Genomic DNA, 72,089 nt, shown 5'->3' with positions numbered 1-72,089 from the left:
GAGGGTAAAATACTGCTACAGTCACAGGACAATGGTTATGCGTTGTTAGTGGGGGGAAAAGCACAACCCAATCATGATAAACGCTTCAACACTTTCTTTGAAATTCCAACAGGTGCAGAAATAATTCATGAATCACGCTGAAAATAACTCCCTGTTCAATGTTTGAATACAGCCTTCTGTGCAGTTAGGCTGTAATCCAATGTGACATGGCCCTATTTAGTTCCAAGTCATTCAGATGGAAAGAACTCGGGCAGAAACTAAACCAAACAATGACCTCATCTATACAGATCCTCTGCCTATTTAAGCCTGTTAATTTGAGCAGTGCCACTGGTCCCCTTTACACTAATACATGGACTACCTAAAAAATGTAAAAACTCTACATACACAAAGAGGGGGGTAAGTTCAAAGGTTCCCAGCCACCTGGCATTGTTTAGTCTTCTGGACACCATCGACAGTGGCACCAAGGTTAGATAAACCTTTTCAGGGGGAAGTGAGAGGGCTGGCATGGAAGGACAGCAATCAAAGTAGCGTTTGTGAGGTGGACCAAGACTGGCATCCATTGACTTGGAAAACAACATCGGGGCAAGGAGGAGGCCACAGGCCAGCATTTTCCTGGGACTAAACAGCAGCACTAAGGAGACCAAGAACGATTGGACAAGTAAGGGTTGGAGAGTTCCTGACTATAGAGGCATGCCGAGCTCAGCTCCAGGATATTGGTGTGAAGATAAGTAACTGTGGAACTAGGAAACTGCTGGCCAGGGAAGGATAAAGCAACGGCTGTCTAGTATCAGCTGCCTCCCAAGGTGGAGAATACAGTGAAAGAATAAACACACATCTCAGTGGTTGCCAACACAGCCCTGTGAATCAGAGGTCAATGGTTCAACCCCAGGCTGGGATCAGCTCAGCCCTAATATCAGTCTTCTATTACGATGGCAGGCCTCACAGCCAACACATGGATGGGAGCATAGTGAAGGGGCTGGGGTTATTGTTATTACAATAAGGATCACAGGGCTAGCTGGAGAGCTGCTCCCTCTAATTGAGCTCACTGAGGCAATAGAGACATTTCTCAGTACCCATGCCAGCATGACTGTCAAAACCACAGCCATGCCACAGTCAAGTCTTCTAGCTCTTACTTAAAAAGCACAGAGTTTCTTGGCCTCATTTTCAACTCAACGCAAATGTCTTGGGTTAAAGTAGAGTTAGTGTGACTGTAAAGGAGAGACCCTATATCTTCTTCTACTTAGCATAAATAGTGCTTGTGTGCCTGGTGGCATCGCAAAAGGATGAGACAGATTCACAGCAACCTTCTCTCAGCAATGAGTATTTGGAGTTAGAAGCTGAAGCTTAGTGTGAGCTGACACAGAGCTGGATGAAAGACTTCACAGAGAACACACTTCTATATGATTGAGAGGATTTCTCTCTTGTAAACTATCTTTATCAGTATTCCCACAGAGGCATATTGACGTACACCCCTTTTTGCCCTCAGATCAGCCTCAGTTCGTCGGGGGATGGTCTCTACAAGGTGTCAAAAGCATCCCACAGTGATGCTGGCCCATGTTGACTCCAATGCTTTCCACAGTTGTGTCAAGTTGGCTGGATGTCTTTCGGGTGGTGGACCATTCTTGATACACACAGAGAACTGTTGAATGTGAAAAACGCAGCATCGTTGCAGTTCTTGACACACTCAAACCGGTGCGCCAGGCAGCTATTACCATACCCCGTATAAAGGCGCTTAAATATTTTGTCTTGCCCATTCACCCTCTGAATGGCACACATACACAATCCAGTTTGTTTAAACTCAAGATGTCGGGTTTTTTGCATTGGATGCGTCTCAATCCACCGCTTCCACCGATGTCGCACTTCCACCGCTGCGGTGAAAGGTGACAGAGCGAGAGCAGTGTTTGTCAGACCATGAGACATCACGAAAATTGTCTGTAGTGTCCGAACAGTTTGGGCAACACACTAATATGACTTGTGAGACTCTCATGAACCCGTACATGTCGGTTGTTTTGCTCTAGACCTCACAAGACTCATCCGAATGTCACCTGGTACCAGTTGAAAAAATGTATGAAAGTATATATGGAGACTGTTTAGTGCCAAAAATAAGGGGTTAAATACGGGTAAAGAAAAATACTAAAATGCTTCCTGAGTTTTCTTAAACCTCTCAGATATAAGACAGACACTTCAGAATAAACTTCCTTTAGATTTTTGCGGGGTACTATCTGTACATTATTCAATGTTTTTGTTCGGGCTAATAGCAGAAAGGCAAAAAAAAAAATTTCATCAAATAATAATTCAAAATTAAATATCAAAATGATCATTGGTATGACATTCTTAAAACAATTCCATATAGCTTAGTAGACCCCCCCCCCCAACCCCCAGCTTAGACAGGTACCGAGAGAGAACAGTCTATGGCTTGGGTGACTGGCCTTTCTTTCACACCGCCTGATATAGAGGTCCTGGATGGCATGGAGCTTGAGCCACAGTGATGTACTGGTCCGTCCGCACCACCATCTGTAGTGCCATGCGTGGTGGTGCAATTGCCATACCAAGTAGTAATGTCAAGATGCTTTCAATGGTACAGCTGTTTTTAGCGTTTTTTAGGACACTGCCAGGTCATTGTCGCCAGTGATCAGGTCTCCCACTATTGTCAGCAAACTTGATGATGGTGTTGGAGTAGTGCATAGCCACACAGCCGTCGGTGAACAGTGAGTACAGGAGGGGGCTAGGCACACACCCCTGTGGGGCCCCCATGTTGAGGGTCAGCATGGCAGAGGTGATGTTGCCTAACCTCACCAGCTGGGGTCGGCCCGTCAGAAGTCCAGGATCCAGTTGCAGAGGGAGGTGTTCAGTCCCAGGGTCCTAAGTTTGGTGACGAGCTTGGAGGGGACAATAGTATTTAACGCTGAGCTGTAGTCAATGAACAACATTCGCACATAGGTATTCCTCTTATCTAGGTGGGTAAGGGCAGTGTGAAGTGCGATTGAGATTTAGTCGTCTATGGATCTGTTGGGGCGGTAAGAAAACTGGAGTGGGTCTAGGGCAGGTATTCCCAAACTGAGGTACGCATTTTAAAACAGTCCATTTATATTTCCCAACGAGGCTAAACATTTGGGTGAAGTTTTTTTCTCGCCTGAGTAGCCTCGTTTCACTGCCAAAAATAAAATCAAACCATCTAGGGTTCAGCGAAATAACAACAAAATGTCAAATACAGTTAGCCTAGTCCAATAATTAACATCCAATCACATTTATCGTCACTCTCTCGCGGGAATTCCACTAATGGTCCGTATGTAGCCAAACGTTGCTGCCGCTCATGTTGGTATCTGTACTGATGGCTCAAAAGCCATGACTGGGAGACATAGTGGAGTGGTAACGCGCATGCAAGCAGTTGCTCCCGGCGCCACTTGGGTACACTGCAGCATCCACGAGAGGCTCTTGCTGCCAAGGGAATGCCTGACAGCTTGAAATACACTTTGGGCATTACAGTGAAAATGGTTAACTTTGTTAAAGCAAGACCCTTGAAGGGCCTTATTTTCTGCACTATGCAATAATATGGGCAGTGGCCGTGTAACGCTTTTACAACATACAAAAGAGCGCTGGTTATCAAGGAGCAAAGTATTGACAGGTTTTTTTTTATTGAGAGACGAGCTTAAAGCTTTCTTTACTGACCATCATTTTCACTTGTCTGGCCGCTTGCATGATGTTGAGTTTCTCTGGTCTATCTGGGTGATGTTATCTCTCGCCTGAATGATCTGAATCTAGGATTACAGGGACTCTCCGCAACTATATTCAATGTGCGGGACAAAATTGAGGCTATGATTAAGGAGTTGGAGCACTTCTCTGTCTGCATTAACAAGGACAACACACAGGTCTTTCCATCATTGTATGTTTTTTTTGTGTGCAAATGACCTCAAGCTTACAGACAAATTCAAATGGGTGGTCCTTCTGTAGCTCAGTTGGTAGAGCATGGCGCTTGTAACGCCAGGGTAGTGGGTTCGATCCCCGGGACCACCCATACGTAGAATGTATGCACACATGACTGTAAGTCGCTTTGGATAAAAGCGTCTGCTAAATGGCATATATTATTATTATTATTATATTAAATAGCGAAGCACCTGAGTGAGTTAGGTGCGCAATTACGCAGGTACTTTCCCGAAACGGATGACACAAACAACTGGGTTCGTTATGCCTTTCATGCCCTGCCTCCAGTCCACTTGCTGGTATCTGAACAAGAGAGTCTCATTGAAATTGCAACAAGCGGTTCTGTGAAAATTTTATTGAATCAGAAGCCTGTGCCAGATGTCTGGATTGGGCTGCGCTCAGAGTATCCTGCCTTGGCAAATCACACTGTTAAGACACTGATGCCCTTTACAACCACGTACCTACAGTTGAAATTCTTGTTAACAAACTATAGTTTTGCCAAGTCGGTTAGGACATCTACTTTGTGCATGACACAAGTAATTTTTCCAACAATTGTTTACAGACAGATTATTTCACTTAGAATTCAGTGTATCACAATTCCAGTGGATCAGAAGTTTACATACGCTAAGTTGACTGTTCCTTTAAACATCTCTGAAAATTCCAGAAAATGATGTCATGGTTTTAGAAGCTTCTGATAGGCTAATTGACATAATTTGAGTCAATTTGAGCTGTACCTGGGGATGTATTTCAAAGCCTACCTTCAAACTCAATTCTTCTTTGCTTGACATCATGGGACAATCAAAAGAAATCAGCCAAGACCTCAGAAAGAAAATTGTAGACCTCCACAAGGCTGGTTCGACATTGGGAGCAATTTCCAAATGCCTGAAGGTACCACGTTCATCTGTACAAACAATAGTGTGCAAGTATAAACACCATGAGACCACGGGTCTCCTAGAGATGAGGGTACTTTTGTGCGAAAAGTGCAAATAAATCCCAGATGAACTGCAAAGGACCTTGTGAAGATGCTGGAGGAACCAGGTACAAAAGTATCTATAGAGGCGAAAGAAACGCACACCTATTTAGGCGAGGTGCTAGCTAGTGGACTAGAACACTTAAAAAAATAAAGGAGAGCCGCATACTCTAGGATCTCAGGTGCAAAAAAAATGTATGTCCAAATTTTTATGTCCAACGTTTCGACAGACAAGCTGTCTTCATCAGGGTATAGGAAACAGGTACAAAAGTATCTATATCCACAGTAAAACGAGTCCTATATCGACATAGCATGAAAGGCCGCTCAGCAAGGAAGAAGCCAGACTAAGGTTTGCAACTGCACATGGGGACAATGATTGTAATTTTTGGGAGAAATGTCCTCTGGTCTAATTAAACAAAAATAAAACTGTTTCGCCATAATGACCATTGTTGTGTTTGGAGGAAAAAGGGGGAGGCTTGCAAGCCGAAGAACACCATCCCAACCGTGAAGCACGGATGTGGCAGCATCATGTTGTAGATGTGCTTTGCTGCAGGAGGGACTGGTGCACTTCGCAAAATAGATGGCATCATGAGGGACGAAAAGTATGTGGATATATTGAAGCAACATCTCAAGACATCAGTCAGGAAGTTAAAGCTTGGTCGCAAATGGGTCTTCCAAATGGACAATGACCTCAAGAATACTTCCAAAGTTGTGGCAAAATGGCTTAAGGACAACAAAGTCAAGGTATTGGAGTGGCCATCACAAAGCCCTGACCTCAATCCTATAAAACATTTGTGGGCAAAACTGAAAAAGCGTGTGCAAACCTGACTCAGTTACACCAGCTCTGTCAGGAGGAATGGGACAAAAATCACCCAACTTATTGTGGGAAGCTTGTGGAAGGCTACCCAAAACATTTGTCCCAAGTTAAACAATTTAAAGGCAATGCTACCAAATACTAATTGAGTGTATGTAAACTTCTGACGCACTGGGAATGTGATGAAAGAAATAAAATCTGAAATAAATCATTCTCTCTACTATTATTTTAACATTTCACATTCATAAAAGAAAGTGGTGATCCTAACTGACCTAAGACAGGGAATTTTTACGAGGATTAAATGTCAGGAATTGTGAAAAACTGAGTTTAAATGTATTTGGCTAAGGTGTATATAAACTTCAGACTTCAATTGTATGTGAGAGCGGATTCTCGGCCCTCACTAAATACAGGCACAGACTCTGTGTGGAAAATGATTTAAGAGTGAGACTCTTTCCAATGCAACCCAACATTATGGAGTTCTGTGCATCCTTTCAAGCACACCCTTCTCATTAACCTGTGGTGAGTTATTCACAATTTACGATGAACAATTAAGGTTTTATATGTAAGATGTTTAAAATGATTGATTGTTGTTATATTATTATTTGTTCCCTGGTCCTATAAGAGCTCTTTGTCACTTCCCACAAGCCACGTTGTGACAAAAACTCACACTCATTCTTATGTTTAATAAATGTATCGTATAGTGTGTGTGTGGCAGGCTTACAATGATGGCAAAAAAACAACATTTGAGAGTGATCTGGCCGTGGTGCTAGAGGGGGTACACGCAGCTGGAGGTTGAATGTTTTGAAGGTATGGGAATATAAAAAGTGGCATGAAGATTCACCTGCCTAAGGTTGTTTACCCCACCCCACTCACACAGTCAAGGGTGTTCATAGACTCACAATTCACAGAGTCTCAGTTTAGAGCTGTGACTCTGCTGTCAAGACGGATCCAATCCTCCCATTCCATGACAACCAGCATAGCGCCTAACGACTCCCGCTATGACTCCAGAAAGTCACAAGTGACTCTGACTGTCTGTCAGTGCCGATGGGGAGGGGAGAAAGTCAAACATCTCATATCCACTGAGGGGTGGCATTTCAGTGTGACTTCAATAACCACACATCTGTATGGGCCTGACAGCCTCTGGTAATGTGACTTTTGGATGATCCCCTGCTGTAATCCCCTTCTTTCCTAGAAGAAGGCTGTGACTGATGACTCATCTCAACATAATACAAATTTCAATGAAACCGAACAATCATGATTTTACTCATGGTTTGTTTAATTGTTTTATTCTGAAAGGTTGGTCTTTGGAACGAGTTAATCACAAGTTGTCTGATGCCAATCAATCATTTAAAATATCCTTTGCAGAATAACAGTTTGAGAAAATTGTGAACAATCCCATTATGAGTGTGGGCCTAACAATGAAGAAGTTGAAAAGTGTGACAATGGTTGACGTCCATGTCTTTTGTTTTGAACACATTTAATAATATAATAATACATTTGAACTGAAATGTTCAGAACGTCTATGGATAAATATTATATCTTATCTCTTCCCCTGGAACAAACTTAACTAAACCAACTGTACATAGATATAAAAAATATATATAAAAAGTGTAGATAGAAAAATAGAAAAATAGAAAATGAACCTGACACATAACATTATATGCACCGACTGGCTTGTTTAAAGCCCCAGGGTGAAGTTAAGTCTTCAGTATCACTTTCAGACGTTGTACTGAAAATGGAACGGCCTTAAACTCTCAATAGGCTTCAATTCACAACTGAAAGCATTCCCTTGCATTCAATCTTGAGGGATGTGTATGTTTGAATCTATTTTTCTCGGGCCCTTTTGTTATGAAAATCGTTCTTTTCCACTGGTTGCCGTGGTATAATGCTGAAAGACTGGAAAAGCTAGTTGAGTGGAGGGAATGACAACAGAGATGAGAATATCAGACCATTGACCACCAGGGGAAGGGTGAAGGAGAGTCTTACAGAAAGTTCCATTGTGATTTCCACACTAAGATTTACATGGGGAGAAAACAAGTGTGAACTGGTCGACGGAGCGGAAATAATTCAGGGTCACAAGAAGCAGGAATTCTACGTCACATGTTCGTCATTAGAAGTGATGAAAGGAGACAGCTGTGTACTAGCAACTAGCACATGCTAACCGTTTCAAATGAACCATCACACGAGCAGTTCTCTCATGCTGTAATTTGTGAGGGAACGTTTAGACAGCATACCGACTGTCCACACTGTTTCAGTTGACGTAGCTGAGCTCGCAGTAAATGCTCGCAGATTAGTTACCCCTAATAAATTGCTGTTACCGACACATTCCAAGATTTGCTCCACGCTGAAGAACTGCGGAGATCAACCTGACATCAGATAGCATCAAATTTTAGAGCATGAGAAAAATAACAGTGTACGTGTGCAGCACTCTAATGGGTTTGAAAACATAGGGTCAGTACCTAGTGAGGAAATTGGTGGTATTGATTTCATACACACAGTCTCCATGGTGAAAAGACCATCATTCATATCCTTGGTAATGGGTAAAGGAGGAGGTGGGTCTGCCTGTCTGTCTGTCTGGGGGACGGGGGAGTCTATTTGGCAGCCATGGTGTGGCTGTTCGCCATGTTACAAACTGCCGCAGCAGGTAGCCTGAGAAGGACAGACAGAGGGGTGTTTGTCACCAGTGTTATCTGAGCTGAGCCCTGGCAGTTGGCAGAGTAGGTTTCACCCAGTGAAAATGTGAAGTGACAGTATGTTATTGTGATAAGTCTGAGATGGACCGGTCTAATTCCGAGGGGCTGTGTTGGTGAGGGGGGGGGGGGGGGAGTGTGGCACAGGCCAACTTTGTTATGAGATCTGGGCCCAAACTGCCCCTTTCCATTTGTGTGAACAGTAAAGAACAGCTGCAGTTGGAACAGTAATACAAATATTTACAGCACTGACTACTGCTTTCCTGGTAAATAGCTTGATCTGTTTGTTTGGCACATCAATGTTTTTTTTCTTCGATGAGCAATATTGTACCTGAAAAAAGCTAAATATTGCTGTGAAATTTGGTGTATCAATTACCTTTTTTATGGCTAGATTACTGTTTTTCTAATGTATACAGCGATTAAAATCACAAAGGGTAAAAAAAAAACCTGCCTAAATCATGACAGTTTTAATTACAAAGAAAATATTTTGCTTTGTTCTGGTTTTAAGGGCTGCCTTGTTGTGAATGTGCAATTTTCAAGATGGAGACCGCATAATGACCAGTGACCACTGACAGTGCAACTCAACACGTGGGGTGGAGAAAAGAGACAAAAACAGCAAACATGGCTGGCAGTGAATTGTGGGAGCATATGGCATGAGAGGGGAGGAGCAGCGGGGGATATCTGCGTGGCTTAAAAGACAAATTGACAAGAGACAGACTGTGTCTATCACGATCACTGCCCTGTGTCCACCTCAGAATAGTCCAGATAGATTCTCTCCCTTTCAACATTCCACCCCCAAACCATGATGGTAGACCACCCATGCACCTTATTGGAATTACCTCTCCATTCGCATATGTGCTTTTAATTATTTCCCACCAAAATGGAGGAAACTGAATGTGAGACGGCGAGAGAGAGAGAGAGCGAGAGTGATGGGGAGGGAGGGTGGGGGCAACAATAACAATATGGGAGGGGAGCAGCCCACTGTTTGCCGCTCTGCCGGTCAGGGCGATACCTCCCCTCCCTCCCATCGCCAGCCGCCAGTGCATCGCTGGGGCATTGTCGAGCTGTTGCCATGGAGATGTGGGTCAGAGCGCTGATGTGCAAGCACCCTGTGGATTTGAGGCTGGCAGCAGAGTGAAAAGAGCCCAGACTGGAGCCCATAGTAAACTCTCCTCTGAATGTAGGTCAGGGGGATTCTCCATAGCAGCGGCAGTTGTTCAGGGTAAAAGAGAAAGCAAGGGTTCTGTTGAAGAAGTTAAATGTCTGTAGGGGTTACTATCAGCGTTCAATTAGATTGCTGATCTGTGGAACATTTTTCACAACTATTTTCTTTAAAATACTCCCATGGAATTTGATATTTATAACAAAATCCAAGCAAATGCACTCTCAGGGTAGCTTTGAAGACATTTTAAAATAACGTTATTACCTTTTCAATGCACAGGGGAGCAAAATCAAGTGATCAGGTACACACTTGGAAAAATGGGGAACCCTTTTAGGAGAAACCTTTTGGGTTTCAGGTAGAACTATTTTAGGTTCCGTGTTGAACACTCTGTGTAAAGGGTGCTACCTGGAACCTAAAACAGTTCAAAGAGTTCTTCTATGGGGACAGCCAAAGAAACATTTTTAGGTTCCAGATAGCACCTTTTTCCCCCTCAAAGAGTGCACTGTATAAGGCATATGAATGACAGAAGCTCTGCAAAAACAAACAGGTGGTGCTTCACATGTTAATTGCATAAATATTTAATATTACAATCTTATGATAAGAATAAGATGCCATTCATCATGATATTTATTTCAACAGGAGGTTTTATGAGTGTAGCCTGTCAGTAACAGGACAGGACATGACAACTCACCAACTTAAAAGTGGGACACGTGGGCCGCCATTACGAATCCTCAAATCGCCTCTTGTTGTGTCACAGCAAATACTCCCTAATACGGTTATGCAGTCCCTCTCCCCCTCTCCCTCTCTCTCTCTCTCCCTCGACAACTGTTTCTCTCTCTCGAACACGGTTTTTCATGGCCTTCGATTGTGGTTCCCCACATTGTGTTCTGAAGGGATTAGTAATTGCTTTGTGTATCCATATGATGTTTGTCTTTTCAGAGTGAAAACATCCATCTGTCCAATCTAGCTTCAGCACTGCTACTTTTACCATGACAGTACACAGTACACAAGCAGTGTTTGTCTCGGTAGCCCTAGATTGCTATGTGAACTGTGACGTTATTGAAATAACAGTGTCACGAACACAATATAGCCCAAATCCATCATCTGGGGGACCCTGGTTTTAAAAAAACATTAAGATGAAGTCAACATTTTTGGGGAAATGCGTCCATAAGACCTGAGTAGCCTTGGCTAGCATAGAGCCATAAATAAGTCTGTTTATACTCTCTTCCCGGGGCAATATCCTTTAAGTCTTTGACTAACTACCTCCCACATGTTCCGTTTCAGTGACCTAAACCCAATTTTGGAATGGGGAATATCATCCTGACCATTATTAAATGCTGTGGCCAATGCATAGTATTTAGATACTAGATTGAGGTCTCCAATGCTCGGGCATCGGTCAAATGACCTGTTACAATTGCCTTCTTCATTTGCTTTAGATGCACATATGTGACGCTAACTTGAGGTTTCATAAGCCTAGTCGTTTATCCCTTTCCTAATAATTGACATGCAGCGGTCTTCCCAAGGGGTTTCCCAAAGCCCTCAGCACCACCGTCATCACAACCTAGCTGAATCTCTGCGGCAACAGAACTGTCTTATTTCCCAGCAGGCCAAAGAGAGCGTCAGAAAAAGAGGCAGGCGAATAGGCCAAGTCACATCCATTCCTTTTCGAGGGTGTCCATGTCCCACAGGAAATGCGGAATTGGAGACGCTGGGAGTAAAAAGTTGGCGGTGAAACCGGGATGTGCTAACTGTTGCCGTGCTGCTTCACAACCATGAAGCCAAGGCTAATTGAGTAACTTTCTCAATGGCAAACACTTAAACGTTAAAGGACTAGGAAAAACACAGCATTCGTGTATTATTCCGTCATGCTCCTGACTGGGCATTTTCAGCAGCTTGCTGATTCCACTCGGTGTGTTTCGTCCCTGCTCACTGCCTGCTAACTGGTTGTGCTCCGTTGCAAACGGCATTGGTAGTCTTGACACGCGTCTATCAGAAATGGATTTGGTCAATGTTTTGGGCACACTTGATGCCCGTTTTGCATATTCGTTATAGTACAACGGTGTCGTGAGGCTCTGCATTTGCATAAAATGCAAATGACAGACAAATGAAAGCTTGGCTACAGCAAACACTCTGTTGCTTGCAAACAGGGAAAAGGGTAGTGTCTCAAACGAGCTAAGTTAACATTAAAATTACATTGATCAGCCCTGTTTTTCTAACATGAAACGGTGACACGGTCTCCCAGGGGACCGTTGACCACACAAATGTGCTTCGTAAGAATCTGAAATGTCAGCCAACACGAACTTGTTAACCACTGAAATGAATGAGTAGCTTACATAAAGGCACAGTGAATGAGACATGGTTGCATGCTTTGTGGCGAGGATTTTATAAAAGGTTTACATAAGCACTGAATTGGTTTCCCGAAATACCCTTACCATGGAAACCTTGTTCCATTCTTTCACTCAAGCAAACTGGACCAAAATCACAGTTATTATCTAGAATATGTTACTAAGTTGCTTAGTAACCAGTGCTTCATGCATGGCGGAGAGCGACTTGATTATTTTCTGAAGAACTTTTATTACGAGACAGCTGGTTGAGTACATTTGTTTATCATCAGCCCACTCGAAATGGAGGCCTATCTTGTCTTTTTTGGCTGTGGTCTACCTTGTTTGCGACTTTTTGAGGGCTCCAACCGCAACACAGAGAGACATGTGCACTTTTACATCAGCATGGATTACCCACATGGATCGTCAATGATTGTCTGCAGCAGAGCTAACACAGTAAAAACTGTACTACAAAGTTGAAAACAATATGGAATTCTAAAAGTGTTCCTGGAAACAGGTCATGTCATTGTATGCTTATTGTTTTTCACTGGAAATATCATGTTGAACGACAGATTGTTCTATTTGCTACTGGAAAATGAGTGCAGAGAGCCGTACGTGTCATATTTCTGGTTTCATGGGGATTCTGGTGGAATCACCTCCAGCAGTTCCTGCAGCTTTAAAGCAGCCGTTCCTCCTCTCTAAATACTGTACTGCCGATGCACAACCTAGAGACGTTTAGACACTCCGCCAACAGTGTTGTCGCTTGTAACCGAGTTCCCCATGCCAAATTGTTTGTGAAACCCCGGAGGGTGGGATACCTGGAGATGTTTTATCCGGAACAAGAGCACCGCAACAACCCCCCCCCCCCCCCAGAAAAGCCTCCGTACACCTGACACAAAAGCTAATTATTTCATTGGGGTTCATCAAGATATATTTCCTTAATGGTAAGAAGGTGGACGAGAGGTTACATCCTGGATGACCCAAAAATAAATGACTGGGCTCTTTTTGACAATAAAGCAGACAGCCAAAACATATTGTTTGGGTCTATGTTTTGTGGACTAGTTCCCTGCATAGACACAGGACAATTACCCCAGCTTTGTTTAGCACGGTACTCCTTAATCACCTATTATTTGCAGATTTTCCTACCGTGTTAAATGCTTACCCCGTATGACACCGTTTCCATGTCGACTGATGTTTTCATTCCCCGAGAAATTCCAAGCAGCCCTGACCATGGCCTTGCCATTCTTTCCATGAAAGCTCAACCCAAAGCAATTAGTTGGCTGTCAGAAACAAAATGTAGGGGGCTTGGGAACATAACATTCATGGACCTTAAAATACCTTTCAAAAGCACCCAACAATGCCCATCCAGCATTTAAGGCTACATATGTATATATGCCCTATTGCAAAGGGGAGTGTTTGCATTCCACGTCGTATAAGAATCATACAAGTGAGCCCTCTGAAGTCCCTTAGTCTACAAGGGGCTCACAATTAGCCTCTGATGGAGTGCAAGGTAAAGAGGTCTGAGAGGTACTATCTGGGAAAACACAGCCCAATTGAGATCAACCCTTTAATCCTGGTAGATTCAATGAGCACACTGATCATCTGTAAAGGATGAGGCACCGAGCCCAGCCTGGCTGTTTCTCATAGTGGCAGGTCAGGCAGTGTAGTATGGGATTAAACCCAGGCAAGGGTAACAGTGCATGTGTGTCTTATAAAGAATAATTCCCTCCCATCCATCAGAGTGAATTACAAGCGTGACGGTACATAATGCGATCAGTCTGTTTCACGCATCATATCTTATCTATGGCCAAAAGAATGCCAGAAATGAGTTCACTCGTTTTTTATGCCACCTGAGATTTGTTTCAGAGAGTCCTTTCAGAAACACTGGATTTTAGGACTACAGTGCCTTCTGAAAGTATTCGCACCCCTTGACTTATTTCATATTTTGTTGTGTTTACAGCCTGAATTCAAAATGTATTAAATATATTTTTTTTCTCACCAATCTACACACAATACCTCAGAATGAACAAGTGAATAAATGTTTTTAGAAATGTTAGCAAATTTGTTGAAATTGAAATACAGAAATATCTCATTTACATAAGTTTTCACACCCCTACTCAATACTTTCTACAAACACATTTGGCAGCGACTACAGCTGTGAGTCTTTCTGGGTAGGTCTCTAAGAGCTTTCCACACCTGGATTGTGCAACATTTGCTCATTATTCTTTTTAATATTCTTTAACGCTTTCAAATTGGTTGTTGATCATTGCTCAACAACCATTTTCGGGTATTGCTATACATTTTCAAATAGATTTAAGTCAAAACTATAACTGCCACTCAGAAACATTCACTGTCTTCTTGGTAAGCAACTCCAATGGAGATTTGACCTTGTGTTATTGGTTATTGTCCTGCTGTAAGGTGAATTCATCTCCCAGTGTCTGGTAGAAAGCAGACTGAACCAGGATTTCCTCTAGGATTTTGCCTGTGCTTAGCTCCATTCTGTGTCTTTTGTATCCTACAAACTCCACAGTCCTTAATGATTACACGCATACACATAACATGATGCAGTCACCATTATGCTTGAAAATATGTAGAGTTGTTTTGCCCCATACATAACACCTGTATTCAGGACAGTATTACTGTATTTGCAGTATTACTTTAGTGCCTTATTGCAAACAGGATGCATGTTTTGGAATATTGTTTTTTTTTCACTCCAGTCATTCAAGTTAGTATTGTTGAATAACTACAATATTGTTGATCCATCTTCCGTTTTCTCCTATCACAGCCATTAAACTATAACTGTTTTAAAGTCAGCATTGGTCTCATGGTGAAATCCCTGAGCGGTTTCGTTCCTCTCCGGCAACTGAGTTAGGAAGGACACCTGTATCTTTGTAGCGACTGGGTGTAATGATACACCATCCAAAGTATAATTAATAACTTCACCATGCTCAAAGGGATATTCAATGTCTGCTTTCTAGTATTTTTACCCATCTACCAATAACTGCCTTTCTACAAATAACACACTTCTCAGATAGAGTTCAGTGTGTCAAATCGGAGGGCCTGTTGTCCGGACCTCTGCAGTCTCTATGGCGATGCCACAGGGTTCAATTCTCGGGCCGACTCTTTTCTTTGTATATATCAATGATGTCGCTTTTGCCGCGGATGATTCTTTGATCCATCTCTAAGCAGACGACACCATTCTGTATACATCTGGCCCTTTTTGGACACTGTGTTAATAAACCTCCAAACAAGCTTTAATGCCATACAACACTCCTTCCGTGGCCTCCAACTGCTCTTACATGCTAGCAAAACTAAATGCTTGCTTTTCAACCGATCGCAGCCCGCACCCACCCACCCGACTAGCATCACTACTCTGGACGGTTCTGACTTAGAATATGTGGACAACTACAAATACCTAGGTGTCTGGCTAGACTGTAAACTCTCCTCCCAGACTCATATTAAGCATCTCCAATCCAAAATTAAATCTGGAATCAGCTTCCTATTTCGCAACAAAGCCTCCTTTACTCATGCTGCCAAACATACGCTCATAAAACTGACTATCCTGCCGATCATTTACAAATCATTTATCCTGCCTGTCATTTACAAATTAGCCTCTACTCAGCAAATTGGATGCAGTCTATCACAGTGCCATCTGTTTTGTCACCAAAGCTCCATATACTACCCACCATTGCGACCTGTATGCTCTCGTTGGCTGGTCCTTGCTACATATTCGTCGCCAAACCCACTGGCTCCAGGTCATCTATAAGTTTTTGCTAGGTAAAGCTCCGCCTTATCTCAGCTCACTCACCATAGCAATGACTGGAACAAATTGCAAAAATAACTGAAGTTGGAGACTTACATCTTCCTCACTAACTTCAAGTATCGGCTGTCAGAGCAGCTTACTGATCGCTGCAGCTGTACACAGCCCATCTTTAAACAGCCCATCCAACCAACTACCTACCTCATCCCCATATTTGTTTTGGGGGCTTTTTCTGCTCTTTTGCACTCCAGTATTTCTACTTGCACATCCTCATCTGCACATATATCACTCCAGTGTTAATTGCAATTATGTCACCACTATGGCCTATTTATTGCCTTACCTCCTTAATTAATTTGCACACACTGTATACAGATTTTATATTGTATTATTGACTGTACGTTTGTTTATCCCATGTTGTTGTTTTTGTCACACTGCTTTGCTTTATCTTGGCCAGGTCGCAATTGTAAATGAGAACTTGTTCTCAACTGGCCTATCTGGTTAAATAAAGCTGAAATAAAAAAATGTAATAAAAAAATCTACCAATAGCTGCCCTTCTTTGCGAGGCATTGGAAAATCTCGCTGGTTTTTGTGGTTGAATCTGTATTTGAAATTCACTGCTGTTTTTTTATTAAAACACATAAACTGAACACTCCATACAAAACAATAAACGTAACGTGAATAACGGAAACCGAAAACAGTACCGTGTGGTGTAAAACACAGACACGGAAACAATCACCCCCAAAACAACAGTGAAACCCAGGCTACCTAAGTATGATTCTCAATCAGAGACAACTAACGACACCTGCCTCTGATTGAGAACCATACTAGGCCGAACACAGAAAAACAACCTAGACACACAAAACATAGAATGCCCACCCAACTCACTCACGTCCTGCCCAACTAAAACAAACAATAAACACAATAACTAGGGTCAGAACGTGACAATTATTGCATACAGGCTGAGTCCATGCATCTTATTATGTGACTTGTTAAGCAAATGTTTACTCCTGAACTTATTTAGGCCATAACAAAAGGGTTGTATACTTATTGAATACAAAATGTATAAATAAAACAAACACAATTCCACTTTGACATTATGGGGTATTGTGTGTTGGCCAGTAACAAACAAAAAGGTCAATTGAATCTATTTACATTCAGGCTGAAACCCCAAATCTTTAAAAAGTAAAGGGTGTGAATACTTTCTGAAGGCATGTATATCCAGCTCTGAAGCAAGATGTGCCTCTGTGAACTTCCCATCCCCATTCCCCATAGCCTCTCAAAGTCAATGACCCATTCAAAACCAGCCTGATGACATCTTTCATTTATTTGCTACAGATGAAAAACCATTAGCCATAGGCTGAGAGACTGAGAGCTAAAACACCTTCCATTAATCCAGGGCTCAATCAGCAGACAACTAACTAGCTCCACAGGACTCCAGAGACAAATATCCTGCTTCATTTATCAGAGACGTTGTCCACCACATTGAGGTGATGCATTCATTGATACATAATCTGTCAATAATTCCCCCTTCTCCCACAATAATCCACAACACCTGACCAGTGGCTAAGGCTAATTGTGCGTCGTCTGTTGCATTTACTGGGGCAACTATAGCGTTTGAGAATAAAAAATGAAAGTTGTTTCTTCTTGTAAATGGGAATGGGGGCCACATGGCCTCATGTTGTGTGGTGAGACGCCAGCTTGTTGTCACAGTCCACAAGACCTCACAGACCTGCATCTGCGGCCCACATCTCATCTCCACCGAGCGGAGAGCAGGCACAGAGCAGAAGTAGCCTTCTGTTCGCCTCTGTTTGTCCGCCAACAGCCTCTCAAGAGTGTCACGACTCTCTGGATGAAGTGTCATCACCCCACTCACAACGAGGATAAAAATAACCATCTAAACATTGATCAGAACAGAGGATGTAGAGATAGGTAATGGTAGAGTCAGGGGCTCAACTTTCACTGGGTGACGTGTGGGGGGGTGCCCACATTCTGAAATTGCAATGTTGTCCCCCCCCCCCAGTTTTATCATTGGACTGTGATGAGGCAATGGCGTGCTTTAGGACCATGCCGACGCCTCCGAGCGGTTGGGTAGGCTGTTTGGAGTATTTATCAGACTGAATTTTTTATTTTTTAAATACTGATTTCCCCCCACTCTTAAAACCAAAGTTGCGTCCCTGGGCAGAGAGTCTGTTTGCATGGCAACATTGTGTCATCCAGTTGGCCCATTTGGTTGTAATCTCGTCATCAGGGGAGATGTTTCATTGTCATACCAATACTGATGAGAAACACACCTTTGTAGAGCAGTGGTTACATTTTAATGTAACCAATGGTGCAGGGGGTTATCAAATTGTCAGCAGCATTCAATTTGTTTCCTTCAAACTGGCATTCAATCAGTTACAGCAGTTTCTTATGTGTCAATACAACCCAGGGACTATTCTACCACAAGTCCACAACCCAATGAAACTCAGTGTGAGTTTGGGAGAAACCAAACAAAGACACAGAAATGTATGTTCAACACAAACAGAGAGGCAAGCAAACACAAATACATGCCCTGTAAAACATTGCAACAAGGTGTGAAAAATCTATTGACAAACAAACAGTAAATCAAATATGAGCCAATATGGATGTCATTCTGTAAACTATAAGGACTGGTGGTGATTGAGTGTATGACAGAGCAGGCTCTCATGTTACGATAAAACTGTTATTGATTAAACCAGCCCGGATCCATAGGGAGGAGAAGAGAAGCTGCAGAGGAGATTCAGAGACAGACAGCCTCCGGAGACTGTGGTGATCATTTGGCAGAGACTTAAAGGTTGGTTGTCCTCTCACCGTTTGTCACCAACTCTGAATTCGAAAGTTATTCAGTGCAACATGGGATTTCTAATTAAAATCTGTTAAAAGCACCTGTGCGTAAAAAAGTTACGTTATAAATCTCTATCAAAATCAGTCAGTTTCAAGCTGCAATATGTAACTCTTTAGGTGACCCGACCAAATGCACATAGAAATGTGAGTTATAGATGTCATTCTCATTGAAAGCAAGTCTAAGACGTGGTAGATATGTTCTATGTGTGGTATTTCTATGCCACACGTTCTTCACGTGCTTTTTCTTTTGGTTTTACACACCAGCTTCAAACAGCTGAAAATACATTCTTAGTTATGGAAAATATATTTCACAGCGATTTAGATGGTATAATGATTCTCGACACTGTACTTGCTTGAATGGTCACATAAACTGAAAGCAAGCAAACAATTAGCATTTTAGCAACCAGGAAGTTGTGGAGCAATTCCTGCACAGTGCATCTTTAAGCTAGAGATATCTGAATCTTCAAAGTAGCCATCTTTTGTCTTGATGACAGCTTTGCATTCCCTCAACCATCTACATGAGGTAGTCATCTGGGAATTCATTTAAATTAACAGGTGTGCCTTGTTAAACGTTAATTTGTGGAATTTCTTCACTTCGTAATGCCCTATTTGGTAAAAGATTAAGTCCATATTATGGCAAGAACAGCTCAAATAAGAAGAGAGAAATTACAGTCCATCATTACTTTAAGACATGAAGGTCAGTCAATCCGGAAAGTTTAGGAACTTTGAACGTTTGCTGGTTGAGAGAATACCAAGAATTTGCAAGGCTGTCATCAAGGCAAAGGGTGGCTATCTTGAAGAATCTCAAATATAAAATCAAAATCGAATCACTCTTTATTTGTCAAATGTCAAATACAGACAAGTGTAGACTTTACCGTGAAATGCTGACTTACAAGCCCTTAACCAACTGTAAAGTTCAAGAAGAGTTAAGAAAATATTTACCAAGTAGACTAAAATAAAAAGTAATAATAAAAAAGTAACACAATAAGAATAATAATAACGACGCTATCTACAGGGGGCACCGGTACTGAGGCAGTGTGCGGGGGTACAGGTCAGTTGAGGTAATGTGTACATGTAGGGATGAAGTGACTATGCACAGATAATAAACAGAGAGTAGCAGCAGTGTACAAAAGGGGGGGGGGGGGGTCAATGTAAATTGTCCGGTGGCGATTTTATTAATTGTTCAGCTGTCTTATGTCTTATGTCTTATGGCTTGGGGGTAGAAGCTGTTGAGGAGCCTTTCGGTCCGAGACTTGGCAAACGGTACCAGAGCTCCGTGTGTTAGCAGAGAGAACAGTCTATAACTAGGGGGACTGGAGTCTGACAATTTTATGGGCTTTCCTCTGACACTGCCTATTATATAGGTCCTGGATGGCAGGAAGCTTGGCCCCAGTGATGTACTGGGCCGTATGCACTACCCTCTGTAGTGCCTTATGGTCAGATGCCGAGCAGTTGCCATACCAGGCGGTGATGCAACCGATCAGGATGGTCTCAATGGTGCAGCTGTAGAACCTTTTGAGGATCTGAGGACCCGTGCAAAATCTTTTCAGTCTCCTGAGGGGGAAAAGGTTTTTTCGTGCCCTCTTCAAGACTGTCTTGGTGTGTTTGGACCATGATAGTTCGTTGGTGATGTGGACACCAAGGAGCTTGAAACTCTCAACCCACTCCACTACAGCCACATCGATGTTAATGGGGGCCAGTTCGGCTCGCATTTTCTTATAGTCCGCAATCAGCTCCAAGGTCTTGTTCACATTGAGGGAGAGGTTGTTGTCCTGGCACCACACTGCCAGTTCTCCGACCTCCTCCCTCATCGTCGTTGGTGATCAGGCCTACCACTGTTGTGGCATCAGCAAACTTAATAATGGTGTTGGAGTCATGTTTGACCATGCAGTCGTGGGTCAAAATGGACTCCATGAGGGGACTAAGTACACACCCCTGAGGGAACCCACTGTGAATAATCAGCGTGGCAGACATTTTGTTGCCTACTCTTACCACCTGGGGGCAGCCCATCAGGAAGTCCAGGATCCAGTTGCAGAGGGAGGTGTTTAGTCCCAGAGGCCTTAGCCTGAGCTGTAGTCAATGAGCATTCAGCATTCTCGCATAGGGGTTCCTTTTGTCCAGGTGAGAAAGGGCAGTGTGGAGTGCAATTGAAATTACATCATCTGTGGATCTGTTGGGGCAGTATGCAAATTAGAGTGGATCTAGGGTGTCTGGGAGGATGCTGTTGACGTGAGCCATGACCAGCCTTTCAAAGCACTTCATGGCTACCGACGTGAGTGCCACGGGGCGGTAATCATTTTGGCAGGTTACCTTCGCTTTCTTAGGCACAGGGGCAATGGTGGTCTGTTTGAAACATGTAGGTATTACAGACTCGGTCAGGGAGAGGTTGAAAATGTCAGTGACGACACTTGCCAGTTGGTCCTCGCTTGCTTTGAGTACACGTCCTGGTAATTTGTCTGGCCCAGCGGCTTTGTGAATGTTGACCTGTTTAAAGGTTCTGTTCACATCGGCTACCAAGAGTGTAGCCTGTTATCACACAGTCATCCAGAACAGCGAGCATAAAAGGCATTTAGCTCATCTGGTAGGCTCGCGTCACTGGGCTGCTCGCTTCTAGGTTTCCCTTTGTAGTCCATAATAGTTTTCAAGCCCTTCCACATCCGACGAGCGTCAGAGCCGGTGTAGTAGGATTCAATCTTAATCCTGTATTGACGCCTTGCTTGTCTGATGGTTCGTCTAATAGCATAGCTGGATTTCTTATAAGCGTCCGGATTAGTCTCCCGCTCCTTAAAAGAGGCAGCTCTAGCCTTTAGCTCAATGCGGATGTTGCCTGTAATCCATGGCTTCTGATTTGGATATGTACGTACAGTCACTGTGGGGACAACATTGTTGATGCACTCATTGATGAATACGATGACTGAGGTGGTGTACTCCTTAACCAGTTGGATTTAGGGGGCGCTATTTTAATTTTTGGATGAAAACGTTCCCGTTTTAAACAATATATTTTGTCACGAAAAGACGCTCGACTATGCATATAATTGACAGCTTTGGAAAGAAGACACTCTGACGTTTCCAAAACTGCAAAGATATTGTCTGTGAGTGCCAGATAAACCCAGATAAACCCAGATAAAAATCCAACCAGGAAGTGCCGCATTTTTTGAAACCGCCTCATGCCAATGACTCCTTATATGGCTGTGAATGAGCTACGAATGAGCTTACATTTTCCACGTTTTCCCCAAGGTGTCTACAGCATTGTGACATCTTTTTAGGCATTTCCCTTGAAGAATGGCTGTAAGGGACCATATATGGCATATGGTCACATGGTGTCTCCCACAGAAAACCTTGCGTAAAATACTGAGGTAGCCATTTTTCCAATCGCTTCTTATGAGAAACCAACTGCCTCGACGGATATATTATTGAATATATTTGTTAAAAACACCTTGAGGATGGATCCTAAACAACGTTTGTCGTGTTTCTGTCGATACTATGGAGCTAATTTTGAAAAAAGTTTGGCGTTATAGTTGTAGCATTTTTCGGTCGATTTCTCAGCCAAGCATGGTGAAGAGCGTCTGCTAAATGACTTAAATGTAAAATGTAAATGTAAACGGGAGCTTTTTCGCCTACAAAAATAATATTTTTGGAAAAAAGGAACATTTGCTATCTAACTGGGAGTCTCCTGAGTGAAAGCATCCGAAGTTCTTCAAAGGTAAATTATTTAATTTGGTTGCTTTTCTTATTTTCGTGAAAATGTTGCCTGCTGCCAGCAGAGCCTAGCATAGCATTATGCCATGTTAAACTTACACAAATGCTTGTCTAGCGTTGGCTGTAACGCATATTTTGGAAATCTGAGATGATAGTGTTGTTAACAAAAGGCTAAGCTTGTGTTTGAATATATTTATTTCATTTGCGATTTTCATGAATAGGAAAAGTTTCAAGGGGTATTTATGTCCGTTGCGTTATGCTAATGCGTTTGAGGCTATGATTACACTCCCGGATACGGGTTTGCTCGACGCAACTGGTTAATGCCAGTTCCTACTTTGTTGATGTCTAAGGGGCAATCTAGGCAGTACAGTATCACTACTTTTTGGCAGCTTTATGAGGGGGGGGGGTGATGAAGTTAGTAGGCAAATCACATTAAACTATTTAGATAGCTGCAGAAAGTAGGTCAAATCTACTGAGTGTTAAAGAAGAAGCCATTTTGAATTAACTATCTTTCAGACTTTATCTTGTGTACTCCTAGTACAGCAGTTTGATAAAAGTATCTTCTATTGTCCATCATTGCTTTCGTGGTTGTATCCTTCCAACTGTCAAACACGTGCAATGTAAAGCAATTATTGGAACCTAAGATTAATGAAGGGGAATTCTTTGAGTGTTGTCTGAGGAGTCATTTATTTCCTCCAGTGCCTACTGTGATTTAAAATTCTGTTTAATCTTTGATGGTATTCATTATTGATATTATCCACAGGGTGTCTGCTACAGAGCTATGTGTAGGCACTGTTTCAGGTTAGCCCTTGTCTTAAAATGTGTCAGGCATTAAAAATCTAGAGTTTGAATCCTTTATCCTACAGTATGTTTATGCAATAAGGCATGTAGTATATGGCATAGTGGAGTTCCATGGAAACAGCTCATAGCCATGGTATATTGGACATATACCACAAACCCGAGGTGCCTTATTGCTATTATAAACTGGTTATCAATGTAATTAGAGCAGTAAAAATAAATGTTTCGTCATACCCGTGGTATACGGTCTGATATACCACCGCTGTCAGACAATCAGCATTCAGGGATCTAACCACCCAGTTTATAATCTAAGATATTGTACTGTATGTCACACTGAAGAAGATTGTGGAAGTATCTTAAGCTAATATGATACTCTCTTTAACGTTTCTACCTACTGGGGAATCAACGTTGTGAATTACTGTACATTGGAATTGAAAAAAGTAATCAACCAGTACAGTTTTCATCTCATTTCAACTAGCGTAGGAAAGATTGAAATTAGGGTAAAACTTCAATTTAAAATACATTGACTTAACCTGACTAACAGGTTGTTACATCAAACTAATTTCATCAGAATCATCAGAACTATGTACATATGGTGAAATTTAGTGAAAAATCCATGTAGAAACCCCCCAAAATGTTTTATCTTATCATCAATATATGTTGGGTGGTTGACGTTATGTCGAATTTCATATCTGATTAGACATATTTTATTTGACCTAGTTTCAATGTAAGTCAAATGTTATTTCTGAATCAACGTCATTGTTTCAACATGCCATGAACCTAAATAAAGAGGTATATTGAAAAACAATGTGAAGCCACAGTCCAACAATTTATGCCTGAACACCCTAATTTCAAAGTGAAGCTAGGTGTACTATCATTCATCCATGGTTAATTGGATCTTTGGAAGTTTAGAAGTAGTTAACATTAGTCATATAACTACAATACCAAATTCACAATATTAATAATAAACTTTAATATATATATATTCATATTGACTTTAATATATATGTTATTCATAATATACAGTATACAGTGCATTTGGAAAGTATTCAGACCCCTTGACTTTTCCACATTTTGTTACTTTACGGCCTTATTCTAAAATTTATTAAATGTTTGTTTTTTTCCTCATCAATCTACACACAACATACCATAATGACAAAGCAAATTTTTGCAAATGTATTAAAAAATTAAACTGAAATATCACATTTACATAGGTATTCAGATCCTTTACTCAGTACTTCGGTAAAGAACCTTTGGCAGTGAATACAGCATCAAGTCTTCTTGGGTGTGACGCTACAAGCTTTCCACACCTGTATTTGGGGAGTTTCTCACATTATTTTCTGCAGATCCTCTCAAGCTCTGTCAGGTTGGATGGGAGTGTCGCTGCACAGCTATATTCAGGTCTCTCCAGAGATGTTAGATCGGGTTCAAGTCCGGGCTCTGGCCGGACCACTCAAGGACGTTTAGAGACTTGTTTTCCGAAGCTACTCCTGCGTTGCCTTGGCTGTGTGCTTAGGGTTGTTGCCCTGTTGGAAGGTGAACCTTGGCCCCAGTCTGAGGTTCTGGGAGCTCATCAAGGATCTCTCTGTACTTTGCGCTGTTCATCTTTCCCTCAATCCTGACTATTCTCCCAGTCCCTGCCACTGAAAAACATCCCTACCGGATGATGCTGCCACCACCATGCTTCACCGTAGGGATGGTGCCAGGTTTCCTCGACACGTGACGCTTGGCATTCAGGCCAAAGAGTTCAATCTTGGTTTCATCAGACCAGAGAATCTTGTTTCTCATAGTCTGAGAGTCCTTTAGGTTCCTTATTGCAAACTCGAAGCGGGCTGTCATGTGTCTTTTATGGAGAAGTGGCCTCCATCTGGCCTGATTGGTGGAGTCCTGCAGAGAGGGTTATTCTTCTGGAAGGTTCTCCCATCTCAACAGAGGAACTTTGGAGCTTTGTCAGAGTGACCATCGGGTTCTTGGACACCTCCCTGACCAAGGCCATTCTCCCCCAATTGCTCAGTTTGGCCGGGCAGCCAGCTCTAAGAAGAGTCTTTCTGGTTCCAAACGTATTCCATTTAAGCATGATAGAGGCCACTATGGTCTTCAATACTACAGACAATCCTGTCTTGGAGCTCTACAGACAATTACTTTGACCTCATGGCTTAGTTTTGTCTCGGACATGCACTGTCAACCTTATAAGGACAGGTGTGTGCCTTTCCAAATCATGTCCAATCAACTGAATTTACCGCAGGTGGACTCCAATCAAGTTGTAGAAACAACTCAAGAATGATCAATTGAAATAGGATGCAACTGAGCTTCATTTTTAGTCTCATAGCAAAGGGTCTGAATATTTATGTAAATAAGTTATTTATGTTTTTTTTGCAGCTATTTCTAAAAACCTGTTTTCACTTTGTCATTATGGGGTATTGTGTGTAGATTGATGAGGAAAATATTTAATTGAATGCATTTTAGAATAAGGCTGTAACTTGTTAAATACTTCCCAAATGCACTGTATATACTATCTCCTTCAAATGTTGATATTAGTTGCGTAACGTGTTGCATTATAATTATATATCCAGTTTGTCTACAAATGAATGATTGGTGTGTTGGATTCAAGTCTCCATCTGAAACCAAAAATCTAAGTTAAAGAACGTCTCTAAATCAAATGAACATTTAAATGCACTTCAAATAAAGTTTGATTTGATTTAGTCCTGTTCTTCAACTTAGATTTTTGGTTCAGATGGAGACATGAATCCAACATATTAATAACTTGTAAATTAAATTTGAAATCAACCAAAACATCCTTTATATTCAAGACAATATCCAAAGGTAAAAGTGTATTATTAATATTATGCATGCTGGTGGATGTATCAACACGTAACGCTGTATTTAATGTTAACTACTGATGAGTTGAAACTGGCACGAGTCTTGACTAGCTCGCTTTATTAACAGAGTACTACAGTGTGAGTCATAATACCCATAAAACATAGCGGTAAAACAGGGAAATGGTTACAAATCATTTTCCCACCATTCATTTTTCCCATATGGGATTTTTAAAAAGACTTAAAAATAGAGCCGTGATTCATGTTTCATGTAGGCTTATCATGCATGATAACCATGCAAATCTCTCTAGGACAAGGTGACTTTTGTTAATATATTCACCTGTATTTACCCCCCCCCCAAATTTTTTTTATTTTTTATTGCTAAATAGCTGCTAATGTTGCTATCGTAAAGAACTATACATTCCATGATGATCTGGACGAAACTGACAAATCGAGTCAAAGGTAAGAATCTCTGGATTAACTATCTAATGTTAGCTAAATCTAGTAAGGAATAAATTGGCTCAATTTATTTCAACGGACAATTATGTGAAATGACTAGTGCAAGTTTAAAATGATTTAAAATAAAATTACGGTTAGCAAAGGTATAAGCTAGAGATGATATGCAGGAGCTTGCAGGGATTTGTAGTTTTACATGATGTCTACTTTGATGCGAATTAGCATTTTCGAAACAGAGTAAATATAGCCAAATATAATGATAAAAGTCACCTTGTTCTAGAGAGATTTACATGGTCATCAAAACGTCACGCCAGGGTAAGCCTACACAACACACAGACCTTATTTTAAGTGTTTCTTAAATCAACCTATGGGAAAAAATGAATGGTGGAAAAGCGATTGTATTATGGAAACTCGGTGGGGCTCTAAAACAGCATTCAGAACAGCCCTTCAAGGTTTCCCCAGGTATCAAAGACCTTTCAAAAGTGTTGTGTCAAAATGCATCTGAATATCCATGACTGCGGTTTGAGGGTTCTTCAGTTGGTGGATGGATGACTCTCTACATTGACAAACACTGATGGAGAGCGATTACGTCCAGATTTAATAATGAACTAACCACAGGCACGGCCATGTATCAACTCAACTACGTCCTGTTCTTCCTCAAACAAGTCACAATATCAATTACCTAACAAACAAACGATTCTCCACATTTTATGAACTGCACAGCAAGAAAAGAATGACATCTCTCGTAAAAACAAATCCTAAAACCGTACTAGTTATCGCAATGTAGTGGTTTTTCCTACCGGCCATCAGCTCAAGATGAGCCATCACTCAGAGATTATCGTGATCTATAATCAGCTGCAGTGGGCGATGACATCACGTTACTTATTGTGTCGATAAACTGGACAAAATATTGAGGCTACGCTCTACACTTGAGCAGCCATTTAAGCAGCAAGGTGAAGTAGGTTTGGGGTTTAGTTGTCACTGAATGAGCTGAAAGATCAGAGGGGCCACTGAGGGCCAATTAAAGAGAATGTTCTCTAAGAGTCCTCTTAACTAGCCATCAAGTAAGGACCACATCTGCAGCTAATTAAGGAGCAGAGGGGGGTGGAAGAAAACATCACTCACAGAGGAAGACCGTGTCGACAATGGGTATAGTACGAGCTGACTCGCCCACGGATTGATGTTTCAGCATTGTCTCAATGAAGAGTTCAGCGTTCGACTAGCCACATGCGACATGCACACGCAGTTACAAGCCTGCTAGAGTTAGCGGCAGGCGGCTGAGTAATATCCACCATTGTAGTACGGATGAAGCCTGAGCTGGAATGTGAAGCTAACTGAAGCTGGCTAGCTTTAGAAAACCCTGAGTAAATCTGGCTTCAATCGTAGTATGCACAATCACCTTTTTACACCACTCCTTTCGCTACAATAATTTGATTAAGTCACACACAAGTTTTACTCTGCGTTCAAATGCATTCAGTCATTACTAAATGTGTAATGTAATAGGCATTAACGTTACTATTTGTTTGACACACAGTAAACATATTTGACTAGATTTAGTAAAATATTTAATCAGACATCTTCCTCAAGTGGGTGGCAGGTAACCTAGTGGTTAGAGCTTTGGACCAGTAACCGAAAGGTTGCTAGATCAAATCCCTGAGTTGACAAGGTAAAAATCTGTTGTTCTGCCCCTGAACATGGCAGTTAGCCCACTGTTCCTAGGCTGTCATTGAAAATAATAATTTGTTCTTAATTAACTGACTTGCCTAGTTAGATAAAGGTTACATTTAAAGAAAAATGAAGGGGATGATGATGCAATCTTTGCAAGAGGGAGGGAATCAGATTTTACTGGTCCTCAACTCACGGCTCACTTCATTCAGGTTAAGTAGAGTTAGCCTGTCCGGGTGCAGGATAGTTCTGAAAGATTTGCTCTCATCCTTCTAGATCTATCGGCTGCCTTCGATACTGTGAATCATCAGATCCTCCTCTCCACCCTCTCCGAGTTGGGCATCTCCGGCGCGGCCCACGCTTGGATTGCATCCTACCTGACAGGTCGCTCCTACCAGGTGGCGTGGCGAGAATCTGTCTCCTCACCACGCGCTCTCACCACTGGTGTCCCCCAGGGCTCTGTTCTTGGCCCTCTCCTATTCTCGCTATACACCAAGTCACTTGGCTCTGTCATAACCTCACATGGTCTCTCCTATCATTGCTATGCAGACGACACATAATTAATCTTCTCCTTTCCCCCTTCTGATGACCAGGTGGCGAATCGCATCTCTGCATGTCTGGCAGACATATCAGTGTGGATGACGGATCACCACCTCAAGCTGAACCTCGGCAAGACGGAGCTGCTCTTCCTCCCGGGGAAGGACTGCCCGTTCCATGATCTCGCCATCACGGTTGACAACTCCATTGTGTCCTCCTCCCAGAGCGCCAAGAACCTTGGCGTGATCTTGGACAACACCCTGTCGTTCTCAACCAACATCAAGGCGGTGGCCCGTTCCTGTAGGTTCATGCTCTACAACATCCGCAGAGTACGACCCTGCCTCACACAGGAAGCGGCGCAGGTCCTAATCCAGGCACTTGTCATCTCCCGTCTGGATTACTGCAACTTGCTGTTGGCTGGGCTCCCTGCCTGTGCCATTAAACCCCTTCAACTCATCCAGAACGCCGCAGCCCGTCTGGTGTTCAACCTTCCCAAGTTCTCTCACGTCACCCCGCTCCTCCGTTCTCTCCACTGGCTTCCAGTTGAAGCTCGCATCCGCTACAAGACCATGGTGCTTGCCTACGGAGCTGTGAGGGGAACGGCACCTCAGTACCTCCAGGCTCTGATCAGGCCCTACACCCAAACAAGGGCATTGCGTTCATCCACCTCTGGCCTGCTCGCCTCCCTACCACTGAGGAAGTACAGCTCCCGCTCAGCCCAGTCAAAACTGTTCACTGCTCTGGACCCCCAATGGTGGAACAAACTCCCTCACGACGCCAGGACAGCGGAGTCAATCACCACCTTCCGGAGACACCTGAAACCCCACCTCTTTAAGGAATACCTAGGATAGGATAAGTAATCCCTCTCACCCCCCTTAAGATTTAGATGCACTATTGTAAAGTGACTGTTCCACTGGATGTCATAAGGTGAATGCACCAATTTGTAAGTCGCTCTGGATAAGAGCGTCTGCTAAATGACTTAAATGTAAATGTAAATTTGTTGCCCTAGAGAATGATCTGGCTATTAGGTGTGCCACTTTCGTGGTACCAGTTATCCCGAGTTGAACTCAGAGTTGACTAAAGTTACCTCACTAACTCCTCAAACACACGTACCTAGTATAGGACTCTGGGCTGAGTCAACTTAAGCGACTTAACATATGCAGAATGAACGCTGAGGAGAAGTGTGCTTGTAATAGTGTTTTTTTGACGTACTATACCCATGGTTGAGCTTGTTGCATATATTTAGCTCCTGGAAATAATGTAATGTGATACATTGGAGTCCTTGAACATACAGACTAAATGCAGATTCCCGGAGTGTGTTCAGCATACAGCACATCCTATAAAGAGGTGCTTGACCAGCCAAACAGATGTTAAATGAGTAGAAAAGAAGCTCTCCAAGCTCTTAACCCAGTCTCTCTGATGAAAATGCTCTATTGTCAGCTAGGCTGCTAATCTATCTGCGATAACAGCAGTAGATTCACTGGAAACGACTCGCTGGCTTGATAGTCTACAAAGCATCACCGACCGGTTGCATCACCGCCTGGTATGGCAACTGCTCGGCATCCGACCGTAAGGCGCTACAGAGGGTAGTGTGTACGGCCCAGTACATCACTGGGGCCAAGCTTCCTGATATCCAGGACCTCTATAATAGGCGTGACAGAAGAAGGCCCAAAGAATTGTCAAAGAATCCCGTCACCCACGTCATGGATTATTCCCTCTGCCACTGCACGGCAAGAGGTACCGGAGCTCCAAGTCTAGGTCCAAAAGACTCCTTAACAGCTTCTACCCCTAAGCGCCCCCCCCCCCCCCCCCCCCCCACACACACACACACCTTTAGTTTTTACTACTCTCTGTTTATTATCTATGCATGGTCACTTTACCCCTACCTACATGTACAAATTACCTTTGAGTTACATTTTTAGTAACCTTTACCCCCGCACATTGACCCCCTATATATAGCCTCGCTATTCTTCTTTTATTGTCTTACTTTTTATCACATTTTTTACTTGAGTTTATTCATGAACTATTTGAGCCGTCCTCCCCTCAGCAACCTCCACTGATGGAATCCTATGGTAACAGCAAACTGTCCAAACTCTTTATCTCTTTCTACAGGTTTAGGGCTGATCCTGTTTTGAGATTAACTAATTACAGTGGTCATCTGGGATGATCTGTTTGCTAGCGGCATGGTGAAAGGTATAGGCCTGATCTGATCTGCATGATGAAGCTGAATCATGCACCCGGCCCAGACTGACATTAGGCAATGCACACGCTAGCCAGTCAACTGTAGGCCTACAGCGTTATCCAATCCATTTGCTCTAATATCATTTCTCAAATCCAGATTTCATCGGTTTCCACCAAAGGCTCCAGAGGATCGTGCCATTAATCTGTCAAAGAACATGAATGGCACAACTTGTAAGGGGACTGTCTCTATGGAGCACATTATGATAGTGACTGTAGATTCACAGTAGATTCACGTCTTAATCATGCAACTAACTCAGCAAGTCACTTTTTGTCTGTCTTCTGCCTCTTCAGTTTGTAAGTTTCATTTTGAGTGCATACTAGCGACGTACCTCTTTAAAACAAGCAAAAGGTTTCCATCTATTGCATGACCCTTGTCATGCTGATTAAATGAAACATGATCAACTGTACAACCCACATTAATAATGAGTCATTATCTTTATTCATGTATGAGAGATGAGTCTCTTTTGCATAACAGGATACAACCGGAATGGACTTTTTCTCTGAATGGAAAACAATAAACATCAAGGAGTATGTTCCCGCTGAATCTCAAGTAAGGTAGTTGCTTTTTGGTTTCTGATAAAGCATTTCACGGGAAGTGCAGTTGCACAATGGTCCATTATAGTGGGCCCACTGTATCCAGGTGGTTACTATGGAGATGTAATTGATGGAGGTTAACATGGATGGGTGGCAAAACTGGGGGTTTGTGGGTCGATTACCTAAATAATTACTGCTCTTGGACAAAAACAACAGGTGCATCGGGGCTGCTATCCAGGCAATCGCCTCCCTCCCTCCCTCCCTCCCTCGCGCTCTCCAAGGTTACTGTGGTGCCAGTTGACTGGCTGCCAGAGCAGTGCACCACTCCTTCCTCCCTCTCTCGCTCTTCCTCAGCTGGGTCTGAGAGAGAGGAGGGGGATCTGTAACAGCGGAAACAGGAGAGAACATTGACCTGATGGAGAGAGAGCCCTGACTCCCACTGCCCTTGCTGTCTGGCTGTTCTCCCTCCCTGAATATATCTGACCAATTCCCCATCTCTTATCCTGTCTCCCCTCCTCCCATCCACACACCAGTCCCACACCATCCGCTGGCAGGAGCATGGCCTCCCCGTGGGGGTCCGGAGGGGCTGGGCCAGACTGGGCCGGCCAGAGGCACCAGGACACACAGGGGTCACTGACACTTCCCCAGTCGGCAGAGACCCAGGCAGCCACAGAGGCAGTCTGGACCAGCTGCAGGAAGTGGCAGGGGATGCAGATGTCACATTGTGGTTACCAGAGAGAGAAGTAGGTCTTACCACACCACAAAAACCCCAGATTTAATGGAGATCTGGAATTAGATAACATTTATCATTGAGTCACACTACTTTTTGTTCAGAGGAGCAAAAAGAGAAAACATTAAAGTCTTAACCTGGATTGGTGTGTACCTTTTGTAACAGCTAAATTGATTGATTCCTAAAGGACACAGTATATAGGATATACCGTAATAGATGTGCATCTAAAATCAGACATTTGAAACTTATCAGAGTTTTGCAACATGTGCCATAAATAATTAAGAATGAATAATTAATGGCCATAAATAATGAGTGCATTCTGTGGTATATTTAACACTTAAAACACCCAGAATACAGGAATGAACACTGTCATATTGAGATGAATAGTGTGACTTACAGGCACTTCCTGTTTAAAGGATTGAAGAGGAACCCCTTTCTCCTCTTGTGTAACTATCCATCTGTGCAGGCCAAGCATAAAAAGAGGAAGATATATTGTCAAAGCCTTTTCCTCCTTTATCGTCCAATTTCTTGATAACAGCGCCATCATTATGGCATTAGATTTGCATTGCTTTCTCTCCAATGAGAACGAACTCAAGTGCTTAGGCCAAGCATTAACTACCCGTATAAAAACAAAGTCAAGTGGTTTCAAAGCAAACGGATTCTATTCTTGTTTGGAGCTGGACTACCGACCGACTGACTCATACTTGAAAATGCTTGACACTGCAAACCACTGAGAACATGTTTAATTCATCAGTATTGTGCACTGGAATCTTTGGTTGAAAAAAGGAAACTGTTCTGTTTATGTCACCGTTTTCTGAGCAACCAGAGCCTAGGGAATCTGGAGAGCATCATTCACAGTGTGTCATCACCAACACACTGAGCAACCAGAGCCTAGGGAATCTGGAGAGCATCATTCACAGTGTGTCATCACCAACACACTGAGCAACCAGAGCCTAGGGAATCTGGAGAGCATCATTCACAGTGTGTCATCACCAACACACTGAGCAACCAGAGCCTAGGGAATCTGGAGAGCATCATTCGCAGTGTGTCATCACCAACACACTGAGCAACCAGAGCCTAGGGAATCTGGAGAGCATCATTCGCAGTGTGTCATCACCAACACACTGAGCAACCAGAGCCTAGGGAATCTGGAGAGCATCATTCGCAGTGTGTCATCACCAACACACTGAGCAACCAGAGCCTAGGGAATCTGGAGAGCATCATTCGCAGTGTGTCATCACCAACACACTGAGCAACCAGAGCCTAGGGAATCTGGAGAGCATCATTCGCAGTGTGTCATCACCAACACACTGAGCAACCAGAGCCTAGGGAATCTGGAGAGCATCATTCGCAGTGTGTCATCACCAACACACTGAGCAACCAGAGCCTAGGGAATCTGGAGAGCATCATTCGCAGTGTGTCATCACCAACACACTGAGCAACCAGAGCCTAGGGAATCTGGAGAGCATCATTCACAGTGTGTCATCACCAACACACTGAGCAACCAGAGCCTAGGGAATCTGGAGAGCATCATTCACAGTGTGTCATCACCAACACACTGAGCAACCAGAGCCTAGGGAATCTGGAGAGCATCATTCACAGTGTGTCATCACCAACACACTGAGCAACCAGAGCCTAGGGAATCTGGAGAGCATCATTCGCAGTGTGTCATCACCAACACACTGAGCAACCAGAGCCTAGGGAATCTGGAGAGCATCATTCGCAGTGTGTCATCACCAACACACTGAGCAACCAGAGCCTAGGGAATCTGGAGAGCATCATTCGCAGTGTGTCATCACCAACACACTGAGCAACCAGAGCCTAGGGAATCTGGAGAGCATCATTCACAGTGTGTCATCACCAACACACTGAGCAACCAGAGCCTAGGGAATCTGGAGAGCATCATTCACAGTGTGTCATCGCCAACACACTGAGCAACCAGAGCCTAGGGAATCTGGAGAGCATCATTCACAGTGTGTCATCACCAACACACTGAGCAACCAGAGCCTAGGGAATCTGGAGAGCATCATTCACAGTGTGTCATCACCAACATACTGAGCAACCAAAGCCTAGGGAATCTGGAGAGCATCATTCGCAGTGTGTCATCACCAACACACTGAGCAACCAGAGCCTAGGGAATCTGGAGAGCATCATTCGCAGTGTGTCATCACCAACACACTGAGCAACCAGAGCCTAGGGAATCTGGAGAGCATCATTCGCAGTGTGTCATCACCAACACACTGAGCAACCAGAGCCTAGGGAATCTGGAGAGCATCATTCGCAGTGTGTCATCACCAACACACTGAGCAACCAGAGCCTAGGGAATCTGGAGAGCATCATTCGCAGTGTGTCATCACCAACACACTGAGCAACCAGAGCCTAGGGAATCTGGAGAGCATCATTCGCAGTGTGTCATCACCAACACACTGAGCAACCAGAGCCTAGGGAATCTGGAGAGCATCATTCGCAGTGTGTCATCACCAACACACTGAGCAACCAGAGCCTAGGGAATCTGGAGAGCATCATTCACAGTGTGTCATCACCAACACACTGAGCAACCAGAGCCTAGGGAATCTGGATAGCATCATTCACAGTGTGTCATCACCAACACACTGAGCAACCAGAGCCTAGGGAATCTGGAGAGCATCATTCACAGTGTGTCATCACCAACACACTGAGCAACCAGAGCCTAGGGAATCTGGAGAGCATCATTCACAGTGTGTCATCACCAACACACTGAGCCTAGATAGAAGCTACTCCTCAAATACAGAGTGATGTTTCATTCGAGGCACATTCATACCAGTTAAGGTCGTAGATCAATCATTTCTCTAATGGGAACAGATTTTAAAAACTTTTAAAGGGCCAGGGAGAGCGTATTTTGCTTGCTTGCAAACATATTCCTAAATCTGTCTCGAACAACTCATTCCTGCAAAACACAAATCTCTGTTGCCAACATTGACTATGCCAAATTTTATCAACCAAGAGAGACTTGTGTTCATTCCATAATTCACCCATATGGCAGCATTTAAATCTCCTTTGATCAACAAAACAAATCCCAACTTTGGGGCTGCACAGTGGGCACTAAGTCTCTGTTCCTGTGCCCCTTTAAATTCCTGCTTTAAACCACTGCTCATCCCATGCATCACACGCGGCGGCAGGCCTGTTTACTGAGGTCGGAGGTCAAAGATGAAAAAAAATGTGTTTGTCATTTATTGGGAGCAACTGGCCAATTGGACGATCAAAGGGAGATTGGGAACCGGCATGTAAACACTCCTCAAGCCCTGTGGGAAAGTTGGTTTCAGGGGGGCAGTAAGAAGAGACTGAGGAGAGAAGAGGAGAGAACCATACCCAGGAAGGAGGAGCTCTGCTCAGTCAGCAACCATGTGCCTATCAGCCCTGGTCAAAAGTACTGTACATAGGAAATAGGGTGCCATTTGGGACAAAGACTATTTCTAGGCTGCATTGTGTGTATCATGATCATTTAGTGTGATCTCTGTATTGTCACTCAGTGGATAGCATGCCTTCCCAATATGTGCAGCACATGCTCTATTGGATCTTGGTTACTGGCCATTGGTGTGAACCCCACTTCCTGATTCTGTGCATATCAGAGGAATAGCTAGGAAGAGAAGTAATCATCCTGGGAAAGAAGTCAGTCTGACAGACTATAACCATATGAATGTAAATATTCAGTGCACATAACTCTATGCCCACCAGTTGTTCATTAATTTAGATCTACAAATCACACTGATTGGGATGGCGTCGGCATTATTAACTAGCATACCATTAAATAGCATATCGGGACCTTAAGTTCACACAATGCCGGGGGATTTCTCCCTGCGGGCTCAGAGGGGGTACGGACGGGACAGTGGTCAGAGTGAAACAGTGAGCTTGGCACCCACCACGGCTGGCGGACTAAACAGTTACTCTGGGAGACACATGCTGTTCTGTTCTGGTGCATATGTCAGCCGATGGCATTCCTGCGGGCTGCAGCCTGTGCTGAGGCAGCGATGTGCGCAGACAAAAAAAGTCTTATCGACACGCCGCACAAACAAACACTCTGCCCCGCCCTTCCAACCCACCACTCTCCACACCAAACGCCAGGGCCTGCATTTAATTTATTGTATCGCTCCATAACGGGTGGCGTTGAACAGTCAGTCACAGAGCAGTCAGTCACGGGAGAGGGCCATGTGGGCTTCACTGATCACAAAAACACATTGGATCTGGCTGAGCCTGGTCTCTTCGGCTGACTGGCTGCGGTGGGCTTGTGAAAGTTACATATGAAAGATGCTCTAGCATTCAAGGTGAATAGGGAAGAGGTCTATTTCAAGGATGTGAGGATGGAATGCTTTCATGCTTTAACATTGAAGTGGGAGAGACTTTTTCCTCCTTCTCTAATGAGACACATTTGACATCAGTTTGGGAATGTGTAACAATTACTTCCAGCTGTATAATGCCAACACACAAGCTTGCACCCAAGTACTGTACACACTATATACATACATACATACATACATACATACATACATACATACATACATACATACATACATACATACATACATACATACATACATACATACATACATACATACATACATACATACATACATACATACATACATACATACATACATACATACATACATACATACATACATACATACATACATACATACATACATACATACATACATACATACATACATACATACATACATACATACATACATACATACATACATACATACATACATACATACATACATACATACATACATACATACATACTCAGTATTTTCAGTTATGACAATATCATGACAATAAACAATATCTCGACAAATTGGCCCATTTGTGTTATTCTTATTTTAGGAAATTCCAAATGCAGGCTCTTACAAATAAAGAGAGTCGCACACTCTCTCTCTCTATATGTATATATAAACTACCAGTAATTTAGTGGGTAAAACAGTATGCATACAGTACGTAACATCATTGATCTTTACTTAAATGTTTACATTAATATCTACACCCAAATCAAATTACAGTAAAATTTTCATTGATAGCCCGGCTGTTTATTTGCATCAATCACTGAACACAACCACCGCTTATCAGAGAGAGGCTTCTATTTGAGCCAGGGGTCTATTTCCTTAATACACACAGCTTTTGCTCAATAAAATGTTGAGAAGACTACCAAACTGTTTATTGTTATTGTTGGGCGGCAGGTAGCCTAGTAGTAAGAGTGTTGGGCCAGTAACCGAAAAGTTGCTAGATCGAATCCCCGAGCTGACAAGGTAAAAATCTGTCGTTCTGTCCCTGAACAAGCCAGTTATCCCACTGTTCCTAGGCCGTCATTGTAAATAAGAATTTGTTCTTAACTGACTTGCCTAGTTAAATAATGAATCAAAATCAACATTAAAATAACAAAACCATTACTGATCAGACTTGCAAAGACGAGGCTGCCTATCATACCCTTCCAATTCTCACTCGTTGCGCCTTCTATCCCCCTGTAGTTGGGTCGACCATGTCAAACCACACTGATGTCTCATCCATGACAATGATGTTTCTCTCCTTCATCTTATTTTGTGCAATCTTTTACGGTACTCGCTGAAGTTCACTCGTAAAACAATTCATTTAAATCTGCCGTTCGTTTGAAACAGACGTTTATTCCCTGACATCTGTGCCGATGCCCAACTAATGAAGAGGGGCAGGTGATTTGAGACGGTGTTCAATTGAAGTTTTATGTTATGCATTTAAGTCACACTTGGGAACACTGAGGCTTTTTCTTTCCCAGTGAATTTCATACAATGTGGCACCGTGGAGACAATAAAACACTAACATAATTCCAAAAACACTTTGCAGTGAAACACAAATGCAATGCACTTGTGTATTAGATGCATTTCCATAGCAGTAATTGAACGGTGTTTCTTTACGGTGTTGTGGTGCTCCCACTCAGAGACGTGAAGAGGCTGAGGGGATAGTTAACAGGACCCTGCATGTGCCTGGGTCCTGGGGGACAAGCGAGTGGAGAGGGAGTGCGGGTAAAAAAACAAAAACATTTTGCACACCCAGTCCCACTGCTTCACTGCATAAATGAAAAGACAAGAAACCAGGGCTTTACAACAACAATCTCTCACTACTCATGTTTTAGAACGTGACCCGGTGGATAAATTAAAGCCTTCCATGTAGAGAGTGGTGTCGCTGGGATAGATAAGCTGGGCTAGTGTAGCACATAGGTAGCTTTTTTTTTGTGTGGCGCCGACTGGTAAGATGCTTCAGGAAGGGGCGGTCACGTGCGCTGGCAAGGCAGAGGTCGCACGTTCAAGCCTCGGTGCGAGACGAGTCAGAAGGAAGTGGTACTTGTTATGCGAGCAGCGTGCTGTTCTTTACACTGTCACACCATGGCGTTAGATACGCGGAGACTCAAATCCCCATCTATGTAAGCACAGAGGCACACCCCAAAACAGAAGGTGATACTCCCCAAATGGACTCAGGGGGGCAGGGTAGTGGACCAGAGCAAGACAAAAAAGCAACAGGAACAGGAATCAGGGAAGACGAAATGACTTAGCCAAGCGGAAGCTGTTCCTCCTCCACAGAACATACGAATTTGAATATTATATTTCCACCTCTTTTGTGCGGGCTGGAGTGTCTGGTTCCCGTATCTTTTGTTGATATAACTACGTGGACGAATCTCAGTTTTGCCATTGAGGTTGAGTGGAGGCTACCCACAAGACACAATGGGCACAGCTAATAGGATTCCCGTAATGGTGGTGGAAAAGCTGTGTGGACTAACAATTACAGTTGGTGCCGATTGAGTTTTAAAGAGGTTCCTTTCACCTCCTGTCCCTGTCCTATTCAGCCAGGTCACCCGGGCTCCTCCCTGGTGTTTTGTGTGCAGTTCTTCACAGCTCTCCCTCCATCGCTCAGTGCCTTCACCTCCCTCCTTCCTACTGCCATCAGCACCCTCAATGCAATTAGGCCGACACATCATTGACCCTGAACAAATGAATTCTGGCATTCCTTAATGCTGGAGAAATGCTCCGAGCTAGGCCATTGGATGTTTTCCTGTGAAGCAATACAAAAAAAGTCAACACTGGGAAGTTAAAAGGAAAAGAGAGAGAGAGAGAGAGATTGTGGGCCTGTATCCTGAGCATTTCAGTGATACTTTGTTGCTGCTGAGGACAGAAGGCAGGACATTACAGATTCTTAACGCTATATATCAAGATAGGCTCTGGTCCGTTATCGTCTCAGACTCAAAAGTCTTTTAATACTATCATTCATTCTCAATACAATCCTAGTGACAAAGATGATAGCAAACGTCAAGCTAGCAGGCGGCGGCTATGAATAGGGAAAGGTTGTGTCTAAGAAACTGAACCTATTGGGGGGGAATCCGTTATCAACTTTCTAGCTAAGTCGGTCAGGTTTTTTTGGTAAGAAAGTTGTGTCAAACTAAACATAGAGGAAACACAATACTAAACCAGTAAAGATCTGTGATCCTGAGGCTCTAGTTGTAAACCAGTTTTGCCCTCTGGCATGGTTCTATAGCTACTCTTATCTTGCATCTCCTTAAGTTGTCACTAAACAGTAGCATCAACTCGTGTTGGCAAACATGACATTTCACGGGGGTCTTTTTTTTTTATACATCACATTCATGACAATAAGAGACAAATAGGCTACGGCAACGACCGACAGCACAAGTAAGAAGCGTGTATGGTACGGTCCAAATGCACTACAGACATATCAGCAAGCACATAAAACACACACACTGCCAAAGAGACTGCTGAGCAATCACAAATACAGAGGCACAAGGGAACCTGACCCGAGCTGAGGTGTGAGGCAACCCCCCCGCTAAAAGTCTCACCATCACCACTATCGCGAGTAATATTCTATTCATCCGAAGCGTTGTGTGACTGACAACACATTTGCTGCTGCACCCCACTGCCTTATCTGTCAAATTGCTGTGACAAACCAGGTATTTCTTTCCCATGCACTTGCTCTGAGGCTTTGTTGGTAAAGATAAGGGATTGTAATAGCTTTCTGGTTGTCAGGATTTTTAAGGCGGTTCAGTACAAGCACATCAGGGTTGACAAGCATTCCCGAATTACCTCTGAAACTGAGCACAAAAGATCCTAATTAGCACAGTAGTGTACACAGTTCATTTTAACAATATTCCCCAGTCTACTATCTCATCTGCGTAACCAGTTTTATTAGCAACATGAAAATGGTAAATATCCAGATGCATTACAATGACCTGATGGACATGTGAAATGACCTTGTGGACATGAGAAATTGCCTCGTGGACATGCGAAATGACCTGGCGGACATGTGAAATGACCTTGCGGACATGTGAAATGGCCTTGTGCACATGTGAAATGGCCTTGTGGACATGAAACTGAACGAAACTGCCCTAAAGCAGCCCAGCGTTCAAGTACAACCCTATTCAACAAGGTCAAGCTGTCTTTAGCTTGTGACGGTAACATATCATATTGACAAAAGTTCAAATGTTTGTGCATTCCAAAAGACCCCCCCCCCAAAAAAAAATATATACAAATTGGTTATTACAGAAGAACCTGAGGCATACCGTACTATTGTTCCACATTATTACCGAAACTTCTGTACTTTTTCGATACTACAACATGGAAAACGGTACAGTACAATCATTTTTGTCACTTTCGTTTCTTCAATCAAATGTGTATCAAGTCGTATTCACTGGGTTAATCATCTCATGTCTCTTCCTCAACCAAACTGAAAGTGCGAGATGATGTGTCTCATGAACAACGGGGTCTTAAAGAGACAGCACACACTTTTATATATTCAAATCAAATCAAATGTTATTGGTCACATACACACGGTTAGCAGAAGCTAATGAGAGTGTAGCGAAATGCTGTGCTTCTCGTTCCGACAGTGCAGTAATATCTAACAAGTAATCTAACAATTTCACAACAACTACCTTATACACACACACAAGTGTAAAGGGATGAATAAGAATATGTACATATAAATATATGGATGAGCGATGGCCGTGCGGCATAGGCAAGATGCAGTAGATGGTATGGAGTACAGTATATACATATGAGATGAGTAATGTAGGGTATGTAATCATTATATAAAGGGGCATTGTTTAAGGTGTCTAGTGATACATTTATTACATCCAATTATTAATTATTAAAGTGGCTAGAGATTTGAGTCAGTATGTTGGCAGCAGCCTCTCTATGTTAGTGATGGCTGTTTAACAGTCTGATGGCCTTGAGATAGAAGCTGTTTTTCAGTCTCTCGTTCCCAGCTTTGATGCACCTGTCCTGACCTCGCCTTCTGGATGATAGCGGGGTGAACAGGCAGTGGCTCAGGTGGTTGTTGTTCTTGATTATCTTTTTGGCCTTCCTGTAACATCGGGTGCTGTAGGTGTCCTGGAGTGCAGGTAGTTTAGCCCCCGATGATGCATTGTGCAGACCGCATTACCCTCTGGAGAGTCTTATGGACGTGGGCAAGGCAGTTGCCGTACCAGGTGGTGACACAGCATGACAGGATGCTCTCGATTGTGCATCTGTAAAAGTTTGTGAGTGTTTTCAGTGACAAGCCAAGTTTCTTCAGCCTCCTGAGGTTGAAGAGGCGCTGTTGTGCCTTCTTCACCACGCTGTCTGTACGGGGGGACCATTTCAGTTTGTCCGTGATGTGTACACCGAGGAACTTAAAACTTTCCACTTTCTCCACTACTGTCCCAGTCGATGTGAATAGGGGGTCACTTAGAAATGTCCTTGTTTCTGAAAGAAAAGCACATTTTCTGTCCATTAAAATAACATCAAATTGATCAAATTGATCAGAAATACAGTGTCTACATTGTTAATGTTGTAAATTACTATTGTAGCTGGAAACGGCTGATTTTTTTATGGAATATCTACATAGGTGTACAGAGGCCCATTATCAGCAACCATCACTCCTGTGTACCAATGGCACGTTGTGTTAGCTAATCCAAGTTTATCATTTTAAAAGGCTAATTGATCATCAGAAAACCCTTTTGCAATTATGTTAGAACAGCTGAAGACTGCTGTGCTGATTAAAGAAGCAATAAAACTGGCCTTCTTTAGACTAGCTAAGTAAGTATCTGGAGCATCAGCATTTGTGGATTCGATTACAGGCTCAAAATGGCCAGAAACCAAGATCTTTCTTCTGAAACTTGTCAGTCTATTATTATTCTGAGAAATGAAGGCTATACTACAGTATATACTACAGTGTTTCCCACTTTTTATAATGTAGATGTATGACCCACCCCCCACACACACCACCACTACCCCATTCACCCCTACCACCCTCTGTTCTATTGTAGTATATACTATAGTAATTACTGTAGTGTTTTTGAGGACTGTGGTATGTTGTAGTATTTACTATAGTATATTACAAAATTATATAGTAAGTACTAAACATGATCGAGGGATACTACAGTGTGTAGTATAGTATTCTGCAGTATGCTACAGTTCACTACAGAATTCTATTGTAAGTACTGTAATATTCTATATTATCATCTCGGTATCGAGTATGGTGATACTAAACCTGGTATCGGTATCAAAGTCAAAATTCTGCTATTGTGACAGCATTAGTTTGTACTGCCTCTACAACATACGCTCTTTGCATAAGTCAGTTGAAAAGTTTCTGCAGGGTGTTTGTATAACCTAATTGGAGTGTTGTGTTAGATTCCTTCTCTGGAGCTTACCATCAGTTACTGGAATTTGACTTCATGCAAATAGGAAGTATGTCCATTAACGCTTTAACCTGGATTGCCTCATGCATAACTAGTGTATTACAAAGATATCCGATGAAATCACAATTCAAAGTGTTTTGAAATTAGGTCTGGTTTGCCATGGCAAGATGAATGCCTCTGATTCTTTGCCCTCGCGTAGTTATTTTCAAAGCCATACACTGTCTCGCGACTAAGGCAACGGTGTACTATTTTGCTTTAAAAGCATTTTAATCCATGGTCATTTATGTGAAAGACGTATGCTAACACAAGCAGAGGAAAAAGGCTGAAGCTCGTCTAATTCAAGTATCTCTCTCTCTCTCCAACCCCCCCCCTCTCAGATAGCCTACCAACATATAATCAAACCAAGGCACCTAAGCTTCCACAGACTGAGTTTCCTTTGATTGCAGTCATGTAATCACCTTACTTGTAATTCTAGTAACAAAACTCAGCGGGGAAGAGATTCCCTAGTGCAAAACAATGTACTGATCCTCAACACCCATGCTCTGATACAACCTGTTCTCAATACCCTATGAAAGCAACCACCTCTTCCGCTTTACTTCGGTATCATGTCCCCTCATCTTTTGAATGGTCTTGACGATGATATCATCAAATTCGTGATAACACGGTCATTTAAGATAGATATGAAATTATATTAGTGTTTGTGGATGAATTTACTTCTGCCAGATGCCTATTATTAACTACACATCGATTGCATAAGCAAAGAATACATTTACATTTACATTTAAGTCATACAAAGGTATTCTGCAATCCTGGTTATTTTGTCAAACCTAATTGTATGTAAAATAGGGTCATTTAAACGTCTACAGTAGCGTTGATATTTTTGCATAGTGCACGATAAAATAAAAGTTCAGTGATACCAAACATATTCCAGGAAACCCACCAGTATGTCCTTATGTCCTAACAGTATCTGTTTTCTTTATCAGGCCGGTGAAAGAGTACAGTTGGCTGTACTTCGGTGCTGTATTTGCATTGCAAACGTTGTACCTGATTGAACACTCACTTCCCCCTAGAGCCAGTCACTAGATGTCAACAAACCTGTGCTGTGAGCAACTTCGGGAGACCACTTCCTCCTCTCCACAGAAACCTCCTCCCTCCTCCTCCCCTCTCCACTGCTGCAAAAATGGCTGGGGCTTGTTAAACCGTAATGTAGCCGAGAGAGTGAAAAGGGGGAGACTCAGTGCTCAAGAGTGTTGCTGAGTAACTACTCTAAGTGGCTGTATCTCCTGATTGGCTGCCACAGTGTTTACTGCAATCTGTCATCTCACCAAAACAACACTGCTCTTTCTCTGAGGTGAGCTGTCCAAAATGGAATGTGCAGGGAGGGAATGGCTATCCGTTTTATCACTGACCCTGAATGACTGTTTGCGCCTGACCGGTCACCTGATCGGAGGAAGTCATCACCTATCATTTGTGAATATAAACAAAGTGCCGTAGTGATATAGGTCGGAAACCTCATGCTCTTGACCCTCAATATTACTGTTGGTGTCAGCATAATCTGATTATAAGGGTCATACATTGTTGTGTGAGCTTAAATAATACATCCCTATGCGAATAGGCTAAATAACTGTACTGGTGAAGTAGTAGAGGAATTGACCATTTGAAGGCTTTTAGTGAAGTTCAGCTCAGTTCAAAGAGGTTTCTTCCTATTTGATGAATGTAACACCACAACTATGACACAAACCATTTTGCAGAACCATGAACTGTACAGTGGCCAGACAGGGAATTGTGAACAGGAGTCTGTATGTTACTGGGCTTTTGTAACATACTGTATGTAGCCAACCACAGATCTTCAGAATGGAAATATGGCAGGTTGCAAAACCAATGCAAAAAGACATCCACACTAGGGATGCAAATTCAAGAAAGCAAACAGTATTATATAGAGCCCTTATTGCATGGAACTTCCTTCCATCTCATATTGCTCAAATAAACAGCAAACTTGGTTTCAAAAACGGATAAAGCAACACCTCACGGCACAACGCCTCTCCCCTATTTGACCTAGATAGTTTGTGTGTATGCATTGATATGTAGGCTACGTGTGCCCTATTAAAAAAATATATGTAGTTCTGTCCTTGAGCTGTTCTTGTCTATTGATGTTCTGTATTATGTCATGTTTCATGTTTTGTGTGGGACCCCAGGAAGAGGAGCTGCTGCTTTTGCAACAGCTAACGGGGATCCTAATAAAATACCAAATACCAAAATACTATTTCTGGATCTTTACATGAACCAATAATGCTGGCAAAGTTAGGCAAAACGCATCAAGGCTTAATGGCTTCGAATCCCATGGGGGGAAAAGTATGAAAATGTATGCACTCACTGTACGACGTTCGGAAGAAGAGTATCTACTTAATTACTCAAATGTTAATGTATCTTATAAGTTCACTAAACAAACATCCCCAATATACTTCACAAGTGCACATTAAACCAGGTCTTCAACATAAAAGTATGTTTCAGCCCAGCTAAAGCTTCTTGGAAAGGCAAAAATACAAAATGCTTAATGTTGACCCTTTGGGTTCTAAATGTGTCTTGGTGATTCCACGGAAATGGTGGCTTTACTGTCCCCCGCTGTAACCACCAAGGAAAAACACACAAAATATATGGTAAATATATGGTATTGTTTTAATTGAAGTGTTTTATTGTTAATAAACATATGTAAGGCAGTTATATTTGAAATGATATTTTTCATATTATCATAGAACACGGTCAGCACCATGAAAATGGCTTGTCCCTCAAGCCAGGAGTCATAGTGTAGTGACATATGAGTCAGAATATATATTTTTAAATGTCATAATACAAAGGAAAGTATTATAGCTGTTTAGGGAATTACTTAAAATAACTAGACATCAACTAAATATTATAAATAATTTACAAGGAATAGCTGTCCCTCAATTTCATGTCACTGGTGTTACCCTTAAAAAAAATATATATATATATGCTAAAGAAATGCTACATCCATGCCAACTTCTTCCTGGGTCAAAGGTTCATTGGAGGCGGGTCTGTTTTGAAGAGCACATGATGAGTCTGCATTCTCTCTTGATATGTTAGCAATTTGATGATTAATTTGGTAATTTAATGCAAAGCTTTAAAACAGTGACTGGTGTTATGCAGTATATAGTATGGGGAAAGGAAATATGATTTAAATAATTTATCCAATTAACTTATTAAGTGATTTATTTACAGTTTAAGAAGTGTGGTTTGAGGTTCTGTGGCAAACATTTTAGATGTGCCATCTTGTCAGCAGATTTGTCACTGGTGTTACTGTTCCTGCTGGTAATACCTGTGACAATCAACAGCACTGCTAACTTTTATTATCAACTTAAGTTTTTATACAGTTTCAATATTGTAATTTGTAACATAATATGAATTTCCTTTTGATAGATATGGCAAATAACGTGCTGCTGAAAAGCAAAAGACTCTATAGACAGCGAAGGGATGCTGACCCAGATGATCCAGACTGTAGAGCAGGCTACCTTGAAAAAACCCCACCAGACTTACTTAAAGGATTTAGAAAAAAAAGAAAGAGTGAACGATCTCACAGAAAGAGGAAAAAGACGAGCGAAAGAAATGGCGGGTCAGACAGGGAAAACACAGATGTTGAGAGCAGGAAAGACGGTGTTGACCCCCCCCCCATTTTCTCCAGACTGTCAACCCTGTACTTCAAGGTCGGAATTTAACACAATGTGTCCGTACTAAGTAGGAAGACATTAGTACTTATTTACAGAGTTCCTTAAAGTGATAGTTCACCCATGTTTCTTTACCGTGTAAGCAGTTTGTGGACAAGGTATGACAGCAGCACGTGCTTTGGTTTTGTTTTGGCCACTGTTTCACATGCTAACTGTTTAGCATTTGTGGCACAATAACTCAATGAGTTACATATAGATTGTTTGAATGAGAAGTGCATGAACTTGCATTGATGTAAAAAAAAAAAAAGTAAGCCTTTTAAACAGTGGCCAGGTAAACAAAACCAAAGCATGGATTGTTGTCCTACCTTGTCCATTAAGCTATTTTGTAATTTGGGTGAACTATACCTTTTAAGTAGGCTTCCAAAATGTTTGTCACATGGCAGAATTATTTATTATTTAAGCTATATAGTTTTGTGGATAGGCATGACAGAAATAAAGTAGGATTTCATGTGTGTATCATCTTTGAAAGATTACATCTTTATGTTTCGCAGACAAACCGAAGCGCAGAGGTCGACACAGGACAGTACATAAAGCCTGAAGAAAACAGCATAAGTTGCAATAAACGTCAGTATTTGCAGGGTACAAATCAAGACCCTGAAAGTCTAAGAACGGAGACGAGAAGCACACTACATGGCCACCCTGCCTCCTCAACAATTAATAAAAACTCTAAACTTCCACTATGGGCCTTGGGGGAACTTTGAGCAAAGCAAAGCAGCCAAATCAGACACAGCCAAACAAGGGTTTGCAAATATACTGAGATGAAAGCTAATAAATACATGCAAATTCCAAAAGTTGTGAGCAGAGTATTGTTTTTTTTTTAAATACAAACCCTGGAAGCAACAAAAGAGGTCAACAAGCAAGCTTGGTGGAAATAAACAAGAGGACAGACAGCCTTGAGACAGTTTTACCTGGCAGGCAAGCCCCTGCCAAGAAAGACACTATCACACTAAGGAAGGTGAAGAAACAGGAGGCTCCTTTGTGATTCCCGGTGTAACCTCCACAGGAAATGTGTTGCTGAGCATGGGCAACAGATTTCATCATACACCGCCTTCTGAAGGGGCAGACCCTTTTGGGTGGTGACACCGCAGGAGAGGCCAAGAAACTTGCCGGTGCAAGACTCATGACAAATTGTAGTTTATGGCAAATAAAATGCACAACCTTGGACATAACCGAGGAAGAGCTTGTTACCCAGTTCCCGGAACAGTGCTTTAAAATGTAGGAGACATCTGTTCAACATTCGATGGCAGGTACCACAGCTACCGGACCTTGAGAGAGAACCTGACCAATGACTGCCTGATCCATATAGGTTTTAGTGAAAACTTCAAATGCATGTATGCTTCAGAGATTCAGTCAGTTCACAGTTCGGGGGTTCACACAAGCAGGTGACGCTCCACACTGGTATCCTCTATGTGGCAGAGGAGCCCCCACCCATCTCTTTCTGCACCTTCTCACCCAGCAGCCATATGGGCACAGCTGGACCCCATTCTGGACATGCTAAAACAGCAGTACTCTACCGTGAAACACCTTCACTTCTTCAATGATGGCCCTGCCATCCAATATAAACAGAAGGGCAACTTCTATATGGTTCGCACTGAACCTTTCAAGAATGGCATCCAGGGATTATGTGGAACTTTTTTGAGGCCAGTCACACAACGTGTGCTCCGGATGGAGTGGGCGGTTCACAGCTGACCTCTTGGTCCACCACGGAAAAGACATAACTGAAATGTGTTTCTATTAGGAGGTAAGATACTCTGGCACTCAAATACAGTTGTTATATGTCAGTGAGGAAGAGGTGGCATAAAGTAATCATAAAAGGAACCATGCGAATGCACCAGGTTCTTAATATCATGCCTGGCATCCTAAAATGTCTCTGCCAAGCAGCGCAAGGAGTGTGGGATTGCCCATGTTATGGACTCCAAGAAATCACTCTCCCGACAGTGCCTGCTAATGGCAACGGTCTCTCACCTCCACATCAAACAGATGTCATTGACCCAGATGCCTCAGCTCCACTTCGTCCAGATGTCATCGAGGCTCACCACCCTGGACAGTGGTGCATTATGAACTATGACGAACAAACAAACCCTGCTGTTATACTGGAGGTCGAAGAACAAAAGGTCAAAGTTAAGTGCATGCACAGGAATGGAGTCGACAAGTTCTTCTGGCCAAGCCCAAGAGATGATATCAACTGGTATGGGGATTTACCAGATTGTGTGTCTGATGCCATAGCCTCTGCCAGTGAACAAAAGATCAGATTGACCACAGTATCTGGAAGTACTTGGAGGAGCACATGAATGTGTGAAAGTGGCAGGTGTGAACTGGCTACCATAGAAGAAGCCGTCAGCGGCTAGAAAGCAATGGAGACTGGCTCGGAGATGACAACAGATGGACGTGACACAATAACATGGCAGAGACGACCATCTCAAGTAAAAGTGAAGTTAGTATGGGAAATCATTTGTACGGGAAAAGTTAGTACAGGAAATGGGCCTATTACATGAACATTTTTGACTTTAGTCCTAGTTTACATTCAATGTTGTGTTTCTATTGTTATAATAGACATGTTTTATGTTGTTAGGAAATACATTTTAGTCCATAAGATTAAGACCAAAAGATGAAGACTATTGACTAAAATGTATATCCTAACACAACACTGTTGTACAAAGTAAAACATGTCTTGGCCAGAAGAAATGAAAGGTATTACTAAGTTAATCAAATTTGTATGAAATAATGATATGTTATGTCATTGCTTTCAGATTGTGTCACTGGTGTTACATTGCATCACTGGCGTTATTGCATCACTGGCGTTATTGCATCACTGGCGTTATTGCATCACTGGTGTTATTGCACGGCATGTTGGTGTTCTGGCATCAGTTGCCCATTGTCATAGATTATGTTTATTTGTATTGACACAACTGTTGCTGCGTTCATTAGTAAGCATTTTAAGAATATGCTAATCCAATTTTGGTGACTTAGCCTCCATTATTTCTGATGTTACAACACAAAACACATGGTACAAATATGGAAATGTCTCACAATAGAACTTTACATACACCGGTTTAAAGTAATTTATTACTAATCAAAACAATTTCTTAATAATCGCATTAACCCTTTTGTCTTTAATTATATATGCAAATTCAATTATGAAATTACATTCAGAAAAGCCAGAATTGTCAGCTAAAATATAGGTAACACCAGTGGTGTGAAGTACTTAGGTAAAAATACTTTAAAGTACTAATTTTTGGGGGATATCTGTACTTTACTACTTATATTTTGACAACTTGTACTCCACTACACTCCTTTTAATTGATTAAAAAAGATATATTTTTTACCGCAATTGGTAGTTACAGTCTTGTCCCATCGTTGCAACTCCCGTATGGACTCGGGAGAGGCGAAGGTCGAGAGCCATGCGTCCTCCGAAACAACCCAGCCCAGCTGCTTCTTGACACAATGCCAACTTAACCCGGAAGCCAGCCGCACCAATGTGCTGGAGGAAACACTGTACACCAGGCAACCGTGTCAGAATGCACTGCACCCGGCCCACCACAGTAATCGCTAGTGCGCAATGGGACAAGAACATCTCTGCCGGCCAAACCATCCCCATACCCGGACGACGCTGGGCCGATTGTGCTCCGCCCCATGGGTCTCCTGGTCATGGCCAGCTGCAACAGACTTCAACCAGGATCTCTAGTGGCACAGCTAGCACTGAGATGCAGTGCCTTAGACCGCTCCGCCACTCAGGAGTCACTATAATGACATAATGTACAATAAATAGATTAATACATTCCATTCGAAAAGTGTCTTCATTCAAAAGAATTGTCTTAGATTAAAAATGTATATATAGAAGGTAACATACACTACATGACCAAAAGTATGTGGACGCTGATCAAACATCTCATTCCAAAATCATGGGTATTAATATGGAGTTGGTCCCCCCTTTGTTGCTATAACAGCCTCCACTCTTCTGGGAAGGCTTTCCACTAGACGTTGGAACATTGTTGCAGGGACTTGCTTGCATTCAGAAACAAGAGCATTAGTGAGGTCGGCACTAATGTTGGGCGATTAGGCCTGGCTCGCAGTCAGCGTTCCAATTCATCCCAAAAGTGTTTGATGGGGTTGAGGTCAGGGCTCTGTATGGACCTCGCTTTGTGCACGGGAGCATTGTCATGCTGAAACAGGAAAGGGCCTTCGCCAAACTGCCACAAAAGTTGGAAGCACAGAATCGTCTAAAATGTCATTGTATGCTGTAGCGTTAAGATTTCCCTTCACTGGAACTAAGGGCCCTAGCCCGATCCATGAAAAACTGCCCCAGACTATTATTCCTCCTCCACCAAACTTTACAGTTGGAACTATGCATTTGGGCAGGTAGTGTTCTTCTGGCATCCGTCAAACCCAGATTCGTCCATCAGACTGCCAGATGGTGAGGCGTGATTCATCACTCCAGAGAACGTGTTTCCACTGCTCCATAGTCCAATGGCAGCGAGCTTTACACCACTCCAGCCGATGCTTGGTATTGCGCATGGTGACCTTAGGCTTGTGGGCAGCTGCTCGGCCATGGAAACCCATTTCATGAAGCTCCCTACGAACAGTTATTGTGCTGACGTTGCATCCAGAGGCAGTTTGGAACTCAGTAGTGAGTGTTGCAACCGAAGACAGACACATTTTGTGTGCTACATGTTTCAGCATTCGGCGGTCTCGTTCTGTGAGCTTGTGTGGCCTACCACTTCAAGGTTGAGCCATTGTTGCTCCTAGACGTTTCCACTTCACAATAACAGCACTAACAGTTGACTGGGGCAGCTCTAGCAGGGAAGAACTTTGACAAACTGACTTGTTGGAAAGGTGGCATCCTATGACGGTGCCACATTGCAAGTTACGACGCTCTTCAGTAAGGCCATTCTACAGCCAATGTTTGTCTATGGAGATCGCATGCATGGCTGTGTGCTCGATTTTATACACCTGTCAGCAATGGGTGTGGCTGAAGCAGCCACATCCACTATTTTGAAGGTGTGTCCACAAACTGTTGTATACATACTGTATGTGGTGCTATTATATGTGACTGAGATTCATTTATTACAAGATGTCATGGGCTTAGAGCGTTGGACTAGTAACCGGAAGGTGGCAAGTTCAAGTCCCCAAGCTGACAAATCTGTTGTTCTGCCCCTGAACAGGCAGTTAACCCACTGTTCAGTTAACCCACTAAGCCATCATTGAAAATAAGAATTTGTTCTTAACTGACTTGTCTAGTTAACTAAAGTAAAAAATAAAATAGTGCTGAAAGGTTGGTTTAGATGTCCCCTTTATATGTGACTGAGATTAATTTATTACAAGGTGGGTTTAGATGTCCATCCTTTAAATGTATTTTATCAGTACATGATTGTTTCACAAAAGCAGTATTTATTCAATATGAAATAGCCACCACTAAATAGACTACCTACTAAATGTGCACTGTCTGTGTCAAGTGAATGTGGTCGTATTCAGAGCACGTTCTGAAAGTGGAGGCGGCTGGCGCTCAATGAGCCAAAAAACAATTTCTGCCTAAAGCAAATGCCGATTCTTCATGATCAAATTAGCGTACATAATTGAGATTAAATTGTTACAAACACCCTCAAACATCTATCATAATGAATCAATAATTAGGTATCACTTTGTTAGGAGTGATTAGAATGCCTTTCGAACCGCTGCGCACACCATCAATTCCAAAATTATTCTCTAGTCGAGTAATTTTTGTTTGGTAGTTTTGAAAGGAAAATTTGTCGCCACGACAATATATATTTTTTCCGATTTGTTACAATCTAAAAAAAAAACATTGTTCACTCGTTTTTAAAGCCTTGCCCACTTTCTGTGTGAGGCCTCTGATTCGCTGGATCTGAGCGCGGATGCCGTCATCATTCGGGATGCCCATTCATCTGGGCCGCGTTCAGTAGAACGCAACGTTTTGGAACGTTCAGATAGAAATAGACAATATAGAACACACACATGCCTCTCCAACGTGTAAAATGAGTAACCACCAGCTCTATTCGTGTCATTTCTATCTGCAACGTTCGAGAACGTTTGGCAACTGAATGTGGCCCTGTGCACTTGGGCGTTGGACTCCGCATCTTATTAGCAACACGGGAAATTTCTCCATTTTCCACCCTGTCTACAGCGACATAGCCACAAATCTGGGATTTTTTATTACTTCTCTTCACTTGGCAGGTATTTTCTGCAATTTTCCAATTTTGTTCACTAAGACTGGACTTTGATTACTTGTCCAGTAAACGTTTCAAAGAGGAGCCTCCGCAAAGTGCTTGCATTTAAGAAAGAGTCTAGTAGTGGTCTTTGTTCATTTTTTTTGGATCGGTTGAGTTTCTTTGTTGGAGCGAAAGCATGGGAGCGCAATTCTCCAAGACAGCTGCAAAAGGCGAAACCACGGTTGAAAAGCCAGGAGAGGCTGCCGCTTCACCAACCAAGACCAATGGACAGGTAATTGATTTAAAAATATATATTTGTATCCGAGTTAAAGGAAATATAGATATACGGTTGGTTTGCGCAAAGGTTCTCTGCTTGCGTTATTGTGTTGTGGGCACTTATGGAGACGTTCGCCAGGCTGATGGAGAAAACAACCACGATTGGAATATATTGATTGTACACTATTTCAACAAACAGTTGATCACTGATTTGAAATACAATTTCTAAAATTGTACAATTTATTACAGAAGCCCAAACTGATTTGGATAATTATTTGGTAACATATTCAGTCGTTTTCATTGATTCATTTGATGTGTGGGGATTTCGGTTAATTGGATGAATACTTTGTTTGAAATTTCGGATTGTGAGACGGCGGAAATTGGTATCGAATTGTTGGACCTTATGTAGCCATGTGTAGTTAAATGGATAAATAATTTTTGAATCAAAAATCTTAACTGAAACTGAGCACAAATCGAATAACTTGAGGCAATCGGTGGGTGAATGGGGAAGATGAACGACGCCAACAATGGCTTGCCACGGTCTAGCTAGCCAACACGCCTTTTGTTACAAGATGCTCGAATAGAGAGCAGGGATGGTTACTACCACACGGGAGCAGGGGAACCACATTTGATAATGCGCCCCTTCTGTAGTTGGTATTATAAGTGTTGGAATGGATGGCATTTATTAAAGTGATAAGGATGATGGTTTGAGGGTTCTGGTGCTGTTTGGTTTTGGGGGTATGCATCTGAAGGATGCTCTGCGTGATCTGGTGTATTAATGAGCATCTGCTGTTTAATGAGCAGATGCTTTGCTTTGGCGCTTCGGTGTTGGAGCGACTGGCAGACACGCATCGCCCCCTAGCGAACCATCCGAAACCGTGTCTCCCTTCTCTCATTGCCGGAGGTGGCTCATTCTCGCACGTGATTACGCGAAAATAGTTTCAATTCTGCGTTTCTAAAACGAATTCTGTGTTGAATTTGTAACTCGCAAAGCAATTAGCCTGCCGACGCTCGTGCGTAAAGGCCCATTGATACTAAACATGTTTTTAAAAATTAGAGGGCTGTATGCGTTTGTCCCGATTAATTTTTTTGTGGTGTCTACTGCCCCTTGTGTCACTGAGTGACAATAGTCCATATCACACGTAATATTCCACGCTTGCTTTTTATGTGATGTTAATGGCCTCTGTCTTTAGGAAAATGGCCATGTGAAAGTGAACGGGGATGCCTCTCCTGCTGCTGCAGAGGCAGGCAAAGAAGAGGTGCATGCCAATGGTAGTGCCACGGCTGAGGAGGCTCCAAAAGCGGAGGCTGCAACTGCGGAGGCTGCACCCTCAACAGCAGTAGAAGGGGAAAAGGCAGAGAATGCAGAGGCTGTGTCTCCAGCAGCTGAGGGTGAGGCAGCTAAACCGGAGGAGGGTACCACACCTTCAACCAGCAACGAGACCCCCAAAAAGAAGAAGAAGCGCTTCTCCTTCAAAAAGTCATTCAAGCTTAGCGGTTTCTCCTTCAAAAAGACCAAAAAGGAGACAGGCGATGGGGCAGAGGGTGAGGAGGCCGCTGCATCCACCGATGAGGCCAAGGATGAGGCAGCCGATGCCCCAGAGGCCACTGCCGAGGGGGAAGCCAAGACTGCGGAGGGAGAGGCCAAGCCTGCCGGTGCTGGGGAGGAAGTGAAGGAAGCAGCAAGCCCCACAGAGGCCAAGCCTGAGGAAACGGCAGCAGCACCCGCTGAGGAGGCCAAGGCAGCTGCCGCCGAGGAGCCAAAAGCAGAGGAGAAGCCAGCGGAGCCTGCTGCGGAGGCACCCAAAACGGAGGAGGCTGTACCTGCAACAGAGGTCGCATCCAGTCCAGAGGCCCCCGCTGCCGCAGAGGCCACTGCTGAGTAAAGCTGGAAACTCAAAGAGCAAAACGGAAGAAATAAAAAAAACAAAAAGCTGAAAAAAGATCATCAAAAAAACATTTCCCTGTTTGTATGTTGGAGTGGTGCCAGTTCCTGGCTTTGGAGAACTTGTCTACAACCAGGGGTATTTTAAAGCTTTTCTTTTTTGTTTTCCCTTCCCCCTCCACAAAACCCATCTTGGTCCATTGTTACTACCATTCCAACGGGCAGAGGTGGGTTGCTTAGAAACGTAATATTACAGAAAAAAAATACATCCACACTCTGCCATATATTTTTTTTTGCATCTGTATTACATGTTTTTTTGTTGTTGCATTTTTATACAAAATGTACCTTGTCAAAATGTATGGACATGCCCATGGTGTGGAGGAGGTGGGGTATGTAAATGAGTTGAGATGTAAATGAAGGGGGTTTTGGGGTGGGCGGGGGGAGATTTGGAGGTGGCACCTTTGTGCCTGGGAATTGTGCCACAGACTATAATGTAAAGAGAGGTCTTAAAAAACGAGAATGAAACAAACACCTATGTACCACAAGAGTACCATGCGGTTTATAACACTAAGTCATTTTTTACTATGAGACGACAACAAAAAACACAATTCCCAGAGCTAGGTTTAGGAAGTCATTAAAAACAATTCATAGGAGCTTTTCACTAATCTCATTAGCTGTACCAGTCAGTGATTCAGTAGAAATACAAGTTGTATAGGCTTTATTGTTTATTGCTGGTTTTATGACCTTAATAAAGTGTAAGTATGTATAGGCGGGGTGTTTTTAACTATGATTATTGTACAAATGAAATCTTGATCTCAAGAAGCACATGAAGTTTGCAGCTCTTTCCACCCGCTCATTTTTGTAAGATAACAAAAACAAATTCATCCTGGATGACCTTTTCAGCAATTTTGAACTCAACCAAGCTGTGATAAGTGGAATGGTTACTGTTTATATACTGTGGTATGTTTTGATTACAGCAGACAATGCTTTTTTCCCCAGTGGTCTTTGACAAATTAAGGAATCTCTATCAGATGCGACGTTTGTGTAGCATCTTGTCTCTTTTTTTTTTTCTTTTGTAAATACCGGAGAAGCTTTGACCAATTTGACTTAGAGATGGAATGTAACTTTGCTTAAAAAAATGCTATTAAACTCCTGCTTAGTGTTCTAATTTTCTGTGAGCACACTAAAAGCAAAAATAAATGTGAATAAAATTTGAGCAGCATCTGTCTTTTCATTTAACCAATTTCTATTCCTTTAAGATGGACTCCAATAGGGGGAAACAGCGCCAATAGCCGCCCCACCGCCGTTGTTTTTGTTGCCAACCAGAGTGTTGCGCAGCATGGTCAAATAAATTGCCGTATATGTTGTGCTATTCTATTGCATGTGCAAACGGTGTTTGTTGTAATGTCACAAACGGATGTGTTTTTTTTTCACTATGGAGCCCAGTTTTAACCGTTCAGATGGAGGTGGTAAGTTGGTCGTTGAGTGTTGTAATTGGTAAATTGATGAGTAATTTCAACATGTGTAATTTGAGCATACTCGGCTGTTTACACAGGCAGTCAAATTCACCACCACCCCCCCCCCCCCCCCCACGCTAATTGAGCTTTTGACCATTCACATCAGATCTTTTCACGTCGGTTCTTTTTCAGAGCTGATCAGATTGGTCAAAATAATTGGGCTGCCTGTTTTAAAATGCAGTCATAGTGTGTTCAAACTAATTTATTGTTCAGACTAACTGCCGCCAACTTTTCTACATACTCAAACATTACAGTATCATTGTAGAAGCACCTTGCCGCAAAAACACCAAGAGGGTTTCACCTAGGATTTGAACTTGTGGCGTCACAGCTAGTGTCACTGGCCCTCAGTTATCTACAAAAGTCCAACATGGAATACTCAATGATACGGACAAATCTATGTCACCTTGCAAGTATTACACAACTAGGCCGAACTCATTCAAAACATTTTTAAATTAATCATGGACCAGAATAGATTATTTTGTCACGGGGATCAGGGTTTGTTCATTGTACGTTCCATCGCTATTAGTTTAGTGCTATTCCCCGCCCCCAACATGACCACATGCAGCCTACATCACTGAATTCTCACTGACGTTAAATACGTTGACATTTTGCGAATCATATTTTGAATGGTGTGCGATTGCAGCACAATAGTTACTCAGTAACTGGTACAATGCCAATGGAAATGATCAAATGTCAGTGAAGACCTTTTGTGCAGCTCATTGTTGTAAAAAGAGACCCTCAAGGCACAGAGACTCAGTACTTTGCAATATTAGACCTCAAAAGGTCTTCACCGACATGTTATCATTTCCATTGGCATTATACCAGTTACTGAGTAACTATTGTGCTGCTATTCCATTCGAAATATATCAACGTATCATGTTATGCATGTTACATTGTAATACACAAAATGGCAACAAATAGAACAAAAACATACTATAAATTGCAATTGTTCATCAGTAGACGAATATGCCACAAAATGGGTGTATGCATGTTTCTCTGCTGACTGGGTTGCAGCTTCCACGTGTTTTGAATTTCACACTTGCTATTTTCCCGCTTGCAGGTGTGTCATAGCTACTAGTAGGCTAAGTTTCTGTAATGAAAATCTAGATATACTTCATCAGAAAGTCTATCTACACAACTTGATTAAAGATCTTCCGGGTTGTATTAGCAATCACGACGGTTGAAATTACTAGGCCAAAATGGTAGGCAAATAAGCTATAACAACCAGCGCTGTGTGGCCACGCACGTCTCCAACTCAATCATCAAAGTTTGCTGACGACGCAACAGTGGTAGGCCTGATAAACGACAACGATGAGACAGCCAACCGTGCGGAGCCCTTGGGGAGTGGTGCCAGGAATATAACTCCTCCCTTAACGTCAACATAACGAAGGAGCTGATCGTGGTCTACAGGAGACAGCAGAGAGAGCACGTCTCCATCCACATCGTTGGGGCCACAGTGGAGGGTAAAAAAAAAAATCTAGTTCCTTGCAGTGCACATCACTGACAACCTGAAATGGTCCCTTTACACAGGCAGCGTGATGAAGGCGCAACTGAAATTCGTCTGGGCCCCTAAGACCCTCAAAAACTTCTACAGATCCAACATTGAGAGCAACCGCAGGGCTCTCCAGAGGGTGGTGCTTACAGCCCAACGCATCACACTGCCCTCCAGGACATCTACAGCACCCGGTGTCATGGGAAGGCCAAGAAAATCATCAAGGACCCCCCAGCCACCGGAGGAGGTACGGCCTGTTCACCCCCCCGCTACCATTTAGAAGGCGGAGACAGAAAAGGTTCATCAAAGCAGGGGAAGAGAGACTGAGTAACAGCGTCTATCTCCAGGCCATCAGACTATTAAACAGTCACCACTAGCCGACCGCCGCCCAGTAACCTGGCTGGAACCTTCGTCACTGTTCTAGCCAGCTACCACCTGGTAAGCTACCCTCCAACTTAGAGGCTGCTGCCATATGTACAGTCATTGAACACTGGTAACTTTAATATTGTATGTATATGACCATACATACTGTATGTATATACTGTTTTCCACAGGAAGTTGGTGGCACCTTAATTGGGGAGGACAGGCTCGTGGTAATGGCTGGAGCAGAATGAGTGAAATAGTATCAAATACATCAAACACGTTTTCCATGTGTTTTATGCCATTCCATTTACTCCTTTCCAGACAATATGAGCCGTCCTCCCTCAGCAGCCTCCACTGCCGGTATTCTAGTCATGACTCATCCTATACAACTTCTTTTCCAGGCTTTTTTCATTGCTAGATATTACTATACTGTTGGAGCTAGAAACATGAGCATTTCACTGCACCTGCAAATCTGTGCACACAACCAATACACTGATTCATTGATGAAAATAACAGGCAGGTTTACATCGCCATCGTGTGGCTGCTATGCAATGTGCCACCAAAAAAAAACGAAATTTGTATCTATTTGGTTTTGGATTTAGCAAGAACTGATATGCCTGTTTACAAAGAATGCATGTGGATGACATCTCTGGAGAAGACCGGTCTACCAGGCAAGTCTAAGGCATGGGGAATACAAGAGGTTGCGTCCCAGACTCCCTCTGGCCACTGCTTGTATATGATGTACCTCTTTCAACAGTTTACATTTACATTTAAGTCATTTAGCAGACGCTCTTATCCAGAGCGACTTACAAATTGGTGCATTCACCTTATGACATCCAGTGGAACAGCCACTTTACAATAGTGCATCTAAATATTTTAAGGGGGAGGGGGGTGAGAAGGATTACTTTATCCTATCCTAAGTATTCCTTAAAGAGGTGGGGTTTCAGGTGTCTCCGGAAGGTGGTGATTGACTCCGCTGTCCTGGCGTCGTGAGGGAGTTTGTTCCACCATTGGGGAGCCAGAGCAGCGAACAGTTTTGACTGGGCTGAGCGGGAACTGAACTTCCTCAGTGGTAGGGAGACGAGCAGGCCAGAGGTGGATGAACGCAGTGCCCTTATTTGGGTGTAGGGCCTGATCAGAGCCTGGAGGTACTGAGGTGCCGTTCCCCTCAGTTTAAAAGTGTAGTCTGATGTTTATAGTAGTCTATCCTGGTGTTCATTATGTACGTACTGTATGTGTAAATATCAAATTTATTGTCCATCTGTATATTATTTGTGGCAGAACCATTCCTGTACATGCAAACAAAGGTGATTGGGATTCTGCAATGAACCCCATCGTATTGTAGATAATTTAAATGATCATGGTTGATTTAACATATTTAGCCACAACTAAATCTCTAACTACTATAATACATACATACATTCACACCACATAGGATTTTTTTTTAAAGAAGCTTTTAATTGGCAAATGCAAAATATCTACAGGAACACCTACATACTCTTGTCTAAAAACACATACTTTAATTACAAGTAGATTTCTCATTCAGAAGATAATGCATGTTGAAATATAAAAGCATTCAAAAAGGTATCAAAGGAAAGTACAGCAAACCCAGGTTGGTCACAAATCCTAGAAATCCACTGCTACAGTCCACAAAAGAAAACTAAGTCTTCACAACGAACGTACAGCTACAGATCAATGAGAAATATAACGCTTCTGGTATGGAGTCAGGCGCTAAAGGTGTAGAATCAGCCACGGTTAGCTGTCCTGGCTGCCACACTCGGGTCTGTCCATGGAGAGATCACAGCACCGCCATGTGGCTGAATCAGGCACTGCTAGTCTGCTCAGTCTTCACACTGGGAAGTGTGCCGGTTTCCCCACCCCCAAAACATAACAGAAGTCAGTGTCTGAATACATTAGTGACTACTTCTAATTAAGCACAATTTCGTATACATCTCAAACTATAAGTAGCTGGTCGTGACAAGTAATTATGAAGTCTTTGTGATAAAGGGGAGGATGAGAGATTACAATGGTCTGTATTACCCCCCCCTGAGATTATCATAATTGTTTTGGATCTTGCAGCACTGCACAAATGAGGGCTGACAGGAATTCATGACCTCCTTTTAAAACTGTACAAACAGTGGCAGGGTGCCACAATTACGCTTAGCTGCCTTTATGTCAGTTCTCAGTGCTGGTTTCCTTCGATTTCTCCACCTCTGTACAGAAGACAGCACAAATTAACAAATTGTACAAGTTATCAATTCAATATTTCTAGGTTATTTTCTTCATCTAACTCATTCTAAAATGAAGGGAATTGCAAGTGTGCTTGAAAGTCTTTCACAAAAAAGGTTTGTAGTCAGGGTAACCAAGTTCTGAATACTCACCAACTTTCTCTTTGTCTCCCTCCTCAACTCGAGTCCGTTTTGTTCCTTTCTTGTGATTGGCTTCGTTCCTCCTTCCTCCCTCTCCCTCGTCCTCAGAGTCGGAGAACTCCTCGTCGCAGGCTATCCTCTTGTCTGAAGCACGGACTTAAACGAGACAGGAACTCAACATTCAGATGCTTCTGGAAATAGGATCCATGCTGCTGGCAATAGGGTCCAATATGGATTCCATAGTGGAAAATCCAGCCACTGATACATTGAGAATGGAACCCCCCCCCGAGTGACATAACAGCAGTAGATAGACTGTACACAGCTAATGTTTTTCAGATAAGGCGTGTCTTACTGGACATGCGTTTGTCGGGGTCCTCTGCATCCTCATCCACCGTATCGTCAGTGATGGCGTCTTCAGGGACCGTCTGCATCTGCACTCCCGGGGCGTGAGGTAGCATCCGCAAGTTCTCAAACAGACGCTGCCTATGGGTTAATACACACAAATGGCAATTGCTTTAGAGCAGTAACCAACATCAGTGCAGGAGCACACAAGAAGGCTCCCAGAAAGTTGGATAATCATACACGACAACGAGAACTCCCTACCACAATACCAATTTCTTAAAGTAATAATGCAGCTGCAACAACCTCCATGCACACACACACATCCTTAATGACATGCAACTCCTTAAGAGTAGCTGAATACATCTGACATGCTATATTTGATGGTCCATGACAGACTCAGTCCTCACTTGATCTTATCCATGTACTCCAACGTGTTCTGGTTGGTCATGTTGGATGGGCTGATGTGCAACTTGAAGTCAGGCCCAAAGTACTCAAAGTAATCATTGTATGGCAGTTCTGAAAAGAAAAAGAGAAAACATAAGAGAAAGGGCCATCACCAAGATGAACATGAAGGTTACGATGTACCTAAAATAAAGTTTCAGAAGGTCAACCCTTTCAGGTACATATTTTATACACCGATACAAGTCCCGCTACTTGAGAGCGGATATAATGGAAAGGGTAAGGGTTCTGTTAATGTCCCGAATTCCATGAAGAAAACAGCTGGCTCCTTTGACAGGCTGTGATAATGTCCGCTCACACACACACACTTGGTGGCCCACTGACATTCTGCTTAGTCAGCTCCCTGTAGGCAGACGACTGTCAGGACCAGGACTATCCTTGTCTGCGTCACACAGGGAATAGGGTGCCATTTGGAACACACTACCCTTGACCAGATCCTTAACCCTACATAGTGCACTACTTTTGAACAGGGCCAAATTGGGAACTGGTCAAAAGTAGGTCACTATGTAGGGAATAGTGTGCAATTTGGGACAAAGACCCCGTCTAGTGCTGTAGCGTTTTCTCTATAGACCCAGCCAATATGTCAGCGGGGAAGAGAAGACATTGTATTAAGTAAACTACAAAAAGTAGACGAGCCTCTATGGCTTGATACTTTCACTGCATTATACAGGTCTAGGCAATCAACGCTGAAATGAGGAAAGCATCCTAAAATTTTTTTTTTTTTTTAAATAACAAGAAATAGGGCATTTTGAATAAGGAAAAAAAAAGATCAACACACCGTCAGGGATCTCAGTATCCAGAGCCACGGCCGTCTCGTAGGTCCAGCAGCGGGCCACGTTGCGGATGGTGTAGCCTCCGCCACCCAGCATTAGTAGGGGAAGGTTGAACGACTTAATGTACTCAACACACTTTGCATGGCCTGACGGAAAAGCAGCATGAAGAGACAAAACACCACATGACTATAGGACCAACATGGAGGGCTTAGAACAGGCTAATACGCTTCTCTAAGAACAAAATTAGATCATCATTACTGTTTAATAAATGACAGACTAAAAACTATCTCTGCATCTCCCAATGCTGGTTCAATCATTATAGTTCAAATTAAGCTCTACAAGTTTCAAATGGACTCGCACACAAAAACATGTAAGACGACTAGCATACCGCGGATGGTAAGGTTGAAGCAGCCCAGTCGGTCTCCTGAGAGAGAGTCTGCTCCACATTGCAGAACCACTGCACTGGGCTGGTACATCTCCATCACCTTGGCCATCACCTGCCAAGACACAAAGCACTGTTTTCTTCCATTGTTTCCCGCTAATCAGGGAATAAATTTAGACCTGGGTCGCCAGGTGTGTAAAATGTATTATCAGGTAGAACAGAAAACCATCAGAATCCGGACCTCGTAGGGTAAAAGCCTATTTATGCTTGACCCCAAAATTGGGGTTGAAGGCTCCGTATGGAGGGTGTGAGGCTTTTGCTGCGCCTCCAGAGGCTAAATTGAGCTCCATACCACATTGCCGTGCGCCTCCGATTTTGTAACAATGCGGAGGGCTCCGTATAGCTCCGCATTGACATGATTGGTTGACGATAAGTGGGGCGGGAGGCCCTGTATAAATACAAACTCACTTCCTTGACAATAGCTCTGCGAAACGCAAGTATGAATGGCCTGACTTCTGTAGAGGCCATTTCACTGTAAATGCTTAGACCAGAGCAATTAGTGCCTTGCTCAAGGACAGATTTCTCACCTATTCAACTCTGGGATTCGAAACCAGCGACTTTTCGGTTACTGGCCCAACGCTCTTATCCACTAGGCTACCTGCAGCCCCACTAGTGTTCAGCACTGAACACTGCAATACCTGTGCTTACTTACAGGCTTGAAGATCAGCTCATACGACTCATCGTCAACGCCGTCCCTCAGGGGGAAGTTGACAGCGTAGTATTTGCCTTTTCCTGCACCAATATCCTACGAACAGAGTGGCAATTGAGGATTTTAAACACGTTTACACACTTGCTAATCCATAAGTAAAATACTGCATCCATCATAAAGCGCTCTTCCCAAGCAAAATACTACAAATAATGGAAGTGAGATTATTTCGTAACTGTAACTGTGGAAAGAAAGTCTCTACCCAGCTATCAATGGGCCACTCTGTCACAGAGCACCAGGAAGTTCACATTGAGGTGTGACACATGGGGCTACGTCCCAAATGGCATCCTAATCTATACATACTGCACTACTTCTGCTGGTCAAAAGTAGTGCCATTTGGGACGCAAGACAAGTACTCACCCTGAGGTCTCCAGTCCCAGGGAAGTACTCTCCGTATTTGTGGAAGGACACAGTCATGACCCTGTCTGTGGTGTAGAAGGCTTCCTCTACTCCATCCCCATGGTGGATGTCAATATCTACGTACAGTACCCTCTGATGATACCTGGGAACGAAGAGGTGTGAAGAATTAAACCTGAGGCATGCATAGTAGAACACACGCCGATATATCAGGTCTACAAAAAACAACAAGAAAGTCACCATCACTAATGCATTTCATTGTAGCAGTCATACGGTTTAGCCGGTTTCCATCTGGGAACACAAACTCACTTGAGGAGCTCTAGAATGGCCAACACAATGTCATTGACGTAACAAAAGCCAGAGGCCTCAGACTTCTTAGCGTGGTGGAGTCCCCCGGCCCAGTTCACTGCAATGTCCGTCTGCTGCCTGTTGAGTTTCACCGATCCCGCTGTGCCAAGGGAGGAAAAACATTGTGATTTCTGAACCAATAGGGACTAGTTCTACTGTTTGCAGGTGAAAAACTGTAGAGAGAGAAGAAAAAGATTTGGGTTAGGGTTACCCTAACAGATACACTATACAGTACATCAACTCATTCCAGGGTTCTTTATTTTAACCATTTTCTACATTGTAGAATAGTGAAGACATCAAAACTATGAAATAACACATTCCAGATCCAACCATATAGTAAACAAAAAGAGTGTTAAAAATATGTTATATTTGAGATTCTTCAGAGTAGCCACCCTTTGACATGATGAAAGCTTTGCCCACTCTTGGCATTCTCTCAACCAGCTTCATGAGGTAGTCACCTGGAATACATTTCAATTAACAGGTGTGCCTTGTTAAAAGCTAATTTGTGGAATTTCTTTCCTTAATGCGTTTGAGCCAATCAGTGGTCTTGTGACAAAGTAGGGGCGGTATACAGAAGATAGCCCTATTTGGTAAAAGACCAAGCCCATATTTTGGCAAGAACAGCTCAAATAAGCAAAGAGAAATGACAGTTCATCATTACTCGAAGACATCAAGGTCAGTCAATCAGGAAAATTTCAAGAATTTTGAAAGTGCAGTCGCAAAAACCATCAAGCTCAATGATGAAACTGGCTCTCATGAGGACCGCCACAGGAAAGGAAACCTCAGAGTTACCACTGCTGTAGTTTCCAGCTTTAGAAATAGCAGCCCAAATAAATGCTTCAGAGTTCAAGTAAACAGACATGTCAACATCAACTGTTCAGAGGAGACTGCTTGAAATCAGGCCTTCATGGTTAAATTGCTGCAAATACCACTACTAAAAGACACAAATAAGGAGACGCTTGTGCCAAGAAACATGTGCAATGGACATTAGACCGGTGGAAATCTGTCCTTTAGTCTGATGAGTCCAAATTGGAGATTTTTGGTTCCAACCACCATGTCTTTGAGACGCAGGGTAGGTGAATGGATGATCTCCGCATGTGTGGTTCCCACCGTGAAGCATGGAGATGGTGTGATGGTGCTTTGCTGGTGACACCAGCATGCAGCGAAACGCCATCCCATCTGGTTTGGACTTAGTGGGACTATCATTTGTTTTTCAACAGGACAATGCCCCAAAACACACCTCCAGGCTGTGCAATGGCTATTTGACCAAGACGGAGAGTGACGGAGTGCTACATCAGATGACCTGGCCTCCACAATCACCTGACCTCAACCCAATTGAAAAGGTTTGGGATGAGTTGGACTGCAGAGTGAAGGAAAAGCAGCCAACAAGTGCTCAGCATATGTGGGAACACCTTCAAGACTGTTGGAAAAGCAAACCAGGTGAAGGCACTTGAGAAAATGCCAAGAGTGTGCAAAGGCATCATCAAGGCAAAGGATGGCTACTTTGAAGAATCTAAAAAACATATTTACATTAAACACTTTTCTTGGTTACTACATGTGTTATTTCATAGTTTGTCTTCACTATTATTCTACAATGTAGAAAATAGTAATAAAAAAAAAACTTGAATGAGTAAGTGTCCAAACTTTTGACTGGTACTGTATTACACAAAAGTATGTGGACACCCCTTCAAATTAGTGGACTGCAATTTCAGCCACACCAGTTGTTGACAGGTGTATAAAATTGAGCACACAGCTATGCAAACACCATAGACAAACAATGGCAGTAGAATGGCCTTAGCGAGTAAAAATAGTCTGTCCTCGGTTGCAGCACTCACTCCCGAGTTCCAAACTGCCTCTGGAAGCACATGAACTGTTCATCAGCAGCTACATGAAATGGGTTTCCACGGCCGCGCAGCCGCACACAAGCCTAAGATCAGCATGCACAATGCAAAGTGTTGGCTGGAGTGGTGTAAAGCTCGCCACCGGTGGACTCTGGAAGTGCAAATGTGTTCTCTGGAGTGATGAATCATGCTTCACCATCTGGCAGTCCGACGGACGAATCTGGGTTTAGCAGATGCCAAGACAACACTACCTGCCCAAATGCATAGTGCCAACTGTAAAGTTTGGTGGAGGAGGAATAATGGTCTGGGGCTGTTTTTCATGGTTGGAAGTATAGGCCCCTTAGTTCCAGTTGAAGAAACATTGTATGCTGTAGCATTAAGATGACATTCTAGAAAATGATGTGCTTCAACTTTGTGGCAACAGTTTGGGGATGGCCCTTTCCTGTTTCAGCATGACAATGCCCCCATGCACAAAACTAGGTCCATACAGAAATGATTTGTCGAGATCGGTGTGGAAGAACTTGACTGGCCTGCAAAGAACCCTTATCTCAACCCCATACAACACATGGCCAAAAGTATGTATTCATGGGAATATATTTGTATGTATGTATGCATACACTTACCAGTAGAGCCACCGGTAGACAACTGGCAGAACTCAAACAACCCATCAAATACAGGACAATCCTCACCAACATTAACTATGATAAAAACAAAAACACAAAATAGTGATTCAAGCAATCCATCAAGAAATATACATATATTTTTTTCCAATACTAGGTAAGTATGGGTAGTTTTCCCTGGTCCAGTCATAAGGTTAGTAACAACTCCTGGCCCTAGTTATGCCTCAACTTACACCGCTGCATTTGCTTGCTGTACTCTGACATGTTGTCTGGTCGTATGGATTGGAGGAACTGGATGTAATCGTCACTGTGGTATTTGGTAATTTCCTCTGCAGTGGCTTTGTGTGGTCTCTGCAACAAAGAATAACAATTGCCTACTTCATGGCGAAAGAGATAAAAAGCCATACCTACATATTCAGAAGCAACCTTTTTGACTTGAAATCTTGTTATAAACATACATATATTTCCATTTTTCTGTACAGTCCATAGTTCAACAGTAGGTTGTGGGTCATTCGAATTCGGTGTGGTTTCATGGGATGCCCTTGTCCATAATAGTAATTGCCAATGTCACCTGTTAAAAAGAAGGAACAAAAGACCATAACTAAAAACAGAGTCTACATTTGAGAAATGTTGATGTTTCACGCAGCATTCCAGCATTAACCATAATGTACCTCTACCACCACATAATTCTAAACGTTACTACGACAATGCAGTCAGTTAGCTAGCAGTACTAGCGCATGAAGCAACGCTGATAATGCGCAATAGCCGCTAGTGTCGTCATCTTCATCAGTCGTCAACGCTATCACTGGTCCCTTGTTGGCGGTAGTAAATCAATTTAACTTTCTGCTTATATTTAAAATGTCATACAAACAAAATACCACAACAGCGTGTTTACTTGTTTAAAATCACATTAGTTGTAAAAGTAAACATTGCTGTGGCTGGCTAAACTCGCTAGCTACACACAATGTGCCCCGACAAGAGGGAAGCCGGCTAAACTAGCACTAGCTACAGTAGCTGGTTAACGTTCACTAGCTTGTCTAGTTTACCGAGATATCTAGATTCTAGAACACAGTCTCGTAACTTATGTCATGATCATAACAGGGACATAAAACAAATCATGTGTCGGGATCGCTAGCCAATTGTACCTAGCTATTCAGAGAATGAATGGATATTACATTGCACTGGCAGTCATCACGCACCCTAGCTAACGCGCTAGTTTGGCCTTGGAAACTTATTCTGAAAACTCTAAATGAACATGCATTTCTTTACCGTCATAGTAGTAGCAGACTTTCTTCTTGGTTCCACCTGCAACGGTGTAAGCCATGTTGAGTCGGATTTCCTGTTTGAGATGCTTGCCGAAACTTAAGTAGTATTTATGAACCTGGTGGCCGATAGAGACATTCACATTCAGGAATAGCCACAATAAAGGCGTTTGCGGTTTGCTTTCAAAATAAAAGTTATTCATTGAAAGTGATGCAAATGGGTACAAATAAAATAATTATGTCATTTGGACTAGATAATGCGAAACAAAGTTGGAATGTTGTTATTTAAATTGAAGAAAATACAATAATTAGAAGAAAACGAAAATCAGTTGACATTGCACTGTGTATGTATTAGACTTCAGAATTGTATTGAAACCACCGTAAAATGAGCCATATTAAGTTTACCAGTAAATTGTACACTCATATTACACTGTACAGCCTTACCTATGGATTATGGATCAATGAAATGGGGGTATCAGTATACTCAGTGACACACACAGAACACAACTGTGAAGAGTTTTCACAAATATTAGTGTCGTAGCTTTTATTGCGGGACTTTGACTGTGGGAAATCACCTCCCCAGTCAGCCTATTGTGTATATTGACATTCATATTGCACTGTACAGGAACTCTGAAATCACTGACCCATTGAGCAAATTAAAATAGGGGATTCAGAACATATGTTTTTGCTTCTCCACTTTTTTTTTACCAGCAAATTATCATAATCCAAGTTTCAGTATTGTTTTAGCTCGTCTGTATAAAAAAAGCGATATGATCATTTTATAGGCTAAATTGTAAAATTGCGTGTGATATGATTGCATTTTGGAACCCCCCTCCGACTGAAATCCTTTTTGGGGGTATCTGTACTTTACTTTATCATTTATATTTTTTACAACTTTTACTTCATTACATTCCTAAAGAACATAATGTAGTTTTTACTCCAAATATTTTTCTTGACACCCGTATGTACTCGTTACATTTATAATGGGAGTGGGGGGTCGAGGTGAGGAGGAAGGAGGCTTATTTAAGATACTGTTTAAAGAGGTAGGGTTTTAGATGCTTTCGCAAGATGGACAGGGACTCCATTGGGGTGCCAGGACAGAGAAGAGCTTGGACTGGGCTGAGGGCCATGAGACCAGGAGGGCCAAGAGACCAGAGGTGGCAGAACAGAGTGCTCATGTTTATTTATTTAATCTTTATTTAACTAGGAAAGTCAGTTAAGAACAAATTCTTATTTGAAATGACGGCCTACCCCGGCCAAACCCAAACCCGGACGACACTGGGCCAATTATACGCTGCCCTATGGGACTCGCAATCACAGCCGGTTGTGATACAGCCTGAAATCTAACCAGGGTCTGTAGTAACACCTCTATCACTGAGATGCAGTGCCTTAGACAGCTGCGCCACTTGGGAGCCCATGGTTGCGGTGTAGGGTTTAAGCATAGCCTGAAAGTAGGAAGGGGCAGTTCCTCTTGCTGTTCCATAGGTAAGCACCATGGTCTTGTGGTGGATGCAAGCTTTGACTGGAAGCCAGTGGAGTGTGCTGTGGAGCTGGGTGACGGTTGAAAACCAGGTGGGCTGCAGTGTTCTGGATAAGTTGCAGGTGTTTGATGGTATAAGCGGGGAGCCCAGCCAACAGCCATTTGCAGCAGTCCAGACCGAAGAGGACAAGTGCCTAGATCAGGACCTGTGCCACTTCCTGTGTGAGGTAGGGATGTTATAGAGCATTAACCTGCAGGAGCGAGCCATTGCTTCGATATTTGCAGAATACGAAAGGGTGTTGTCCAGGGTCACGCCAAGGTTCTTTGCACTCTGGTAGGGCGACACTGTGGAGTTGTCAACCGTGATGGAGAGGTCTTTTAGTAGGCAGGCCTTTTCTGTGAGGAAGAGCAGATCTGTCTTGTCGAGGTTGAGCATGAGGTGGTGGAGTGACATCCAAGTTGAGACATCTGCTAGGGAACGTTCACGTAGGCTGATCTCCAACTGTTGTCTGTATTGTGGTGCTGCGGGGCATTACATAGCCACCTGCCCAGTAAAGAGACCTGACTCATTTTTACCACCGCTTCATCCGGGGCTACAGCACCCTGGAGGCTCCCCTCGCTAAACTCACTTCTCGCAAGGTACTGTTCACATGGTCCCCAGCTGTTGACAGGGCTTCTGTGGAGCGTCCCGTCAGTTTGTGGTTGAGGTCAATGCTTCTGATGTTTGAGTGGGGGGCCATTCTGTTCCAGCGATCTGCCCAAGACCAAAAGCTCCATCCCTGTGCCTTCCTGTCCCATCGTCTCAACTCCGCTGAGAGAAACTACGACATAGGTATCAGGGAAGTTCTGGAAGTCAAGATGGCGCTGGAGGAGTGGAGGCACTGGCTGTAAGGAATGGAACATACATTTTTGGTTTGGACCGACCATAAGAATTTGGAATGTCTCGGCACAGCCAAGTGCCTTTACTCTAAGCAGGCCTGTTGGGCTCTGTTATTCACCAGGTTCAACTTCACCATCTCCTACCGCCCAGGGTCTAAGAATGTGAAGCCAGATGCTCTCTCTCGCATATACAGTTCCGCTGCCACACCTTCTGACTCTGAGACCATCCTGCACCCGTCGAACCCTGGCCTTCCTCCGACAACGCTTCTGCTGGTCAACTATGGTTCCTGACGTCTCTGCCTTCGTCAAGGCATGCACAGTATGTGCACATAATAAGACTCTGTGGCAAGCTCCGTCGGGCCTCCTTCAGCCACTGCACCTGGGCCCATATTTCCCTGGATTGCAAACTTTCCCCTGCGTTTCATCGGTTCCTTCCACATCACTAGAGTCCTTAGTCCCACTGCTGTTCATCTTCTGTTACCCCATGCCCCCGTATACGCCCTACTTTTTACGTGTCCAGGGGGCAGGGGTTTCCAGTACCTGGTTGACTGGGAGGGTTATGGCCCGGAGGAGAGGTGCTCCGTCCCTGCTAAGGACATCCTGGTCCTGGCTCTCATTGCTGACTTTCACCGTCGGCACCCTGGTCAACCGGGGGGTGGGGGGGGGGGGTAGGGGGGGGATCTGTTTCACCTGTCCTTGTGTTTGTCTCCACCCCCTCCAGATGTCACCCAACTTCCCTATTACCCTCAGTGTATTTATACCTGTGTTGACTGTTGCCAGTTCTTCTTGTCTTGCCAAGTCAACCAGCGTTTTTCCCAAGCTCCTGTTTATTCTAGTTCTGACCTTTTGCCTGCTCCTGACCTCGAGCCTGCCTGCCGCCCTGTACAATTTGGACTCTGACCTGGTTATGAACTCTTGCCTGCCCCTCGTTGTTCATCAAATATCAGACTCAAACCATCTGCCTCCTGTGTCTGCATCTGGGTCTCGCCTTGTGTCGTTATATCCAGGTCATTTGGTTGTGCTCTTATATCAAGCACAGTGATAACACATTCACTTGTATAAATAAACAAAATATCTGACATTGTATTCACATTTGAAGTTTGGTGGGCTTTTAAATGGTTGAAAGGGCAGTGATAACACAATTAGTTGACAACTAAAGGAAAAATCAGACATCGTTTTTGAATTGGAATTTGGTTGTGCTATAATAAGATGTTTGAAAGCATAGTGATAACACATTGGGAATTCAACATACCTCTTGCAGACTTTTTGAGTGGGTGAAAATAGTTTGGACAATCATTGATCAACATCAAAACCAAATATTACCCAATTCTCCATGTTGAAATAACGTGGTGTGCCCAATGGGCTTCTACAAATTCTCATCTAACCAATCATGAATAGATTATATCAAGTTTCCATGTGGCCTTTGTACAATGTACAACAAACCAGCACATGCAGCCTGAATTGGTAATAGTATCAATCCTTACTATACACAGAGTATGCAATTTGCCCTTCAGATGCCACAAAATGTCTTGGAGAAGATCTGTCTGGACATCATTTTCATGTTCATTTATGAACATTTGAACATCTTGGCCATGTTCTGTTACAATTTCCACCCGGCACAGCCAGAAGAGGACTGGCCACCCCACATAGCCTGGTTCCCTTCTAGGTTTCTCCCGAGGTTTTGGCCTTTCTAGGGAGGTTTTCCTAGCCACCGTGCTTCTACACTTGCATTGCTTGCTGTTTGGGGTTTTAGGCTGGGTTTCTGTACAGCACTTTGAGATATCAGCTGATGTACGAAGGGCTATATAAATACATTTGATTTGATTTGATCATCCTCTCAGACAGGGATATTGCCTACCTGACCCTATCCTTGACATGCCAGGGATTAAGCGATGTTGTGAGCAGTGGGAAATTCCCGAAAGCAGGCCCACTTTGCCTGGATGGACAGTTAGTAGACAATGCAAATAGTCTGAAATGTCATTTGATATAGATATCAATCCAAACATATCTTGCTTTAATTTTAAATAAGTATTGTTCAATGTTTTACACAAATTCTGAACAGAAACGTCTGTTTTTATTAATTCAAACTCCTACTGTATTCTCTATAT

General features: G+C 42.9%; 2 protein-coding genes and 1 long non-coding RNA gene across 3 annotated transcripts; 2 read left to right on the top strand and 1 right to left on the bottom strand.

Annotated features, from left to right (window-relative positions):
- Positions 1-45,706: 45,706 nt before the first annotated feature.
- Positions 45,707-49,841, top strand: LOC123995820. The gene is made up of 3 exons (XR_006831897.1): positions 45,707-45,787; positions 46,102-46,385; positions 46,898-49,841. It is a non-coding gene; the product is annotated as an uncharacterized LOC123995820 (long non-coding RNA).
- A 2,646-nt stretch (positions 49,842-52,487) lies between these two features.
- Positions 52,488-55,947, top strand: LOC123995005 (myristoylated alanine-rich C-kinase substrate-like). Its single transcript, XM_046298201.1, has 2 exons — positions 52,488-52,862; positions 54,040-55,947. Exons 1-2 carry the CDS (start codon positions 52,767-52,769, stop codon positions 54,730-54,732), a joined length of 789 nt encoding a protein of 262 aa, XP_046154157.1. The 5' UTR covers positions 52,488-52,766; the 3' UTR covers positions 54,733-55,947.
- Positions 55,948-59,540: 3,593 nt separating this feature from the next.
- On the bottom strand, positions 59,541-67,784 carry LOC123995658 (histone deacetylase 2). Its single transcript, XM_046299308.1, has 13 exons — positions 67,630-67,784; positions 66,819-66,931; positions 66,594-66,711; positions 66,364-66,438; positions 63,861-63,999; positions 63,555-63,696; positions 63,141-63,233; positions 62,435-62,543; positions 62,052-62,192; positions 61,222-61,330; positions 60,825-60,955; positions 60,485-60,628; positions 59,541-60,316 (listed from the first exon to the last, which is right to left on the bottom strand). Exons 1-13 carry the CDS (start codon positions 67,682-67,684, stop codon positions 60,279-60,281), a joined length of 1,407 nt encoding a protein of 468 aa, XP_046155264.1. The 5' UTR covers positions 67,685-67,784; the 3' UTR covers positions 59,541-60,278.
- Positions 67,785-72,089: the final 4,305 nt, after the last annotated feature.

This window comes from Oncorhynchus gorbuscha, linkage group LG14 (genome assembly GCF_021184085.1).
Source record: "Oncorhynchus gorbuscha isolate QuinsamMale2020 ecotype Even-year linkage group LG14, OgorEven_v1.0, whole genome shotgun sequence".
NCBI classification, from domain to species: domain Eukaryota; kingdom Metazoa; phylum Chordata; class Actinopteri; order Salmoniformes; family Salmonidae; genus Oncorhynchus; species Oncorhynchus gorbuscha.
This window is presented reverse-complemented; position numbering and strand designations above follow the sequence as displayed.

Bases quoted from the DNA above. Each gene is read 5' to 3' on its own strand.
- LOC123995005 (XM_046298201.1), top strand. From the start codon at position 52,767: ATGGGAGCGCAATTCTCCAAGACAGCTGCAAAAGGCGAAACCACGGTT. The intron at 52,863-54,039 runs GTAATTGATTTA...CTCTGTCTTTAG, and splicing joins CAACCAAGACCAATGGACAG to GAAAATGGCCATGTGAAAGT.
- LOC123995658 (XM_046299308.1), bottom strand. From the start codon at position 67,684: ATGGCTTACACCGTTGCAGGTGGAACCAAGAAGAAAGTCTGCTACTAC. The intron at 66,712-66,818 runs GTATGTTTATAA...TCTTTGTTGCAG, and splicing joins ACAGAAAAATGGAAATATAT to AGACCACACAAAGCCACTGC. The intron at 60,317-60,484 runs GTGAGTATTCAG...TCTTCTGTACAG, and splicing joins GGGAGACAAAGAGAAAGTTG to AGGTGGAGAAATCGAAGGAA.